The 71,202-nt window shown below is 39.0% G+C and overlaps 2 protein-coding genes across 3 annotated transcripts; both read right to left on the bottom strand.

Moving 5' to 3' along the window:
• Positions 1-18,807: 18,807 nt before the first annotated feature.
• On the bottom strand, positions 18,808-54,059 carry CIP2A (cellular inhibitor of PP2A). 2 transcript variants are annotated; one of them, XM_063126848.1, is made up of 21 exons: positions 53,947-54,059; positions 46,460-46,607; positions 43,774-43,886; positions 42,737-42,831; positions 40,815-40,911; positions 39,198-39,320; positions 38,930-39,075; positions 35,973-36,048; positions 34,753-34,977; positions 32,237-32,396; positions 31,217-31,358; positions 29,979-30,078; positions 28,889-29,007; positions 28,493-28,685; positions 27,486-27,560; positions 27,283-27,393; positions 26,780-26,976; positions 25,014-25,127; positions 22,228-22,310; positions 20,500-20,639; positions 18,808-19,387 (listed from the first exon to the last, which is right to left on the bottom strand). In XM_063126848.1, the coding sequence occupies exons 1-21, from the start codon at positions 54,046-54,048 to the stop codon at positions 19,217-19,219; spliced, it is 2,730 nt and encodes a 909-aa protein (XP_062982918.1). In that variant the 5' UTR covers positions 54,049-54,059; the 3' UTR covers positions 18,808-19,216. The 2 variants fall into 2 exon arrangements, with proteins under 2 accessions (XP_062982918.1, XP_062982919.1); XM_063126849.1 differs by lacking the exons at positions 42,737-42,831; positions 46,460-46,607; positions 53,947-54,059 and having other exon boundaries at positions 43,774-43,849.
• A 10,129-nt stretch (positions 54,060-64,188) lies between these two features.
• Positions 64,189-70,425, bottom strand: SH2D1B (SH2 domain containing 1B). The gene is made up of 4 exons (XM_063127624.1): positions 70,283-70,425; positions 68,073-68,136; positions 67,443-67,617; positions 64,189-64,229 (listed from the first exon to the last, which is right to left on the bottom strand). Exons 1-4 carry the CDS (start codon positions 70,414-70,416, stop codon positions 64,189-64,191), a joined length of 414 nt encoding a protein of 137 aa, XP_062983694.1. The 5' UTR covers positions 70,417-70,425.
• Positions 70,426-71,202: the final 777 nt, after the last annotated feature.

Raw genomic sequence — 71,202 nt, 5'->3', positions numbered from 1 at the left:
GACAGCAGAAAAAGGACTGGATCACTTTAAGAGAACTTGTTCTTTTCCTTTACCTAGAGCAGCCTTCCTCAACCTGGGGCGCTCCAGATGTGTTGGACTACAACTCCCAGAATGCCCCAGCCTAGGGCATTCTGGAAGATTCAGTCCAACACATCTGGAGCGCCCCAGGTTGAGGAAGGCTGACCTAGAGGCATCAGTCTTGTAGCTGTGATAAAGATGCACACAATAGCTGGAACAAGTCCAAACAACAGTTCTGACAATGTCACTCAGAACCCTGCTCACTTGAAAATGAGGATCATCAGGGCTGGCCCAAGATATTTTGATGCCTGAGGCAAAGAGAAAGATGTTGCATCCAGCCCAATTTCATGTACAAAACCCAACTGGACTTGCAGTTGACTTTTCGCGACAAGACTGTGGCCCTCATCACACCTACCCATTTTGCCTCAAATTATCCCATTTCATTCCTTTAGCGTATGAAAACTGTTGTTGTTGGGAGCTGGGATCACACCAGATAGAAAACAAATGTGTCCATGGCAGCTGCTCACCTCCTCAGGTGAGGGGTCCAGGCAGCAGCAACTCTCGTGGGCTGCCTGACGAGAGTCAGAGCCGCCAGCCATCTTCCAACCCCCTGCCGCCACTGCCAGAGCCGCTCAGACTGGCTGAACCAAGAGACGGCAGAAGTAGCTGCAGGAGGAGGCGGCTGCAGGAGGAGCACGTGCAATGGCCCCAATTTAGAGCACATTTAAACACGTTTGAAGTAATTTCTGTTTCATGCTCCCCAGCAACTCGTGTACATAGGCATACTGCTTCTGATACTGGACGTATTATATAGCTATCAGGACTAGCAACCATTGATAGCCTTCTCCTCCATGAGTTTGTCTATCCTCCTTTTAAAGCCATACAAATTGGTGGCCATCACTACAACTTTTTGGTAGTGAATTCCATAGTTTAAATATGCACTATGTGAAGAAGTACTTCCTTTTATCTGTTCTAAATCTCCCATCATTCAGCTTCATGGGATGATCCCAGGTTCTGAAGAGAAAGAGAGAGAAAGAGATAGACTCCTTCACATTGCTATAAGACAACACTAAAGGAAGGATTTTTTTTTACAAAATTACGAAGCTTGTTTCCAAACAAGGTTTTTCACCATGTCTTATTCACTATGTCTAGTTCACAATGACTTCCGCCATGTTTTCCTACTGCTTCTTCCATCTTTTTTTCTTTTCACAGCAAATAAGTTAAGGAGGAAAATACTGAATAGCTGCACAATGTCTATTGATTAGTAGTGCTGGGAGCTGTCCATCTGGAACACCCAAAGACAAGATGGTATTGACCTGTTTGTAGGAGACATATTTGCTACCTGGAATGGTTTTGCTGAATGGCACTTTGTGATGAAATGGTCGTAGAGAAGAAGAAAGATCCAAGTGCCACCACTATTTTAAAAACACTCAGTTACAATTGACCAGCTTGTATGTTAGTTGAGTGTTTACTACATTCTAGTAACCACTTCTCTTTTTATCAGAAGCCAAGATGTTATCCTTAAAAAGGCAGCCTTCAAAGTTAGTGAAAAAACTCCCCGTAGCGATTAGTTCTCTCATTTTCTGAGGGAAGACCATCTCCCTGATCAGCCAACCAACCTAATGTGGGACCTATAATTTTCAATATTTAAAATGTCAGAACTCAGTAGCAGTTATATTAAACAACTGAAAAGGTTGTATTAAATATTCAGAAGAATTTGAATACAGTATGGCAAGAATATCAGGTTTTATATAAATAACTACACTTGGAGGTTGAATATATAGCCCTTACATAACACCTCTACAGAAAAATATGTTTTCCTCAGACTGAGAAGACAAATAGCTGTTTATTTGTTGGTGTATCCAAAATTTGAAGTTCTAGTCACAAGTGCCTTGAATTTGTTTTCCTTACTAAGTTAGACAGTTCTTGGTATGATCATATATCAGTCATTAGTTACTGTTCCCATAATTTGATCTGAATTCTACCAGAAGGGGCCTTTCTTGATTACATTTGGGAACAAGACAAACTGCCTAATCATTGGTTATGTCAAAAGGTCAATATTTCTTTAATTGGTAGGTTAAAGGCAAATATATATAAGGAAACTCTGATAAGGTATCCTGTGACTAGTTTAGTCTATTTTTAATAGCATTGCCTCTTGTAAAAGAATGTAATAAGATTTATCTTCTCGAGACACAGAGATAGTGTCAAAAGCAGTGCCATAATCTTCAAGTGGTTGTCTGGATTGTGTAAAATCTACTTATGACACCTTATTGCTTTCTAAATGAAGAACTTGAGGCATTTTTGAAATTGAGAGCTGTTGTCAACAGTTCTGTTCTTTAATATAATGCCCTGGATATGAAATAATCTCTTTCAAGGGCAGAGGTGGTACAGAAGCTTGAATATATATATATATATATATATATATATATATATATATATATATATATATATATATACACACACATACATACACACACACACACACACACACACACACACACACACACATACATACATACACACACACACACACCACAGGGAAATGCTTTTAAATATCATCCACTCCACTAGGTAAGTGGCTTGCCATGATGACTCTGGCTACAGTTATGCCCACATCACACCAAACCACACAGGTTTTGAAGCAGTATGAGAACAAACCACACAGTGGCAGGTATGGTCCCAGTTTGAGGCTCCCAGCTTGAGAAGGCCCAGGGAAAAGCGCTCTCTAGAGGCACCTCTCTTATTTTGCTGAGCCATGGTGGCAGCAGTAGCAGGCAGAGATAGCCAGAGCGGGCCTAAGACATTTTGCTGCCTGAAGCAAAGGACAAGATGGTACCCCATCCCCATTTCATGTATAGTAGTGATTCAACAGTGTCCTCCACCAGATCTGAGGCAACAGGCTTGTTTAGTGGGGCCAGGACAGGGTCTGTCCTCAAAAGTGATAAACAGGCAGAGAGACAAGGAGGAGTTGATGGAAGACTGCCACCACTGTCCTCCAGGGTCTGCCACCTGAGGCAAGTCACATCACCATGCCTAATGGGAGAGACAGCCCTAGAGGCAACACTCCAAGCAGCACCAGGTGGTTGGTGCTGCCATTTTAATTTCCCACAATATGCCAGAGTGACTCTTTGTCATGAAATTAAAAATACAGTAAAGTAGGCTGCCCAGACCCTCCGGAAAATTCCGGAAACCTCCTGGGAGATCTGGAGGTCCCTCCGGATACTGGATACTTCAATACTACACTTCAATACTGGAGGTCCCTCCGGTTCCTCCAGTATTGGAGTGTACTGACAACTGTTGGGGCCCATGACACATACCATATACCACTTTCATACCACTTTCATAATGTTACATCCTGCTTGGTGTAAATGTGTCATGGGCCCCAACAGTTGTCAGTGCACTTCAGTACCACTGTAAAGCAGTAGTGTAGATCCTGCAGTGCAGTTCAATACTTCTATAAAGTAATAGTGTGGCTCCTGCCTTTTATATACCGCTTTCATAGTGGAATACCCTGCTTGGTGTAGCTGAGCACACAGTATAGCAAATGCTTCAACGTACAGCAAAAGCTACAGAAGTAGGAATGAGTGAAGTTAATTTCAGATACATTGAATGTCTCACTTATACTTTATTCCAGGGATTTTAACATTAAGATGTTATGTAGAACAGGTTTGTCTTAATTGTGTGCTGTGAAATCAGACCTGTGACCAAGGACATGTTTGGGTGGGCACACCCCTTTGGGGGCTAGACATGTTGGTGGGCACCCCACCCCACCCCATGGGAAGCCATGTTGTCCTCCTTTTTGGTTTCCAAAATATGGTCACCCTAAGTAAAGCCCAGCCACCAGGTGAAGCTTGGAGCACCAGGCCATAATGAATAGATAAAAATAAATTAAAAGCCCCAAGTAGGCAATGCCAATGGTGGGTGCTGGGTGTAACATCAGCCCTGGTGGCAGCTGATCCATATGGCAAGCTACAGAGAAATGGCTTCCCTCGTACAGTTGCTGCCATTGTCTATACAAATGATTAGTGTATGAATTAGATGGACAAGGCGAGTAGAACAGTTACGAGGCCCACATCTGTGTTCTCCTCAGTGGAAACAATGTATACAAGGGAGAAGCTGTCAGCCATACCTGAGCACCAGTTGTTTTCTCATTATTGCAGTTTGTAGTTGGCTAGGAAAGGCTGCTGAAAGGTTTCTGGTAGGCTTTTTAGGATTATGTAAGCCTGAAGGGCTGCTGTTTTGGTGTACTGCCCAGCTTATTGATTTATTTATGACATTTCTATATTACCCAATAGCTGAAACTCTGGCCAGTTTAGAACAATTAAAACCACAAAATACTTCAATAGAACACAATATAAATTGTAAAACCTTAAAACTAAGTATTTAACTGCTTCCTAATGCTGCTCAGAGATTACAAAAATGCCACAAATCATGAAAATATTCTTCTCATAAGGAAACTGTAAAGCTGCCCTAGAATGTCCTATGAGAGAGAGAAACATGACAGTGATGTACTTCACAAAGCTTCATAGCAGATTTGAAGTATTCAACATACTCTCTAAGAGCTTCTAACACTCCTAGGGATGCTAACTTTGGTGAATCCTTGTTCCTTTTCTTGTTTTTCTTTTACCAGACCAGGGAGGGGGTTAAGCGTTTGATGATGTATGCGTTTCAGCTATGCTTCAGTTTTCTCTAGATTTGCAAATATGGAAAATAAAGATTTTAGCTGAGAAAATAAAATAGTTTCCAAAACAATAACACAAATGATCAATTAATGTTGCTCTGTGTTTGTGTGTGTGTGTGTGTGTGTGTGTGTGTGTGTGTGTGTGTGTGTGCTTTAATACCAATTATAGGGTGACCATATGGAACAGAGGACAAAGCTCCTGTATCTTTAACAGTTGTATTGAAATGATAATTTCAGCAGGCGTCCTTTGCATGCATGCAGCACTGGTGAAATTCCCTCTTCATCACAACAGTTAAAGCTGCAGGAGCCCTGCCTAGTGTGACCAGATACAAAAGAGAACAGGGCTCCTGCAGCGTTAACTGTTATGATGAAGAGGGAATTTCACCAGGTGTTGCACGCATACAAAGGACACCTGCTGAATTTCCCTTTTCTATAGAACTGTTAAAGATACAGATATTAGAATGTAAGCCTATGCGGCAGGGTCTTGCTATTTATTGTTTTACTCTGTACAGCACCATGTACATTGATGGTGCTATATAAATAAATAATAATAATAATAATAATAATAATAATAATAATAATAATAAGCCCTGTCCTTCTTTTCATATGGTCATCCTAGAGTCAACCTCCCCACAGCAAAACAAACAAACAAGAACAGTAAGTGCAGCTTACAAAGCAGCCAACTGGTTAATTCCTTTTTTATATTCAGGGAAATTGTGTCGTCTCTCACGTCCCTGAGCAGTGAGGAATTCAAGCAGCAGTGCTAAGGGGTTTAGTTTCCTCTGGCTGAGCAAGCAAGAGAGAGACTTGTGGTGCCTTTGTAAGGTTTGCTTTATTTACAAGTGGAGCATAAATGGTAGCAAGCAAAATCCCCTACTCTACTTCAGGCCCTTGGAAAGGCACCTTGTATACCATGGTGCTTCCGTTTCAGCTAATGCACAGCACACTCCATCTGCCTTCTCCTGGCAACTTCTAGGAGTTCTAGTGCCAAAACAGACATTACTTTAAATGTGTGCCTAGCAGCTATGTCTTACTTTCATTTTTTTTAATCTAGAGTTGGTCCAGATCTTAAAAGCCTCCTTACCCTGTTGGATCCTGGAATGAATCCTGGTTATGTTTTCCATTGATTTGTTAATTGCTGAGGATCTGGAGGAACAGAAGACTCAGCAGAAACTTAAAGGTCAACTCTACACCTGGACATTGAGTGTCATAATTGAATAATTGTCTAACTGATTGTCTTCAATTAAGGGTTGCAAGGAGTTGCATCATTGTACAGGTTGTCTATAAAGTGCATGTATAACTTCCTTGTCCCTCATGTGAGCTGTATTAACTGACCGTTTGTAAGTATTTGTATCTGTACTGCCATAACTAAATTATATATTTATTTGCCAGTAAAAGGTTTGTTTTAACCTACATAAATCTCTGTTTTAATTCACGTCTTTGCTGACTTGGCTGAGAACCGCTGTAATCTCTGCTAGTCTCTGGAAGGCCCAGACAGAGACTTAACACAAAAGGTTATGTGCCAGAAACCCAGTCTGTGCAATAACTAAACAGCTTCTAAAGCCATAACTCAACATACCCTCCATGCTAGGGGCCTGATCTGTATCATAGTCCACAAGCCTGTATACACCAGTTGCTGGGGAACATAGGTGGAAGGGTGCTGTTGTACCATGTCCTGCTTGTGGGGTTCTGCTCACAGTTGGTTGGCCACTGTGTGAACAGAGTGCTGGACTAGATGGACCCTTGGTCTGATCCAGCATGACTTTTATTTCCTTATGGTTTTATGTTCTGGACCCCTACACCTACTCTAGAATAAAATGTCTTTTTTAAAAGACGAAGCTGCTAGACACACATTTAAAGTAATGTCTGTGGTGCTTACTATTTGCCAAGCCCTCACCTTAGATGCCATCTCTGTGCAGGGGAACTTTCCACTGGACCACCCACAGTGAACATTAACATTCTTTTGTTAAATCCTGGACTCTAACTGAGCATTGCTTTAAGCCAGAACCATAGTGAGGAAGAGCCTTTCACAGTAAAGAGAGAATACTATTTTTCAGCCTAATGGTTTGATAGCTTGCATGCATGAACGATCCACACTGAGGGCCAAACTAGACAAGACCACAGAGAGCAATGATTTGATCTCCTGTCTCTTAAAATCATAGCAAATAAGACTTATGGCGCAGGTATCTAAATTTGGATTTCAGTGCTAGGGAAAGGTGGTTTTTTAAAACCTTTTCTTCCTACATCCCACCACCACTGATTTCCCATTGAAAATTGCCCCCTCCCCACCTGAAGCTACTATATGTGTGTATGTGTGTGTTTCCCACAACAGGACTTTTAAAAAAACAAAACAAAAAAAAACACCACCCTGTACAATGTGCAGTCCCAGGGCAAATTTAAAATGAAAGGAAATCTTATACTAGCTCTTGGCCATTTCTTCTAGTTTGGCTCGGAAAGGAGGGGTGACTGGAGAGTCACATGTAGACTCTGTACATGCAGTCCTTGCAATGGAGCCATAATAATTAGCCCTTTCACCCACTCTGAAATCAGAACAACCTATCAAGGAACCTATCAGGCAATCTCTTTACATGACCTATGAATAATGTATTGAAATGGTGCCCAGGTGGCAAGCAAATGGCTGAATTCACTCTTGAAAACCACCTACCGAACACATGATTGACAGTTTGCTGTGTTTGCGAAAGTAATCAGATCAGTTTCATGCCGCGTGAAAATATCCTATTGTTCCTTGGCTCCGAAAGCCTACAATTTGGAGAGTCGCTAACAAGTTGAGGAGAAGAAGAGATCAAAAGAAAATCTCAGATCACAAAAGGAAAATAATGTTGCATTCTTCATGGGTTTCAAAGCAGACAAAAGCATGCCTAATCTCTAATGTGTTTTCAAGTGGACAAGAGTGCTTGGCAGCCTGTAACGCAGCTGTATACTAAACACGGCATGCAAGTGCCACCCCTCCCACCAACCCCCGGCCATTCCAGTCTAAGTAGGGATACATTTCAAAGCTGTCATTACTCATTCGGCCCTGCTGACATTTGATCATTATTGTATCTTGAGAACTTCTAAATAGGTCAGGCCTTCAGCTGGAGAACTCAGCTTCAGGAAGTGAGGCTGACAGAGTTCTTAGACCTTTTAATGGTCATCATTGACACTCATGAATCCACTACTGGGTTCCATAGAACAGGAGGGGAAAAGAAAACATAGCAGCCTAAATCTGAAAGGAGACTTGACCATACTTTTCCCCCATACAAAAATTAAGAGGGGTGCAGAGGACAGAAATCAACACTGATTTCAATCCAAGAAGCCTATCTTTTGACAGATTTTTTTTAAAACAAACAACACAAAAAACTTGTTCATTTTATTTATTTATTGCATTTTTATACCACCCAATAGCTGAAGCTCCCTGGGCGGTTCACATAAATGGTTAGGACTTAGGGCTAAGCAGTGAGGTGGCCAAGTTTGCTGGTGACACCAAATTATTTAGGATGGCAAACCCAAAAAGGGATTACAAAGAGTTCCAAAAGGATATCTCCAAAGTGGGAGAATGGGCACGAAAATGGCAAATTCAGTCCAATGCAGCAAGTATAAAGTGATGCACATTAGGGCAAACAAAATACATAATGGGATCTGAGCTAGCAATGACTGACCAAGAAAGATATTGGCTTTGGCTTTGAACCTGCCCACCACTAGTCCTTACACATTACTCCTATGTGGCCATCAACAGAAAAAAGCCAGCCGCCCCTGGTCTAAGGCTACCTAATGAGCTAACGTTAAATGTGAGATTTAAACTAGGGAATCTGTGGCTCACAGATGAGGTCTAGCCTGGATGTGGCAGGGGAGCTGTATAAATATAAAACAGAGGTGACAGGTAGCCTTCACACAGAAAAAGACGAGACTGCTTAAAGCAACAAAGCACCATGAGGTAAAGAGGGAAGGTTTTGCTTCCCTCCTTCTGTATATTATTAAAAACCACACACATTCCATCCCCTGTTTACCATGTGAATGGAGAGGCATGTGGATAAAATATATGTGGTTGTCCCAACCCATCTCGTTTGGCCCTCAGTCTCATAGCTACTGTGCAATATGGCTAATCTTTAATGGTTAAATGTAAAGATATAACTATTTTTAATAAATAATATATACAAACAATGAGAAGCAGCAAAGGAGCGTTGGGTTCGGTGTCTCACCAACTTGCAAGTCATAAGTACTGTGTGGTCAATAAACTTTCAGGCACAGTGGTAATATTGATCAGGTCAATATTCCAAGAGGAAAAAAGATACTTTGGAACTGTGCCGGCTCTTGTCATTTGAGATCTAAGGAGTTCTGAAAATAAAGGTGATCACATTCTAAGTAGCTAGCATGGCCTCATATGAAGGACCATTCTTTAAAATACAGAACAGGGGATGGAATTGGCATACCCTGAGCAAATAACGTTCTATTTGCAAATTCCTAGAATTTCTTTTTAAAGTAAGTAAATTGTGTGCTGAATATTTACAACCTATCAATTCAGGTGGTAAATCTTTATTTTAGTGAGTGCTTTTCTATGCAGTTTATGACATCAAATACATTTTACTTCGGTTTTGGAAACCCATCCAGTTTGGATTAGAATTTGGAGAAAGCAGCTAATGGATCTAATCAAGAGAGAGGGAGAGTGCGTATGGATTGGATTAATCATCACGTAAGTAATTCAGCAACAGTGGCCATGTCTCTATTGTAGCCAAGTGTTTTTCCCCAACATGTCAGATGCAGCTATTACCCATCAATAGACCCACTTGAGTTTCTATCAGCTTGGCAGTGCTTTTCTAGATTAAATAGGCTGCTCTTAATTAAATTGAGTTTGCCTTCAAAGTCTGCAGATGTCTTCAAAATGAACTATGGTGCTAAGCCAGATGTTGCATCACACATTCATGTTTCTATAAGGTTTTCTATGTCAGTTTCTCAGAACCTTTTGCTAAAAATGTTAAACAAGTTTCATAATTTTATTGTAGATTGCATTTGCCTACAACCACAGATTTCCTTCTGGAGCAAAGGTGATAAACAGTTTTGGCAAAAACAGACATTATGATACATGTGTATTTAGCAACTACATCTTGTTTTCCATTTTTACTCTAGTGTAGGTACGGTACCCCCAACCCTAGTCCAGATTGGGACTCTAGCATAGGGGTGGTGTGGCTTTTAAGATTCAGATTGGGAGCATTGCAGCTACTTTAGAGTAAAAATGTGGGGGAAAGTCATAGCTGCTAGGTATGAAATTAAAGTAATGTCTGTTTTGCCCCCTTGAGGCTGGAACAGCAGAATAGGATGGTTATTCCAGAAGCACAGCTTCTGATGGCCTGCTACGTAAGCATTTTCCACCAACTAATCTACTAGTAATTAAGTGCCATAGTCTGCTATATGTGCACGGCTGATTACATGGGTTATTTCCCATTACTTCATCTTCATGGCTTTAATATTCATAGACATACCTCACCTGTGTGGGATCATATACAACTGTGTATGCAGGTGTTCCTTACCTTGTTCAATCACTAGGTAGCACTGGACTTAAGCCATCTTCAGGTGTTTGGTACCCAGGGATATTAAGTGCCTGAAGGGGACAGGAGGAACGTGTGGCTAGCCTTACTCCTCAGCAATGACACAATTGCTGACAACCGGCTGGTTCACATGACACCCCACTCCACCAAGGGTTAATTTACCCACAGGACTGTTGCATCATGCAGCACCATTTTTGCATGATGCCCACAGGTATCCAGCTTGCTGTGGGTTGTCGTGTCATGCGAATCTAGGCAGCAGGGATTGTTTGAGTGCTAGACAACCTTCAAACGACCCCTGCTCCCTGAGTTCACACTACACGGCATGCCAGGCAGCCATAGGCACCATGGGAAAATGGTGCCCATGAGCACCCAACATGCTGCAACAGCCCCTGTGGGTAAATTAACCCTTAGTGGGCTGTCATGATGTGTGAATTAGGCCATCAACTCCCAGCCAACCCGTGATCAGCTCAGCCTGAAGGTAGCTGCTGCAGTATGTGTAAGTAAGGTCTCCTTCACAGGGACAGGAGGCTTGGTCAATTAATGTTTCCAGCTCCATGGAAGAAACACTTCATGCATAGAAGCAAGATTTGCACCATAATCTTTGAAAGAAAAATACTGGCATATTTCAACTTCCATCCTAATCATATATTAAAACTTCCATCCTAAACCTAGGTTTTCTGAAATAAATGGGGAAAATGTTACTTTAGGTCTAGAATTTTGAAAAATATTGATTTGTTTTGTGTGTGTGTGTGTACGTGTGTGTATTACTATTAGGTACCCCGTATATAAATAATAAAAAAGTTAATTATCTCTTCTGCTGGTCAGATGTTCATTTCCCCTCAGTGGATTGCCAATGGTCTGTTGGCATCTTGAAGAGTATGTCAGTAGCTACAAAATGTGTAGCCTTTTGTTGGCTCAAGAACTGCATCTGAACTCTAGAATAGCTACAGCGATGATATATGAATGCACTTGTATATGTGAAAAGTGCCTTTCGTTCAAGTAATGACAGGAGGCCAACAATGGGGTGGCAAGCTCTTTGGAGCTGCCCGTCCTCTAGCACCACCCCTGTTTGGCTCTGAATCTGTTGTAGCACAAGGAAAGTCTTGAAGGTGCCACTGGAATCTAACACCAGCAGAAGTGCCTTTGATCCAAGAAGAGAAGGATGGTTTCTAAAATGCAACAAATAAGCAAATCCCACATTTTGTGGCAGTGTAGGCTGTTGTGGCTGCGGGTAAGCCCTGCAAGCAAAATTAGGTGGGAATAGGCAGCAGAACTGCGATTTCACTTGAGTAGGAGTTAAAAATAGATTAAAATGTATCTCTACACTATGTCCTCAGGAAACGGAGTGGGAAACAATAAAAGGCACAACACAAATAAAGGAGCAGCAATGACCCTTGACTCTTCTTTCCTGCAACGAGGCTAGTATCTAGTGTAACTGATAAGTGTTGTTTTTCAGAGCTTATCATATAAGCCTTTTGAGTCTGAAATTACTATGGCCTTTCATTTCTTTTCAGATGTCAGTTGTTTGGCTGTCTTATAAGACAGTTGAAATGGAATCCTTGAATACTAACATAAACAGTATGCCCAGTAATACCCAGCCAAGACAACAGCTGCCTCCTGACAAAATTAGTTTTTAATAACATAATACAAAGCAATTGCCCAAAACGCATTGTAGCTGCCATTACTTTGAAGACATTATCTTAGCATACGGTAATTTTACCCTGTTTTTCAAAGACTTATTTTAAGCATGCCCTCTTACTGACCAGCAATTTCTGCTATGAAGGGGATCCTGGAATAAAGATGGTTCTTTCTAAGTTTAGGGCCTGGGGAACATTTTCAGAGATTCTTTGACTTAAGAAGAGAGAGCTTGCAAAATATCTCTGTGTTGTTGTTGTTTTAAAGACAGGCACGAATAGTTTTAGGCCATTTGTCTTTTACTATTTAACAGAAATTAACATAACTTTATACAAGGTGTTAAACCTCTTTTCTCAAGTGCTATGAGTATTGGTTTTGTTAAGGGTGCTTCCAAATGAGGCTTTTATCACACTCTCTCAAATATGGCATTTTATTGTGGGAAGGGGGGGGCAGTGTCCAGAAGTTGTCATCTTCCTCAAGGAACCCTTCTGTGTTCTGCCACCACCTTGTCTACCTGTTTGCTTTACACAAGGAATCTGTTACAGAAGAAAAGGTGCAATAGCAGCACAACGTCTTTTGGGGTTAGTAGCACTAGCAGTCATCTGTCTGGAAGCACCTTTGGTTACTTAAACATGTCAAAGTGCTACAGCCAATCAGGTCCTTTTAAAGATACTGACGGTGGATTCCTATACAGACGCTCAGAAGTATGCAACATTGATTTCAGCGGCGCGTACTTCCAGTGGGTATGTGATTGCTGGAGTAGGTGACAGAAACAGGGGTAGAAGTGACGGGATGGTTCAAGAATTTTAACGCCCAATTTCCCTGTCCTCAGGCGAGGGGGATCCATTTTTCTAGCCTCAGACATGCAGATTTTCTTTTGTTTAAATAATAAGAATATTTATAAAATATTATTGAACTATTATATTATAAAATAATAATAATTTCATCAACAAACCATACAACACCAAGCATGAAATGACCTATCAACAATGATCTGCTGCATATAGTGATAGATATAGAAAAAGTAGGACTAAACTTCCTCTTGAGGGTCTACTGATCTAGATTTAGCTAGAGAGTCTCCTTTCACAGCTTTTAGTTGGCAGTCCACCTGTAGATTTCGAGACTGACACACTTTCTGCTCAGTCCAGAACAATGTTAGTAAATCCTCATGCAGTAGGTGCTTGTTATCTCTCACAAAGAGAAACAGTAGTCCCAGTTCAGTTGTTTTACGCATGTCCTCATCTGTCACTTTTTCTTGCCAAATGAAACTCCTCTACCCAGAATCTCTGACTTCACAATCCCACCACATATGTTTAAAAGTCCCTTTCTGAGCACAGCCTCTCCAGCATTGGAGGCAGCTTCCCTTGTAAAGATAGCTGAGATGAGAACTATACATTGTTTTAATTGTGTTTTCCCTAAGCTTACATTAGATCAATTTAGACGAGGATAGAGCCCACAATGAATTCCGCTGACCATCTTCAGTGGTGATACTTAGATCTTTTCCCCATACCTGCATTACCCCATTAGTGTTTCCCATTGATATTTCTATGAGCATTTTGTATAGTCGCAAAACCAGACCTTTTGAGTTGGAATTAATTTCTGTCAGTAGGAGTTAAAACTTAGTTAGAGGTCAGACCACCTCTTTCACTCAGGGCCAGCCGAAGACATTTTTCCTGAGACAAAGACAAGATGGTGCTGCTACTGTTGAAGAAAGGTTCAACTGCTAGTCCAGTGTGACACCATCCTCAGCCACATGTGAAGGCAACAGACATAGGGAGCTCAGGGCAGGTTGTGCAACCCTCAGTTCTCTCCAAAAACTTGTTGCCACTTCCCAGCATCTGTTGCCTGAAGCAACTGCCTCCCTCTGCCTAACGATAGGGCCTGCCTGTATTCACTTCAGGAATTGAGGTAAAATATACAATTTGGGCCAATTGGAACAAGGTTTAAATTTCCTGTAATTTCCTATTATTATTATTATTATTATTATTATTATTATTATTATTATTATTAGTTAGTAGTAGTAGTAATAGTAATAGTAGTAGTATCCTGCCTCTTGCCTAATGCTGGGCCTCAAGGCGGCCTTGCAAAGTTTAAAACATACATGGGGGATGGGGGAACAAAACCATAAACGTTTAAAATACAGAACAAAATTATAAGACATGAACATAGATGGAGGGCCAGATTATTCTCCAAAGGCCTGCTGGAACAAAAAAGTTTTAGCCTGCTTCTGAAAGCCCATCAAGGAGGGAGCCAGCCTAGCTTCCCTGGGAAGAGAGTTCCAGAGCACTGGGGCAGCCACCGAGAAAGCCCTCTCACATGTTCCCACCAAGCGCGCCTGTGAAGATGGTGGGACTGAAAGAAGGCCTTCTCCAGAAGATCTAAAAGCACAGGCAGGCTCATAAGGGAGAATACGTTCTTTTAACCGAGGTTCACCTTTTGGTTATGTCGTTTAACAAATTTTTCACCATGTGCAAGCCCTGTGTTTCCCAGTCTCGAAACTAAATTTCTCAGCTTTAAAAAAATAAGAGATGACTCAAGAAAGGCATCAGAGGAGAAGGATATGGTATTAATTAAGCATATTAATTAATATGCCTCCACCATTCCTTTAACATTATATTACATACCAACAGTAGATATGAGCAGCCATCTGCTGTATGTAATCTGTACAGGACAGTATACTTTTGGCACTCTTGAAGAATTCTCTTGTTAGCTCTGTACTGGGACAGTGTTCATGAAAGAACTGCTTATTTATAGCATCCTGAAATTTACAATGATCTAGTTCAAAAGAAGGGCTATTTTGCCAGCTGGACTGGAGTGGCAGCCGCCACTTTGATCACTCTTGCCTTGTGACTCTGTGGCTGATGATATAACCAATAGTGACTTCCGCACAACACAATAACCAACAGTGGTTCAAATAGCCAACTCTGCTATTGGGTCAAATAACCAGCCATTGGTTAAAAAACTCCCACCACACATGATAACCCATGGTGGGTTATCCAACCATCAACTATTTAAATCATCATTGGTTATCATGTTGTCTGAACCCAGTCACTAAGTCTGCTTCTTTTTTCCAAACAAAATCCATGGATCCTCTGCCTGGCCTACCTGAACATCTTAACTATCAAGATGGAACAGAAAGATTCTAGCCGCTTGTCAAGAGCTCTCAAACTTCATCCACCCTTCCAACAATCCAGAACTGCATGTTAAGTGACAGATACCAAATGGGCACCGGCCTCCAGGCAGTGTCAAAGGGTGCTGAGTATTTGGGGGTCATTAGGAGAGCATTTGGAGGAAAGATTTAATGCATCTATAGTTGTCCTGGAGCATTTAATAGCAACACTGAAACTTGTTCCACCATTTATGATTTCTTATACGCCATGAGGAATTCAGACAAAATTGCCATGACTGATATTTAAATCTCTAAGAACACTCAAACAACAAATGAAGCCTGTAGCACTAATAGAGAGATGGTAAGAAAACAATGAGCATCAGCAAAACAATCTGGTTTAGGTTCACAAAATATTCTGAGATTTTTAAAAAAACAGGTATTGGATTACAAATAAACCTTATTTTTCAACATATATTTTTGTGTTATGCTATAGTCAGGGAGTTCTGCCCTTTCAATTCCTCCGGATTTCAGTGGGAGATGTAAACATGTATTTGTACAATGGCCTTTCCCGTCCTGTCCTCCTGCCCTGTAGTCCCCGAAATCTGCTCCAGAGATTTAGACCTCTGGAGCAGATCTGGAGGGTGTGTGAGGGGCTGTAGGGGGGGGGGGACCATGATGCCAGCAGTCTTTTGCACTGGTGGAATGAGATCATTGGATACAACCCAAGGTACAGGACTGCTGTACAGAGACTGCAAATCTGTTCCTACTTACCTTGGAGTAAGCTGCATTTAACACAATGGAAACTTCTTCTGAATAGATATCTGTAGGATTGTGCTGTCAAAGTGCAGAAACACGTCTGGGTTGTGTCTCAGAGTTCACAGCAAATGAATAATGTCTATTTCAGTTACAAAATATTACCATATTTTCCGGCGTATAAGACAACCCCCAACTTTTCCAGTTAAAATATAGAGTTTGGGATATACTCGCCGTATAAGACTACCCCTCTTCCAACGGACACCAAATAAAAATTAAAAAAAAACATCAGATTTGATTTCAATATGGTAATTTTAATTCAAATGCTTATGACATGCAGGTACTTAGCAGGAAAACTGTCACTTATAAACATAAGGCTGTTTGTCATCAAACATGTAAACATAAAACAGTGCAAGTGGATTAAACTTTTCCTAATTCACTCTAAAGCTGAAAGGAAGGATAAGACGATAAACCCATGGGAGCTGCCATGCTGTTTGTTTTCTAAGCTGTCAACCAAACTGGAACTGATGATGATAGGAGGATCCCCTCCCCGCCTCTCCTCTCCCTGCTCTAGTTGTGCGCCTGCAGCTGACGAGAAGCGGCTGCCTGAGCTGAGGAAGGCTGGTGCTGCTTTCACGCTCTCATTCTCTTCCGGTTTACGAGTCTGTGTCTGTTGCGCGCTGTCGGGCTAGACTCCGTCAGGAGTTGCTCGCTGGGCCGCTTCTCCTCTCTCCCTTGCTCGGTCGCTCTCCTCCCCCCCCTCGCTCTCCTCCTTCCTTCCCTCCCTCCTGCTCTCTCTCTCTCGCTCGCTTTCTCTCTCTCACACACACACGCACGCGCGTGCACTCACACACACAGAACTCAGGAGCTTGTGGATTCAGTTGAAGGCGAGCGGAAGTTACAGCACCCGCCCTATAAGACGACCCCCGGCGTATAAGACGACCCCCGACTTTTGAGAAGATTTTCCTGGGTTAAAAAGTCGTCTTATACGCCGGAAAATACGGTAATTACTGTAAGTCAATGGACATGGTGTTGGACTTCAAACAGAAAAGAGCTTATAATGGCTTCAAAATCATAAAGTTAAACTCATTTGCTGCCATCCTTTGAAACATCTTCTCCATGTGTTTATCTAATTTCTTCTTAAATATATCCAGAAACAAGCCATTTACCAATGTTTTAAATCTCTACCACCTGCTTAATTATCCATGCAACTCCCGTTTCTTTCTGATCTTTCTTATGCCTATTCTCACAAAGAGCTGCTAGATTGCACATGTGAACACTCATGATTAAATGCCTGCTCTCACTGAACAAATTATGCTCATAGAAGTCTAGCATATCAGAATCTACCATATCAGCAAGTCTAGAAAATCTCTCTCTTTCTCATTTAGATTTCTGTGTGCAGGGAAATTTGCAGGAGCTTTCAGGTAGATCCTGCATTTGTGGGAGCCACCACGTCCAATCCGATCTACAATATGAAGTATAGTCCAGAAACAGATTTACCACCTCATCTACTAATTGTGTGAACTAGGCCTCAGAGACCATGAACAACAGCTGTTCACATCATTCTTTTAAAAGAAAGCTTATTTTATCATCTGCACATAACAAATGAAGCTTAAGACAAAGTGAAGTGATTTTTTTTTATCATTCCATCATGCATGTATAAATCAAGCACTTCTGTGTTATAGCATACAATACCTCTGGATTTGTGTGTTTATTTTTTTATTTCTCTTCTGAAAGACAAATGAAGACATCTACAACAAAATTAATGACATCTATAAATATGAGCCTATAATAAATATTACATTAAATGCCAAAGGCCGCTACTGAGCTGTGGACAACAGAAGAAACTTTCTAAAATGTAATTGATAGCATGAATTGCACATCATTAAAGCAGAAGATTGACATACAAAAGCTCAAAGGAAAGTTTAAGGGCCCAATCCTATACATGTTTAGACAGAAAAAAGCCCTACAACTCCCAACATTCCCCAGTCAGCATGGCTGGGAAAATGCTGGGAATTGTAGGACTTTTTTTCCTGTATAAACATGCATAGAATTGCACCCTAAAGGTATTTATTGACATTTTGGCTTCTCACTGCATTCAAGTGGAAGTTGTATTAAGAATTTAAAATTTTTAATGTCTCCAAACATCAAGTTTCATTAAAATGCATATAAAGTATACTGTACTTCAGCAAAATACATGCATTTGCCTTTATATCCCAAGTTATTTTTTAATATATATTCTCATTCAAGTTAATGACTTTAAAAATAAACAAGTACAGGTTTAAAAATGTATCAAACTATATCTTCCCTAAATGTAGCAAAATACAGCTATTAAGGTTCAAAACTTGAAACTCGGTAGTGTCTTTATACAAAGAAGAACAGGGACAGCATGTGAACTCCAGATAAAACTGACAGATATTTTTAGAAATCAGACTGGGCAGTCCTATGGTCCCTGGGAAAGCATCTCAGGGAACATAGGATACGGCAGATCTCTAGAAACTGCTATGTCCTCAGGAGGAGGAATCTAAGATTGGCATGTTCTGTCTTGCAGCCACTGCGGAAAGCACTGCAGTAACTGCTCTCCCAAGGGTGCAACAGCAACATTCGAATTGCTCAGGGAAAGGAATAAGAGGAATGGAAGGGATGGAGAAGAAGCTAAGATCCTAAAACCTCTTCTTCACCCACTCCCAACAAAGTCATCTAGATGAACTGAACAAGTAAAGAAAAGGAGGAGGTTCCTGCTGGCAGGGCATGGGATAGACAAGACAGCCTGATCTCAGTGCCCTCGGTCTAGCAAATGGCAATTCATTAGGGCTGAACTTGGAAGAATTGAAAAGCAGTGAGCTAACTAGGATTTAACACTCAAAGATAAAAACAAAAAGCTGAGCATGTCTGTTTTGTACAGAAGCAGCATTTTTGAGCAACATGCTTTAATAGGCTGGATCATTCTTAATTGCACAATTCTTTGAATACATATAGTTTTAAGTTAAGATCTATCCAATACATTACTTTAAAATTGCATACATACAGGTTTTGCATATTTTCTCTAATTTCTGGCTTTATATGTTAGACACCTGGATTTTTCTGTACAAAATGTTATATACACGGAATTAAAAACCGACATGAAAATTCATACTTATAAAATCAGCCCAGAAGTAGTGCACCACCCACACTAATCAAACTTCTTTCATTAGTGACAGTATGTGCCCCAAAAAGATCTCTCTCTCCTCTTTTCCAAATTCTAAAAAACAACAACCCCAAAACTTATTAAACCGGTAAAAAAGACTCCCCACAGCAGCTGTTAGCTATGTGGACATTAGTGCCATCACGGATAGAAGTTGGCTTGTATCCTGTAAAAAGACACAAAATCTTCAAGAAAAAGTCAAAGTGGAATTTCTTTTACAAAACAATACTGAAATCTTACATTAATTTTGGTTCGCTCATTTTATTGAAAAAATAGCACTAAGTAATCAAATCCTACAAACTAAGATTAACGGCTTCTGTGCTAAGTTTACCACCACTCAAGCTGTGTATCATTGCTATCATATGAGAATGTTTATTTAGCTCCTCTTGCTGGAGTTTGACTAAGGCCTCCTTTTCTTCCAATCGTCCTTCCAGCTGTGACTTCTGAACTTCCAAGGAAGATGCCTAAAGATAATTACATACTATTCAATTATCTTTCTCCGACATGCATACTTGCCGTCATCTAGCAAATTGGGTGAAACCAAGATTAAGTTCATACATCACCCTAAACCATGGTTAAGGATATTTAACAGATGTGACATCTACATTGACAAACCACAGTTGCAATCAGAGAGTAAACAAGAATCAAAAACTATATTCTGAAGTCGAATTGGTTTGCAAACCACTAACTATTTTTGGAGTAATGTCTCAATTGACAAACAATAGCTGTGACCATTGCTCCCCTCCAGAGGCTGCTGCACTATGAAGATGGATGTGAGCTGATTAATTACTGAAAGGGCAAAAAACAAAAGCAAACAAGCAGCATTAAACCACAGTTTGCTTGTTGTATATTTGGGTTATAAACAATGGCTAGCACAAGCCATAGATCGGTGTGATATCTGAACTGAGTTTATGCCTGTGTGTCTGCCTTAAGAAAACACTAATACACATTATCAAATCATACAGAAAATATGCTTAATTAAAACACTGATGCTTCAAAAACAGTGTGGTATCAGCTGTTGGCTTCAAAGCCAGAGCAAACCAACAAACTGCTGGCCAAAAGCACCAACTTGCTCAACTGATCCCTGACTCCATAGAGAAGGATCTAAGATGTGAGATCATTTATCTGTACAACTGAGGCTTGTTAAGACAGACTGCCAGGACAGGCATGCTTTTGTCAATAACCCCAGATGTGATCAACCACAGTCAATGAAGATACACTTCAAGTTAAAATCCAAAGTAACAAATATATTCCAAGAAGGACACTTTTGCCCTAGGCCAGGTTTCAAGCTGAGCGACTGGCTTTTTCAAGAGACAGATTAGGCCTCAAATTCTTTACTTTTCAAGGCATAGCACAAGAGTGAAAAAATGTGTCAGTTGCTGCAAGTCCCATTCCTTGCTTGAAGACTGATAATGTAATCCTATACATGTTTACTCAGATGTCCCATTAAGTGAGTGTAGGATTGAAGTCTGCATGTACACCTTTTACCCAGTAATATTTCTAACTGGGGTATCTAAATTATTCAATCCTTTAACATTTTTTCTAAATATGGCATAAATTTCTAAAGAAAACTTACCTTAATGCTCAGTTCCTTTCTTGCCTGCTCTGTTTTACTCAATTCTTTTCTTAGGATGTCTACGGTCTCTTCCATATCTGCTTTTTCCTTATATCTGGCTTTCAATTTTTCTTCCTGAACCTTTACCTTCTGTTGCAAACCTTTTGAAGAATTTGTAAGAAATGGGTTGGGTTTTTTTTTTTGCAAAAACAACTTGAAGACTTCAACATTTCTCTACAGCTACTATTAAATGAGTTAAGCAGCACTGCCATCTACTGAACATTGGTAGATTGTGTTTTATAATCTCCAGTCCTTGCCTACCTAATCAAAGATACATTCTGTAAACTGCTGCAGAAACATATTGAGATATTTGATCTCAAAGGAATAACTTGGAGCTTTCCCTTATCAACGTTTAAGAAACTGCTTCACCTGCCTGAGCAATTAACATACCATGGAAGCTGCTTGCACTGGACTAGCTACCGTAGCTATAAGTTGCTCACCATGACCTGGTTTGCACATAATGGCAATTTGTGGGTTATTTAACCGCCTCTGGCATGCCTGTCACTTTGTTAGTGTGACATCCAAAACTGGACACTTTGAGTGGTTTAGGAGTTAAACCCAGAGTTAACTCAGAAACAAATTGTGGCAGCACACTCCATCTCTCCCACTTGTCCCTGACAACCCAAGAGTTAAATAACCCATGTGTTGTCATGATGTGAGAACCAGGCTCATAAGAACAATACTGACTTGTAATTGCAATGGTTACTGCTGCTTCTTAAACCATGACCACACACCTACTGTCCTTGGGCCAGATGAGTAAGAAATCCGTTCTCACTTGCGATATCTGTACAAAAAGTACTCACAAGGATAGATTTGTAGATATTGCAATTTATGCACTGATGTTTTGATTGGGAAACTCCCAATTAAACAGCACAAAATGTGCATACACCATTAAAGGCACGCTACAGTTGCAACGAAGATGATCAGGGGTCTGGAAACAAAGCCCTATAAGGAGAGACTGGAAGAACTGGGCATGTTTAACCTTGAGAAGAGAAGACTGAGGGGAGACAGAAGGCACTCTTCAAATACCTGAAACGTTGACACACAGAGGAGGGCCAGGATCTCTTCTTGATCATCCCAGAGTGCAAGACACGGAATAAAAGCGTCAAGTTACAGGAAGCCAGATTCTGTCTGGACATCAGGAAAAACTTCCTGACTGTTAGAGCAGTACGGTAATGGAACAAATTACCTAGGGAGGTTGTGGGCTCTTCCACATTAGAGGCCTTCAAGGTGAAGCTGGACATTCATTTTTCAGGTATGCTTTAGGGTGAGTTTCTGCATTCAGCAGGGGGTTGGACTTGATGGCTTTATAGGACCCTTCCAACTCTACAATTCTAAGATTGTATGATTTATTTTGAGGGTTTGCTGCTTCTGGGTCAAGAACATTCTGTTCTTCAAACATTAGTAAATTTCCAGTCAGCAAAGGAATCTGAATTATAATAATAATATCAGTTATGTTACAGGGCTGTAATTACAAATTCCAAGGCAAAAATGTTGTGTGGGGGATCCATCTAACTAAGTATGACCCGAACTGAGATGTAGTTTGAACCCGATATTTGCACAGCATTTAGCATTTAAAGGCTTTTAAAATTAGACTAGCAATATAAATACATTTTCCAGTCTTATTCTATAAAGTAAGATAGCTGATGAAGCTGATACAGAAGTCAGAATTGTTTAGCTTTAACTTACTTGATATTTTTCCATCTTTATCTTGCAACTGTTTGTGCAATTCTTTTCTGCTCTCTTCTGCTTCTAGCAATTGAGTGACAGTTCTGAAAAATTGAAAGGTACAAATCTTTCAAAGAATGAACATTAGAGGACGTTTCCCCATGTCTTTATTGTGTCATGCTATAGTGACTTTTAAGAACATAGAACAGACGTGGATCCATTTAGGCCAACATTCTGTTTACACAGAGCCCAACCTGTGTGTAATAGCATGTAATATCTTCCCAATCTGTGGGTAGCTGACAAGTAGGACATGAGTGCAACAACATCCCGCTTCTATTCCCCAGCAACTGGGATTTTTTTGCCCCACCTTATGTTTGCATGCACTGAACCATATTTGCCATTTAATGCCCATTCTCACAGTTTGGAGAGATTCTTTAGGAGCTCTTTGCAACCCCTTTTTGTTTAACTGCCATCAATAATTTGGTTTAACAAGCAAACCTGGCCACCTTACTGCTCAGCCCTAAGTCCATATCATTTATAAACAAGTTGAAAAGTACTGTTCCCAATATAGTTCCTCGTGGAAATCCACTATTTACATCCCTCCATTGGGAGAATCTACAATTTATTCTTATTCTCTTACTGTTCTTTAACCACTTGCTGACCCGTAAGAGGACCTCTCCTCTTATCCTATGACTTCTAGGTTTGCACCGGAGTCTTTGGTAAGGGACTTCGCCAAACTACTTTTGAAAGACCAAGTAAACAACTGGATTACCCCTGCCTTCATGTTTACTGACACTTAATTAGTAAAATTGGATGATAGGTAAGAAATTTAAAGTTTAAAATTATATATTTCTTGTATTCAGTCATTTTACTTTATCTGTTTTTAATAATGTCCTTCATACTGTCAATTATTATTATTATTTATTGCATTTGTATACCACCCCATAGCCGAAGCTCTCTGGGCGGTTTACCTAGGATAAAAACACTTAAAAACAATATACAAAAATTTAAAACCACAATCACTGAATTAAATCACTGAGAACAGACATTTTGCTGCACAAGTAGAAACAAAACACCCACCTTAACATTTGCAAAGTATAACCTCACATTAGAATTTGCTATGTGAAAATACTGGCAATTTTGCTTTTGATTAAGTCTATTTACACCACTGTGTAGACAGATATTTTTTCTTTATCTTACTTGACATTCAAACACTACGTATTAGAAAAATCCCATAAAATAACCACAGATCATATCTCTCAGTTAACTGAAAAACAAGAATAAGGCATTCTTCCCACTTGCCACCACCACCAGCGTCAGCTGGGTTTTCCCCCCTCCAATACCCATGCCAGGAAATGCTGAATGTGTCTAATTCTATATGAACACAGAATTTCACTTTTAAAAAAATAAAAAAGATTGTTTGGATAGAAGACAGGGAATATATGTCACTCATGGGATGGAGAGGGGGGAATTCAATTTGCAATTGCTACCTATAACAGATGTGAATGCACACCTGAATTCCCAGACTACTCTTTAAAATCCCCCATATGCAAATATCAGCTAGATGATCTGATGCTAGAATGTTTTATAGGAAAAATTCACACTAGTGTAATACACACACACACACACATACACACACTCCCACTACTGAGATTTCTTCTTTACAACACTCATACCCTAAGGCTGTTCAAAACTAGTTTTTGAATTTTGCATGCTTTTATAAAGTACTTTGGGTATTTTTCGAAAGACTTTCAAAAATATGTAGTTATGCGAGAATGTCATTGTGGTTTGCAGCTTAAACTGTATTTCTAATGCTGAACTAGGCCAAATTAAAAAGATTGGCTTGGGAGATTTCTCCATCTCAGCCTACCCCTGCAGCCTCCAGCTTCTACTAAAAACTGGGGGACCCAGCATGGGATGGAGGATGGGAGAAGGGCTGCAAGGAGAGGAGGGACCTTGTGTCTGCATCTGTGGAGGGACCTTGTGTCTGCATCTGTGACTTCCCTTCTGTTTACACAACAGTACAACCAAGTTGTTTTATTCGCAGTTGCTCTGGAGACAACTCATGCAGATAAAAGATAAGTAATGACTATCAGTTTATTGGCTAATTTGTGCTGTTGAGTTTGTCTAAGTTCAGTGTTAAGCCTTGAAAGTGCAGAATGTGTCTTAAGTATTCACATATTAACATAAATTGGAAAGCTTAACATTCATGTCCTTCCACATTGTCAAAGGCATTGGCTAAATAAAAAGTTGAAACCTGGGCCAGAAGTATTAAACAACCTGAAGTCAACTTCCAAATGCCTTAAAAAGCATTACGCTACAGATGCAGAACGAGCTTAAGAGAGTAAAACAAACTTTTAAAACATTTTAATAAAGGAGTTCACTTTTACTGCAAGTCATTTGGCTCAGCTTGTTTACTGTATTTCTTCGATTCTAAGACACCATCGATTGTAAGACGCACACTAATTTCAGTACGACAAACAGAAAAAAACCTCTGATTCTAAGAAATAATAAACGCACCCGCGATTCTAAGACACACCCCGTTTTTAGAGATGTTTATATGGGGAAATAGTGCATCTTAGAATCGAAGAAATATGGTAAAAATATTCATGATTGTTCTATAGAAAGCTTATAGTATTCATGATTTTTCTATAGAAAACTAACACGACACAACTTTTGAGAAAACTGATATCAAATCACGAAGCCCACACTGCAGAATATTCACAAGTGGATTAAAGCACTTGATTTAAACTGTAGCGCTGCATTAAAAAAGCATCCTTTTAACTCTATAAAAGAAGTGAACTTACTTGTCATTCTGCTGCTTGAGTGATTCATTCAACCTCTTACTAGTTTCAAGTTGTTTATTCAGTGAATTACATGTTAGCTGGAGGTCATTATATTGTTTTTCAATGGTTTCATGTCTAAAATGTTCAAAGTGTTATTATTAAATAGAATTAATGTGACATGGTTTTTCACAAAGTAGAATTCTAATAGCATATGTTAACATTCCTACTTTCAAAATTAGAACACTATAGCACTTGCTCTTGGCATTGTGTGTATTGTGGCTCAACTTCAGTATATACCACAAACGAAACACTCATTACACATTTCAAAAATTTTAAAATGTTTTAACATTAAATTCTAATTAATTTATTTTCTAGCAAACTAATTCTACCTTTTTTTTTATGAAGCTGTGCACAGGAGGGATCAACTAATCATAAGCTTATTTTCTGGAATCTTAATCCAACTGTCAACCTTGAACACGTTATTGAAAGACATGTTTCAGACCAGTGGGATCTGTTGCACTATGGCGAGTACCCATGGGTGTTCGGTTTGCCATGTCTTGCGAATCCAGGTGGCAGATGCTGTTTAAGGGATAGACAACCCTCAAATAATCCTCAAACAACCCCTGCCACCTGGGTTCACACCACATCACAAGCCACGGCAAGCTGGGTGCAACAGCCTCCACAGATAAATTAACCAATAGTGGGCATTTCCTGATGTGCAAACAGGATCAGAGACTGCAGAACCCAGTTTGAGATATCAGTTATACAAAAACTGCAACAAAACGTACTATATTCTTCCTAACAGGAGTGCTCCTGTTCATTCCCCTCCCACAGAATGTCACTGAGCATTCTCACTCTTAACTAGGCACTTTTTCATATGGTTTACAAAGATTATTTATACCGCAAAATGTGCAGTTTCCCCTGAGCAGGTTGATACTTCTTGTTTCTCAGTGACAGTGTTTGGCTCCATTTTTATTGGCACTTTATTTATTTATTTAAAACATTTATATCCCGCCCTATATCAATAAGATCTCAGGTCAGTGTACAGATAAAAGTATACAGTATAAAAACAGTAAATATACACAGCTAAAAACAAATTAAACCATAAACCAAGTTAAAATGATATATAATTTAAAAGCAGTAAAACTAATAAAACTTAACACCAGAGTTTGTGATTAGAGGGAGTGATAAGATGGTTCCCACACCAAGTAAGAATACAGGAATTACTAATATGATTCCTTCCTCATATCAATCATTGACACCTAATTTTGCAAGTCAGTTGTTAATCTCAATGTGAGTAATCTAATTTTATGAGATAAATGTTATTCATACTTGTGCGGAAACTTACTTTAAAAATCACTTCAAGTTATGGCCTATACTCTCAATCTGTAAATCAGGACTCTGAGTTATCTGCTGCTTCTGGAATACTAGAAGTGGCTATCACAGCAGGCCCTTATGCAATACAAAAATGCTTCTCCTCTGATTGATCATTCACCAGACTGATTTGATGTTGTGCTCTGAATCCTAGAATCTGACATTCTACTGCTGGATAAGGTAGTTTTGGTTTGGCATCTTCAAACTCTCCCTATCTTACCCACACATATAAATTCTGCAAGTAAAAAACAATCAGTCTCCCCATTCACATTTTACATTAGTTTTAGCGAATATGCATGTATCTGTATAACGTTTTCTGCATAGAAATGTGGGAGGTTTTGTTTTGCGGGAGGAGAGGGGATTTTCAAAACCTCACTTCCTTACACATGTTTCATAGCAGTGCAACATCTTACTTTTGAAGAAGGTCAATGGAAGATCTTTTTAGTATTTCATGTTCTTCTGCTATTGTCTGCAGCTTCCTATTGTGTTGAAAGAGTTGTTCAATATCACTTTGGGCCCGTTCAGATTCTACCTGCTGTGCTTTCAATAATGCCTCAAGATCTTCATTTTTTCGTTCAGCATCTTTCAACATGGAAGCAAGCATCCTAGCCTTTTGGAAAAAATAGTGGAAATATCATTAGAGACTTAAACATTTACTTCACCATCCCATAATACACATATCCAATGGTTTCTGTCTGCCAGGGGAACAGACACTGTGAGTAAAACAGATTCCTCCATCTTGCAGGCCCCCATATCTGAACTGGAGGCCCTGTGGAGCAGATCTGGGGTATGTATGCGAATATCCGCTCACATGACATTGGCTAGAGCCCAAGGCTCCTTCTTTGGTTTATGAGGATTCCATATATATTGTTGTAAGCAATTTTGCATTAATAGCTATGATTTCAGTGTTACCTACCTCTGACTCTGCTTGAGCCCTCTGGCAACGATACTGGGTAATAAGTCTATCAGCTTGAGCAAGAGCCAGTGCCTTTGCTTCCAAGAGGTCTTGCAACCTAGTTTCTTTGGACTAATAAGAAAACAGAAACAAAATAAGTTTGCATATACAAGTTTAGACAAAGAATACACATGAACAAATATGCATATTAAATAGGTACTCACTGCTAATGCAGACAGTTTCTGCTCATAGACATCCATTACTTCAGATACCCTTACATCTGTGACTGAATCCTTCATCTGTGGGAAATGTTGATAGTATCAGCTACAACAGTATGCAAACCTGAAGTAAAAATTGTACCTACTTGGACAAATGAAAAGCTTGACAAGAGTAATAATGGATTACAATGTTGCCAGATAGCAACAATAGCTTTTTAGAAATTAAGGAAAGAATAGCATAATCGAGTTCAAGTCTGCTTTAATGGAATCTATATAATTATATTGACTTTTTATAAAACAGATCCCCCATGTTTACCATAAATGAGTTATATTTCAAACAAAACAAAATATTTAATATTTACTACTACTACTACTAATAATAAATTTATTTCTTGCCCGCCTTTCCATTTTGATCAAGGCGGGGAACAACAATAAACGATAAAATACATAATAATTAAAACAGAACATACATTGTTAAAAACATCCTTTAAAAAATCCTAAAAACATTTAAAAACATCTTAAAATTCCACTGGATAGGCTTGCCAGAAGAGATCAGTCTTTATAGCTTTCTTGAATGCTAGTACACTGTTAAGTTCACGAGTCTCCTCTGGCAGGCCATTCCACAGCCTGGGAGCAGCAGAAGAGAAGGTCCTTATGACACATACTGATGGCTACTATGAAAAGCATTGATTTCAATCTACTATAACTAGGAACAGTAGCGTTCAGAAATGTCCAGTTACAGTTAATATACTTCAACTACTTGCTACTCAGTATGTTCCAATGATTGGCCAAATTCCTGGTTACTGTAGGTGCAAGTCCCATATTGAACTATTGCCTAATCTTCCTCATAGTTGAATTTGCAGTCCCCATCACTCTTTCGTGAAATGCTTTCTGTAGAAACTGGCATGACCTCAGAAGCCTATAACATCAGGGATTGGAACATCCTGTTTCATTTTATACAGACCAGGACAAAGATGCTTTTATCTAAAAAGGTGTATGTTAAAGCCATTAACCTCCAGGCCAGACTGGAGTTTCTGTATCAGGTCCTGAATATTGAGAGTTGCAGCAGCATCGTTTTGAGGGCAAACAATAGAGCACTTCATTGAGTTAACACAGGTCATGGATGCTTGAATGTGGCTCCTTTTAGATGCATGCTCTGCTTCTTGTTGTCTGTAAGAATTATTGGCTGCAATGCTTTCACCAAGCCTACATTAAAAATAGAACACAGACAAAAGATAAAACCGACAGAAACGAATTGCGAATAAAACATAAACACCAACGTCTTCAGAAAACAAGGGCAAGAAATGGTAGCAACATCAAAATCCTGAAGTAGAATTTAAAACGAACAATATGGAAAACAATTCATTTATCTATATCTATATCCATAAAAGCAAATGTATGAAACTCACACTATAGCAGGAAAATCTGGCAATGGTGCTGCTTCAAACAGTATTTTAAGTCCTGCCTGGACTTGCTCTCTGTGGTCTGACGTTAAAGCAAAAGCCAAAGGTGTAACCAAACGCTGATCCTAGACACAAATTATTGTCAGTTCAAACAAGCAATTATTTAGGAAAATTAGACAGCAGAATACAAATGCATACGCACAAGAAATATATGTAAACTACATTTTTCATTTCATCTGCTGTATTTTTACAGTATTAAAGTACATCTACTGATCACAGTTAAAAACTTTATCTAGTAAAACAGTCTTCACCTTCACGTTCTTTCAATCAGCCTTTTAAAAAAATGTCTCCAGTACTTCTTGATTTGAAACAGAAGCTACATAAGGAAGGTATCAGATCTGCTAGATCTCATAGGAATTGAGATTTCAAATATCATCCCTATGTACTCCTTTACTATAAAAATTATCTTTAATACAATTTAATTATTTTAATTTAATACAATGTTAATTTTAATTAGCTGTGCTAGTTTCATACAAGCAGAATGATTGTGGGGTTTCCTGGCTCTGCAACAGCTATACCTGAAGGACCTTCTGGAATTGGTAGAATTCAGGAACATGGTGCCTTTCTGTTTGCACAAAATCATTTTGATCCAAGGCATTGTTGAGTACATTCCATTTTTTTTAAAGCTACAACTAAACTGGACTCTATTTGACTGACTCTGATCTGAGAAGTGCTGAGTACAGACAGGGGATGGTTAAATTACTTTCTACTTGGTTGGGATATGTAAGCATTTACATATTTTCAAATGTTGTGGTAAAGATTAATTTGGTAATACTGTCAGTCACTATTACAGAACATGTGCACCACCTCTTCAGAGGGTTTAAACTACTGTATTTCTTCGATTGTAAGATGCCATCGATTGTAAGGCACACACTAATTTCAGTACCACCAACAGGAAAAAAAAACTCCTAAGAAACACCCGCGATTCTAAGACGCACCCCATTTTTAGAGATGTTTATATGGGGGGAAAAGTGTGTCTTAGAATCGAAGAAATAGGGTAAAACACACACACACACACACACACACACACACTGACCTGAAGAATTTTGTAAAAGCTGCCTTCCATGTTAGGCACTAGCTGCTTAAGCTTGCTCATAAGATCCAGTGTTTTTAAGATTACATCAGCAGCAAGCTTGCTGGAGACATAATGTAAGGTAATGAAAAGAGAACATTTCATAGTTAGTGTACAAATATTGGATCTTTTAGTACTTCTAACATTTCTCACTATAAGTCTGAAAAAGTCAGGAATGTTTTAAAACTAAAAGAAAATATAAAAGTCAATTTTTCTGAAATGTGAGCTGTAAATTCTTATCCATAAAATGATAAAAGTTACAGTTAACAAATTCCATTAAAACTCTACCTAGTTAATCAAGTTTCAGTGTTTCTTCCTTCCCAGTGGCTTTTCTGGGGACATCCATTATATTTTAAGAAAATGACTATACAAGTGCAACAGTCATTAAGAAAGGCTTTAACTTCCTTATCCTAATTGGTATTTTTTGAATTGTTTCTATATTTATTATCATCATTTAGATCCTGACTTCAAGGATACAAATCCTTCCAAAAACAGCTGATAAAGTCAAAACACAATAATACAGTCATAAAATGATATCAAAACAAAAATTTATTAATATTAAAAATGCAACGAAGTTTTAAACACTGAAATGAAACTAATAAAGCTATAAATTAAAGCGCTCTGCACTGGGCATCTTTAGAATAAAACCCTTTGCGCTGGGACTTTCAGTGTACAAAACCAAAACAACCAACACTGCCTCCCTTTCATTTGGACTGGCTTGCCCACAAGGAGAAGGCTAAAAAATGGATTAAATGTTGGGTACTATAGCCCCAGAATGGGATGGTCTCAAAAGGGCTTGAGCACAAATAGAAGCTCTATATGACCAGGAACTCTGATAAAGCAGGGTTCCAAATAGCATTCAAGCAAGCACATGTAGAAACCCACCCTCAGACCTTCCCATTCAATGAAGCAGGGCCAGCACACTCAGTCTTGTAACCCAGACATGTGGATTTAATGCCTGAACAGGGCTAATCCAGCTTACTCATTAGGATGCCTTGAACAAAACATGTTCATCTCTTGCAAATACATATTCATACAAATAGAAATTGCAGATTTCAAGAATAGCTTGTCAGCTACTAGGGTTCAATGACTATATATTGGGGTTAAATTCTATTTCTGTAGAAAAAAACCTTAAGTTTAGCCTTGAGTCAACAGTGAATGCAAGGGATTATGCAAAGGATTTTTTAAAAAATTGTGCTTACCTCAGTTCGGAGTCAATTACCTTTGCCCCAAAGCCAAAGTCAATCCCACTGCATGTAAATTGGTGCTCTATTAAAGATGTACATTTGCTAGCTGTTAGAACCTTAGTAACATGCATTTTCAGCATGTCATCGGCACAAAGCGGTATTTTCTGTTAAGGATATAGACTCTGATTTATAAAGTTTCAGTTTATGAGCAAGTTCGTTAGTGATCACTGCTTACCTATGAGAATGAATAAAACTCTGAAGTGATACAAGGCAATGTTCTTATTTAGCAAGAAAATACTTGTACTTGGAAACACAATGTGTTGTAATTTGGTGCAACCAAGCAATGCTCCTAATAGCTGGCAACTGAAGAGTGCTATTCTGTAACTACTTTTAGCAATTCAGATTAGACCAATTTCCCCAAATGACCCAAACAGCAATAAGCAGTCAACTAAGCTAGTCTAATTGGCCTTAATTTGTGTCTGGCTTCCAGATAATTTCTTTTCACATACAGATAAAGCAATGAAATTCAGAGCAAGTTTACACTTTGTGGCCAATATTTTTGCTGAATGTACATCACATGCCTTATAGTAAAGACCGAGCATGAAGTGAAAATGTATAAACATACAGGATACATGCCATGAGGCTATAATTGGCTGATTTCCTAACATGTTCTTTACATATTTACAGACACACATCTCTTCACGTGTATATTGTTTAGCATGGCAAACATAAGCCTACACACAGAAAATGTATCTGCTGTGTAAACTGTAAGATAGCACTCAGAAAACCACGAACAAGCATGTCTCAACTTTCATAACTCACTTTTAAGAGTTATATTGTACAAAATATAATGCTGATGAAACCATATTTTACCCTAAACCATTTAAACAGAATGCTTTTGTATAGTTTGTATGTATATCCAACACAGGCTTAGATTCTAAGTATTATTTAAATAAAATTCACTTAATCTAGTTTATTTCACACGTGTGTGGTTCCTTGGTTTTGACCATAACAAAGAACTTGTACCAAGGATATTTATCAAGATATCAATAGCTTTGATCATTCTTTCACATTTCTTCTTTGCCAACAGGTCTTCTAATGCATGATCTGGGAAATGAAGATGGTCGAGAAGAACAGGCAGAAGAAGATCGACAAAGCGCTCAGACATAGCAGTGTTGCCTGTATCAATAACGTCCTGTAGTGCAAATATTACACAATTGTTGACATCCAAGCCATAGATTAAGAAGTTCTCCTACCCCCTTCCCCAAACCTGCTTTCTAGGTTCAAAGCCATTTAACCTTCATCTCAGGTCCCATAACACACATGCCATTCCATTCCTTTCAATTAGTCCTTGCAAAAGACAGAAACTGGAAAAAATCTATGCTAATAATTGCTCATATTGCAGCTATGCTACAATATTTCACAGTATATATTGCTTCTGGTTACTATGTTGTGAGGTTAAGTATTCAGACGGATGGAATGTTTGTAATGACAAAAATTACAGCATGCCAATAGGTTTGGAAATGAGTACATATTAGTTTAAATAAGATGTTACAGATCTGAAGAACATCAAAGCATATAATTATTACATGAGGGAGACAAGATGCAATACTAGTTTGAAAAACAAGTTGTATTTGTGGAAAAAAATCAGAAGTTACTTTTACCAGGCCTGCATGGATATAAGAACAACTTGAATAATATTATTTAGTATGGATTGTGAAACTGGTATGGCAGTTTAATATAAAATGTAGAAGAACTTTGAAGGTACATGCCTCATATAGAAGAATTAATCATAATGTTTTCTATTACTAGAGAAAGTACAATGTTTAGGTATTTTTTCTGCATTTTGTGTTTCATAGAAAGTTATATTTCAGATACGCTAGTATACTTTAACTATTCTGCCTTTACTTAGAATTAGGAACTTAAGGGATTTTGTATCTGATTGCCATAGTTGGGAGTCAGAGAGGAATTTTTCTACACTCAAGACTTTCCCCTCCTATTTAAATTAGTTAAGTAATAATTATTCATGAACGGCTTTAAATGGGAAATTACAAAAACTGTAGGTGGGAGAGGCCATCTGCTTGCCACCTGCAAACTCCTGAAGATAAAAGATGGAACAAGAAGGAAGACACAGAGAAAAGTGAAACAATAGGGAATAACTATGCTAACTGTTTGGAATAACAGGCACTTTGTAGCATGGTCTCCTATCCCTCCTCAAAGTCATTTCTTTGACCCAGAAACTAGGCAATCTACCCTTTTTTCACAGCAGTCATCCTATAATTCCACCCATATGCTTGATGTTGCATCTAATCCCTGTGGTTTTCGTGGTCATTTATCTATTCCACCCTCTCTCTCCCTGGTGGATTCCTCATTATTCCTTTCACCAACCCTCCTCTCAAAGGGGCAGTTCCATTGTATTACTTCATAGCCAGTAAATGGAAAATAAAAATAAGATTTGTTTCCAAAACTGACATTGCGGTTACCAGCATTTCTTCCAGCAAAAAGTCCATGTCATTAATTTTAAAACGTAAAATTCTTATTAGACAATAACAGCATCAATGTGGCCCATAATCCTCAAAGACAAAGGTGAAGTCTGGGCCTATGGAGTTTAACAGTGCAATCATATGCATACTTACCTGGGAGTAAGTACCACTGAACTTACTGGGACTTACTCCTGAATAGATGTGCATATGATTTTCCTGTACAACATCTTTATTTCTTACATGGCATAGAAGTTGAGGAAGGAACCATAACTCAGAATGTCCATGTTTTTGATATAGCGCATTTTTAAGAACCTTAATTCTTTTCTTGAAATATTTTCAATTCTAGAATACAGCAATGTCAACTTGAAACATGGTAATTAAATTCAAATGCCCATTATTATTTTTAAAACCAGAGGGCAGGACTCATGTCAGCGAATTTCTTCTCACACAAAGTGACTTTCCTCCCTCTCTCCTTGCCCCTGCAGCCCAAGTGTCCCCCAAAAAACTGATCTGGAGGGTTACCCAGCCCTCTGGAGCAGATTTTGAGTATGTGCAAGGAGTTGCAGGGCAAACTGCCCTCCTCCCAATTCTGCTAACAAACACAACTCCATCAATGGAAAACCTGCATTATTTAACCTTGATTTACAAAAGCATGCAAAAACGTAGAAATAACTCCATGAAACAGCCAAAATATGTTTTGTGTGCTATCTCCAGTATTCGAGGCAGTAAGCCTGTGGGCTCCAATTGCTGGGGAACTTGGGTGGAAGGGTGCTGTTGCACCATGGCCTGCCTTGTTGGTCCCTGGCCGATGGCTGATTGGCCACTGTGTGAGCAGAGTGCTGGACTAGATGGACCCTTGGCCTGATCCAGCATCAGGGCACTTCTTGTGTTCTTATGTTTTCTAAATAACGTCAAATATGGAGCTTTGAGATATTACTTATAAAACAGAGGAACAATTTTTATACTGGCTCCCATTTGTAGTTTTCATATTTCATATAATGGACTGTTTCATATAATGGACTAGCTGATTTGGAAGCTATTCAAACTTATTCTAGAAGAATTAGATACCTCAAATATCTCCCTGAACAGCTCCAAGGCAAGAGTTGAGCAGTTTTCAGATGCTTCCAAAGGCTGGTTTGACCAATGTACTAAGACAATAGATGGCTCTGAAGGCTTAGATCGAGTTGCAATTCTTGTACTTCCACAGCTTGCCATATTTGGTTCCAATACTGCTTGACGCAAGACATGACGGAGTTCTGTTACTGGACAGAAGGCAAGTAGTAACTCTAACACCTAAGCAGAAAGCAGAAGAATACATGTTTTCTATTTCCACAAACTCTTTGCGACAATATTTAAAACCCTTTCAGATTCCAACTGGAAAACGTCATTTCAGTTATGAAAGATTTAACTCAAACAGATGGCTTATTTTACCCAATATCTCAAGAAAAGTTACAGAGCTGAAAACGTTGGTTTGCTATTAGTTTAAAAACAGGATGGACAAATTCCAACCTCCTTACGATATGAAATGGAGTCTTACATATAAAGCTGTCTTATACTGCAACACACCATGGATCCACTCAGCCTAGGACAATCTACTCCGACTGGTAGCTTTCTCCAAGATCTCAAACAAACTTTTCATCCAGCCTTGCTATACAGGACACTTTAACTGGAGATATCAGGGACCGAGCCTGGAACCTTCTGCATTTGAAGCATGTGTTTTACTACTGACCTCTGGCCAGGCAATCTCTGTACCAGAGGAATTTTGTACAACTGTATGGTGGATATAAAGTTCACTAAATATAGAGGAGCTAAACATAGCATAATCTTCACAGCCAAACCTAAAATATTACCCAAGTAATAAATATATATTTGCTTACTACACGATTTAGAATAGGTGTAGCTATTTGTGCAGCTATATATATGTGTGTGTGTGTGTGTGTGTTTGTGTGTGTATGCATGTGGAAAAGGAAGGTATGATTTGCTTGAACAAACTGCTGAAATTTGTAGTATATTCTGCAAATGTTTTTAGAAAAACCAAAGCAATCCAAGTAAATTGAAAATATAACTATGTTTAATCTCACTATGGTCGTCAAAGCACAACATTATGAAACACAGGACTAATTGCCCAATACCAGTAAATATGAGTAGCTGCAATCAACATTCTTATATTTCATTACATTCTATAAATTCCTAAGGTTAAGGACAGACCTGGAACTAGATGTCAGAATGCTGAATATCTAGACTCTTTTAAGGGGTATCATTTATACAGCTCCTCATCTGTAAAGTACCTTTGCTGATGAATCAGGGTCCCTTCCATGAAGGAGGCCTAATACTTGATTGAGGCAGGATGCAAAATGTTCATACCTACATTGTAGAAAGAAAGAAAAAATGCTGGAATTACATTTATTTTGGTGAAATATAATCAAAATGATCTGTAAGCAGCATTATTCAACCATCATTTTGAAGTTGACAGTATTTTTCTAATTAAGAATCTTCAATGAGTCATGATAGAGATGGGTGGATCCCAAGGCTCAAGTGCCAGAAAACACAGATTCTATTCAAATGATCATATTTGGGTTTCATGAGCAGAGATGAATAAATCTTCCTGCCTGAGCAAGAAGCTCATTCACCTCTCCCGTCACACAAGCCATGCCTAAACCACAAAGCCTCTCAACTACCATATTTCTTCGATTCTAAGACACATTTTTCCCCCATATAAACATCTCTAAAAATGGGGTATGTCTTAGAATCACGGGTGTGTCTTAGGTGTTTTTTTTCTGTTGGTGGTACTGAAATTAGTGTGTGTGTTACAATCGATGGCATCTTACAATCGAAGAAATACGGGATATAGTTTCATGTTTAGTCTGAATCAGAACTATCACTTCCAGGATATTAAACCAACTTCAAACTATGATTAAATTTCCTGGCTTGTTCCAAACCTAGTAACCTTTCCAGGTTTGGAGAGAATAATAAACTATTGTAAAAAGCTCTTGGTTTAAACTTGGTGTACACAACGGAGCGATGTATGCAGGCAAAATGGTTCTTCATACCTTGGCTTAAGTCACATTAGCCAAGATAGGATTGTCTGAACATGGACACTGTCTGCAGGGGCTATGCACTGACTGTGAATTAGTAAAGCATATCAGTACTGCAAGTAGATATTACCAAACAAATGTTTAGGATTTGGCCTTTGACCAATAAGTCAAAGGCCAATTCTTACACATTACTTAACAATGAGTGACCCTATTCAGATGACACGATAATCCATGGTGGTTAAACATTTTGAGCTGAACATTAAAGCCTGGCGTGTCATGTGAACCATTCCTAGCCATGATATAACCATGGTTTAAACATGCTCACAATAATTTGCTGCAAAAGGGTTAGAGGCCTAACCATGGCTTATCGTGCTGTGCTGTGAAGGCCTGGGAAAAATAACATGGGGGGTGGGAATCCCCAGTTTTTTCCTCCAAGGACCATTTTGCTCACCTCTCCTAAAACAATTTGAACAATTAAGTTTACGGATTTCTTTTACAATGATTAATACAATGTTTAAGAAAGGTGTTCGTACATTACTACTCAGTCATTACTCTGCCAAAATTAGTTCTAAAATCTACCTAAGATTTATGTAACAACAGAGATGTAAAGTTTTTGGAAATGTTGAGTCCATGGGGAATAGTGTTTTTTTTAAAAACCTCTATGATTCTCTGCACATTTTTAATCAAGTTCCCAATTAGTCATCACCATTATAAAATATCTGAGCAAAATAAACCCTCTAAACCTAAAAGAAACCCAGTAATCTGGTTTCTATGGCATAGGCATGGGACTGACATCACCACTAGAGACCTTTCAAAAGGAACAAAAATTAAGATGTCACAAGCACAAGCCTATCAGTTTGCCACCCACTAGACTGACGCCTCCTCTCTCGAGTTTACTTCAACATATTTGTAATTTTAATAATAATTTTATGAGCCTAATTATATGTATTTTCATTTTATGTTCCTAAAACAAAGTGATGTTCGATCTGTAAAGTGCACTAAAAAATTGCAAATTTGTCTATTTTCCTCAAAACATCCATTTTCCCATAGCTTCAAAATTTCCATAAATTTTGCATCTCTATTGACAATACAATTCCAATTCACCAAGACAGCTCAATGAGCAATGTATTTATTTATTTAAAGCTTTTTTTACTCTGCTCTTCAGCCAAAAGGCTCCCAGGCATCTTTCTTCAGACCAATAAAAACAACAAATAAGATGGTCCCTTCCTGCAGGATTACAATTTAGAAGACACAACACAAGGAGAAAGAGGTGGAGAGGGACTAAGAAAGTGAACTCCAGCACCAGTTATTAAAATTTCCAAAGTTCTTATAATGACCCACTCAAATGGAAAAATTTGAGGAAGAGGAGCCAAATGTAACTAATCTCTCAGCAGAGCCCATTGGTTTCTCCCAGTGCTTTACATTAAAAAAAATTCCACAAATCATTTCTTTAAAAGTCCATTTTTAAATAAAGTTATAACACGTGGTTCTGCTGCTTTTGAATACAGCTAGGGACTTGCTGTTGATTCCAGCGTTCTAGGAAGAAGCCATTATCAGAATAATAGCATAATTTCCTGTTCATTCCGATCTTGTGAAATTTCAGATCTTGCAGTTGCTGAAGTAGGCAAAACCAAATACGTTCCACGTTTGCTGAATGGGCACTGAGGTTGTAAATTTACCTGCTGGTGGAAGGAGAATAAAGGTATTTCTTGACACATCTCTGTGGGCAGGGCATTTCATAAAGTGGGTGCCAAGAAGCTGAACAATCTATAGCTCTTGGCTCTATTCAGTGGCAAAACTCCCCCACCACCACCAGTGAAGGCTCTGGGGGGGATGATGGGAAATGTCCATTCTTCAGGCCTTAGATGTTACTATTGCTTCTTCAACTATTTCAGACACTATTTGACAGAACCCAAATAAGATCCAGCTTGACACCAGTCACTGAGGGCAGGTTGGCCATGATCCCAGTTCCCTCACAATTCACAGCCTTGAACCTATGCACAAAGCTACAGGGAAGGACTGTGAAATGCAAGACAGAGCTTACATTCTGTAACCTACTAAGCATCGAAGAAATGGCTGGGACACTATGGCAAACACATATACAGAGATTAGGATGGATAACATGTATAAAAAAGTACACAAGAGTTAAGGCATATATTAGAGATCCCAAAAAGGAATGTTTGTAGATAAGTTTATTTTGTAAATCATACTTGGTAAGATAATCTGCAATCTTGGGATTCTTCAGAAGATCCATAAGCAGATCAACAGAATACTTTCTTGTTAGTGTTCCATCACCATTCACAAGTATGTTGAATATTAGCTGGAAAGTCTGATGAATGTTTCTGGAATGGAAAAGCTAAACAAACAAGCCAGGATTACAGGATGCTTGTGTAATTCCACATCCTGCTACAAACAGTCTTATCTGTGAGATTAACATGCCTCATGTTAAAAGCAAAACAAAATAAAATGCATCCTTACCTTTTCTCCAACTTCTTCATTTAATGTAAGGCTTGATAATATTGAAAGTGCAAATACAACCATTGTTAGACTACTGTGGGCCAAGAAACTGATCAGAGTGCGATAGAAACCCTTCACGTTAGGCTAGTACAGAAGAGAAAGAGAAAACAGTTGTAGAAAAAAAATGCATTTGAGAAGATTGCATGCTGAGTCAATGGCTCAGTTTGGACAACACCTTAGTCAGCAGTGGTTTTAGAACTCCACTGTGGTGTTGTTACACCACCATTGAGAAACGGGTTGTTTGGCGGTAAAATTCCACGCAACTGTGGAGGTTTTTTTAAAAACACACACACTACATGCAGAATATCCACGCTGTGCAGAGGAGTGTTCCTGCACAACTGTTGTGTTACATGTTGCGTAGTAGGCTCTGTGGAGTTCTCTGTTACGTTGACTTTTCCTATTCCAACAGAATTCCATTGACATACATATAATACAACAGTTTTGTAAATATTTATATAAATATAACACTGCAATTATCATGTTGCAAATTACCCAAAACAAAAATAAATCTCACACCTCTTGCAACCATAGCATATGCTTCTCATGCAGCCTATGTACAATTACAGAAATGACACATGCCTGTTTTTCTAGTGTCAGCAGTTACAGACCATACCAGTTTTGAAGCTATTTGTCCCAGGCAAATGTTGGCTATATTTCTAGACTAACCCAGGATTTGTTCAACTACAGACCCTGGTCTATGAGGAAGAGACACCATTTAGGATGTCCTCTCCAGAGTACAGCCTTTCCTAACCTGCTGCCCTCCAGATGTGTTGTATTGCAACTCCCATCATTCCCAGCCACCATGACCATTGACCATGCTGGTTGGGAATGATGGGAGTTGCAGTCCAACACATCTGGAGGGCACCAGGTTGGAAAAGGCAGCCATAGTAAGTTACTCCATTTTCAAAAAGTTAAACAAGCAATGTCAAGTATGTTTCTACATAACACCATTGGCCACTGTTTGACCATGCGCTTGGAAGTGTATATGGAGACCATCTGGCCACAGGTATCCATGCTACCTTTAGTTTTATTATAATAAAGAATGGTATCAGGCTTGAAATTTTGGTCTGAGATTGCTTCACTGTTATGCATCGAAGAGGGAACCACCACCCTTGCTTTCTTTGGCACATAACTTACAAGTACGAAATTTGGTGTTTGTTGAAGTGACCAAAAGCATCAGGATTTATATCCAAAAGTGTTGTAGAGAACTCTCCTTGATACAACTCCTCTTTTCTTGATTTCTTTTTTTGTTTTGAATTGGTGCTCTCTTTCTCTGGTTTCGTTAACATAAGATTGTATTATTAAAGTAAGATAGATAAGCTATGTCTTATCACCTATGCTAATCTTCTAAACATGGAAGGAAAGTGCCCCAGATTAACTAAGGAATTTCTTCAAATTCCATTTTCTTTCATGTGCTTCGAAAGCAATTTTGTGCTGCTGTTGCTATACAGAACCAAGGAAAAAAAATCAACTCTCACTTAAAATTACTTAAAATGTGAAGGCTTGAAATGCTCAAACAACAAAACTCCCCTAATCTTCTCTTCCATCAAAAGGCTTTCAATAAAGGAAGATTCCTACCAATGACTTCATGTGTGCTTGAATGGATAGATTGTGTCGACACAGATTTGCCATAAGTCCTAGGCATGGAATAGTTAGCCCATCTTCTGTAGACTGACTAAAATCAAAATAAACAAATTGATTTGTTGTTTAAACACAATAATAGAATTCAGCATTTACTTTAAGATAATTATTATTCCCTCAGATAAATTTTCATATTGTCAAGAAATACCTTTGTAAGCCGCCATGAGAGCCTTTTTTGGCTGAATGGCGGCATAAAAATCCTTAAATAAATAAATAAATAAATATAGTTCAGTGGGATGGTCTCATATATAAAACAAATCACATTATATTTACCATATACCTAGATTATGTCCCTTATTGAGCTTTGTGCAGCTCAGTGTAAAAATCACATGCTTTAGGGCAGTCTTACATAAACACGCAACTCACAAAGCTACCTAAATCGCACTCCAATCTGCCCATCCACATTCAGCTCTGTCAGATTTGCTTTAGTGGTAGAACAACAGAATAACTTGCTCAAGAATAACCATTATTAAATGGTAAAGATCTTTAAGATTTCCGCTGAAAGAAAAAACTTATTTGTACTATTTCTCTTATTCCCCCCCCCCTCCATTTATATGCTGCCATTCTGGCCTAGACAGGCTCTCGAAACAGCATTGAGGCCCTAAACTGTCAAGCATTGTGCAAGTTAAACTCCAGGTGTGAAGAACCTGCACAGCGTTTACTCCTGCCACAGCAGAACTATACTAAATGAGGGCACTTACATAGCTTAAGAAAGAGGGGTCTCATTTTTGGGCCCCTCATGCAGAGTTGCCTTGAACATACAGTTACCAGCTGAAGATCAGTATCAGCAGGAAAATTTGATTTACACTGCTATGATAAAAAAACGGCTGAATGAAGGCCAGGCCAACCACTCTTCTTTTACTGTCTTTCGGAAAAATGTCCTGAAGGTGCCTGATGAAGTCCTGTGCCTGAAACTGAAAAGGTCTGGGACTGGTCAGAATCAGCATAGGAGACTGCTAGAGAACATGTGCACCTGTGTGTACCCCCCTTCCTCTATCTTATTCTTTGAAAAACATATGGAAAAAACTGCTAGCTGTAAGATCAGGTCCCTGCCTCCAGCCTTTCTACTTTCATATCCCAATACACCTCTGCTGGTCCTTCAGCTCCTCTGCCCTAAGCTGTCCAATGGTCTCTTTTCCCCCAAACCATCTGTCCTTTCTCCCTTACTGCCCCTCATGTCTGGAATTATATCCGAGAGGACCTCACTCGCTTTCTTTGAACCCCTCCTCAAAACCTGGTATTTCCATGAAGCCCTTGGCACACGCCCTTAGTATGCTACTGCCTAAGCACATGTAACTGACACATGAATTTTTCCCTCAGTTACTCTTGCCATCTTCCATTATCTCTCTTATGTTGAATTTTAGACACTAAACCCTGTCCTCTTGCAGTTTGTAACTAAGTTACTAAACATTTCATAAGATGCAGCACAAACCTAGGCATGCTTATTCAGAAATAAGTCCAATTGTGTTTAATGAGGTGTACTCCCTAGCAATGCAATTCTATACAAGTCTACTTAAATGTTCAATGAGATTTACTCCCAGGTAAAATGTGTAGATGGTTTTATTTTTATTTATTTATTATTTATTAAAACATTTGTATCCCACCCTATATCACTAGGATCTCAGGGAGGCATACAGATAAAATTATACAAACAATATAAAACAATAAATACACACAGCTAAAAACAAATTAAATTATTCATCAAGCTAAAACCAGTATAGAATTTAAAAGCAGTAAAAAACAATTAAAACAGTTAAAACAATGTGCAAGCTTGGTGAATTTAGCCATCAAAAGCTTTGTTAAAAAGCCATAGTTCCTGCCTTAGTTAGCTAAATGTTGAACCCTAAGAAGATACTTACATACGATGCATAAGGAATGAAATTAACTCATCAATATTAGCACTGACATGGAATACTCTTGAATTGTATGTCAATTTCTGTAGCAGTTGAATACTCTGAGAAATAAAAAGAAAAGTTAACTGAGGATGCAATCCTATACCCACTTATCTGGAAGTAAACCTCATTGAACTCAATAGGACATTTCTGAGTAGATATGTACAGGATTGCACTGTGAAAGACACAACTCATTAAGACTCTAATTAGGAGAAAAATATTACTTTGCATTAGGAACCATTTTTATTCCATATTCAACTAGATATACTGTTTCAAAACTGTATTAAAATCATAACAGATAGTCTTATTTTTGTTCAGTTTGTAAAACAAAATAGTCATACTGAGAGATTGTAAGCCTATGCGGCAGGGTCTTGCTATTTACTGTTTTACTCTGTACAGCACCATGTACATTGATGGTGCTATATAAATAAATAATAATAATAATAATAATAATAATAATAATATTAAACCACTCAAGTGCAGACGTGAAACAAAACAAATATTCATGTTAAACCAACTCAGTTTCTCTCAACAAGTCTGTTCAATCACATTTTGGTTTTAGTCAATCCAAAAAAGCCAGCCACAATGTTGCTGATATTAGTATCAACCCATTATTTTACACCATAAAGAATGTGAAGCAAAAATAATTGTGCCATGGCTGTATAGGTGCAAATCTAGGTAGCCACCAATACATATTTTCAATTTAAATCAATAAAGAGTGATATAGCAACACTTATCAATTGGGGATCTTTAGAGTGGCTGGCACTGTACATTGTTTTGGTCACTATATTTGCATTTCAGCATGGTATGAAGGCACATGCAGCTGCCACCTTGCTAAGCAGGTTTGAGTCTAGTCAATGGCCAGATGGAAGACCACTTAGAAATTCTATGTACATAGTTCTGAGTTCCATGGAAGAATGGTGAGATATGAATAATAACAGAACACATAAACTTTATCAGAATAACTTTTGTTATATAAAGCATTAAGCTTTACATTTTCTTACCTGTAATAATACTGGCTCGATTGGATTGACAGAACTTCGAAGAATTACACCTGCCAGAACACTACACAGATTGTAAGTATTCTGGAGGGCTTCTCTGGTCTCATTGTCTAGAACTAATATGTAAATTAAACGTAATTAAAAAATATGTATGACCATTAACATCAGAAGCAATACATATAGAAAAAAGTGGGAATTAAAAACTCTTTCAGAAATGATGAGCCTGAATAGCAATATATTTTACCTTTGTACCACCAATTATATCTTAATCACTCCCCCTGAGCCTACATTTTTATATTTTCTTGTCAGGACACAAGGTTATCTAAATTCAGCAAACAAAAGAAGTTCCAGTCGCTTCTGCATTGCTTCTACTTTTGAGACAAGCTAATTTTAATCTTAAAACAAAAAGCTAGTTTGAGCTTTCACCCCTCTCACTCTGGGCTTCACAGGTATCTTCCAAGTTTTTTATATCTGCTTGGAACCACATGATGCTGCCACATTTCTAGTGATGAAGTACATGCACACTAGAATTCATGCACACTAGAATTCAATTCACTACGCCAGTTTTGAATTAGTTACTGTTCCTAATTTGCAAGAACAAATGTGTTGAGTTCATGCCTGCTCAAAAGCATTGCAATAAATTATTAATTACTTTAAAAAATACTAATCCAATAAAGTATGGTTTCAAAGATTAGAAAACTCTTTCACATTATATTTTAGTTTGATATCTGACCATTTTACCATGCGGTTTTATTGTATCACTTTCAAATTTTGAAGCCTGAGGATGTGGACAAGGTGCTTGGCTAAGCCTGGCTGACCACCTTTGTGCTTGACCCTTATCCATCATGGTGTATTGCATCTAAGAGGGAGGGGAGGTTAACAACTACTCCTTGAGAGAGAGTGGTGCTTGCCACTTTAAAGAAGGCAGTAATGAAGCCACTCCTGAAAAAGCCTAACATGGACCCAGAAGATGTTAACTAGTGTAGGGTGGATGCTAATATCCCCTTCCTGATTATCTAAATCCTTTTCAGTCAGCTTCAGGTTTGGTTTTGTAATGTAAAGTGCCTTGGTCATCCTGACCTTTGCTGGGAGAGGGACAAGAGGAGTGCACCGTTAATTCTCTTGGGCCTCTCAGCAACTTTCGATAGCATCAACCATGGTATGCCTCTGGATAGGCTATTGTGGTGGGAGTTGGATAGCTGATTCCAGAAGGCGGTGCTGAGAAATTATTACTCTGTTCCTGGGCAGTTATATCATGGGGTTCCACAAGGTTCACTTTTATCCCCCATGCTATTCAACATCTACATGAAACCACTGGGGGAGGTTATCTGGAGATATGGAATGAGGTGTTACCAATATGTAGATGGAACCAAGCTCTACCTCTGCTTTTCATCAAATCCAGGTGAGGGAGGGCTGTTCTGAATCAGTGCCTGGGCACACTAATGGACTAGATGAGTGCCAATAACCTGAGGCTCAACCCAGACAAGACAGAGGTACTGTTAACGTTCATCTGCCTGGCTATGTGATATTCAACCTGTTCTAGAGGGAGTTCCACTCCCCCGAAAGCATCAGGTTCGCAGTTTGGTGGTGCTCTTTGTCCCAGAACTGACACACAGGTGGACTTGGTGGTACAGAGCACTTTTTATCAGCCTAGGCTGATATACCAACTACATCCTTATCTGAACCAGAAACAACCTAGCTACAGTTATCCTACATTGTACTCTTTTTAGCACCAGGGGAAGACATTTTTATTTTCCCAGGCATTTTAGTTTTTCCGTTTCGGTTTTCAGTCTGGTACTGTCTTTTATATCTTTACACTGTTGCTAGCTTCTATTTGGTTATTATTATTTTATACTGTAGTTTTAAACTTTTATATTGCATTTTATCACTTTGTATTTAAGGGTTTCAATTGCTGTGAACCACCCAGAGAGCTTCGGCTATCGGGTGGTATAAAAATGTAATAAATAAATAAATATTTTATTTATTTAAAATAAATAAATAAATTTCATGGGCATGTTTAAGGCCAAAGTGTACATTCCAAAGTATGTAAAAGATAAAAGAAACAGTACCAAAATGAAAAAACAAAACAGCAACTACAAATAAAACCAGCAGCCTAAAAATTAAGAAAAGGCTTTCCTGAAGACCTGTGTAAAAAGGATCTAATAAACTCATGATGGAAGCTTGTTCCAGGTGGGTGGGGCCACTACTGAAAAGGTCTTCGTCTTTATACTCACCAACCTAACTGCTCTAGGTGGCAGGCACATCAGAAGGGATGATGATGATGATGATGATAATAATAATAATAATTTTATTTATTTCTTACCAGCATACAGGCTGGCAGGGGTGAAGGCAGTCCTTTCAAGTAACTTCATCCCAAGCCATTTAAGGATCCAAAGGGTAAAACTAGCACTTTAAATTGGGTTTGCAAACACAATGGCAACCAGTGCAGCATTGGTATCACATGAGCCAATTGCCCAGCTCCTACTAATATCCGAACAGCTGTATTCTGCACCAATAGAAGTTTCCAAACAATCTTTGAAGGAAGATCCACATAAAGTACATTACAGGACTCCATACAATATACAGAAAAATATAAAAGAAATCACATTCACCCATATGCATTATACCTCATTCCTCCCCTAGTTGGGTAGCATGTGCAACATGCTACCCAATTACCTTCAGAGCTTACCTAGTTGAGAGAGCAAGCCTACCACATTCAGAGTTAAGGAAGGGCTTATATTTGGGTCTTCAATGAGTTCTACTAAACAACTCAGACATTCACTTGGTAAAATCTGGTTTGATGCGAAGAATTTTGTCAGCTTTAAGCCAGAGATGATCTGGAAGAATAAAAAATACTTTTAATATATACAGCAAGTAGCAGCTGAAACTTAACAGTAACAGACACTGTGATGCAGACATTCTCTAAGTACATGGAAAGTCCAGTGAGTACACAGTGCACCTAACCATTTACTTAAGTGAAAACATCAGTTTCATTTGCACATGCTATTAACTTTCTCTCAGTGAAACCAATCGAATTCGTGTTTAACAATGCATCTAATTTGTTTTTCTGAGGCTGCTACATTTAGATTAAGACATATCGTGGGCAAATGCCTTCTCTTTGTCTTTGATTTGCCTGCCTCCTGTTACATTGTCTTTCTGGCTTGCTTTCACTTAAGGAAGCTTGGAATTATTTCCTTGTGCAACAGGATCATTGAGGAAATGCTCACTCTAAAATTACAAAATAATGTACATTTGAGAGAAGCATATGATATATAGGCCTTGTTCACAACAAGTAATACGACCCTAACAACTAATAAAATCATGCAGCAGCAAGTCCATGCGCTGCCTCCCATCCGCTCACCCCTTCCACTTTCCATCCACCTTCATTAACCTACCCTCTGGAAAACCCTCCCTCGTGTGGTTCTTGAGGCTGAAAATGTAGTAACTTTTAAACGCCTCCTAAAAACATATATTTTTAAACAAGCCTTCCCTCAACTGTAATTTATTCTGCTCTTATGTGATTTTAAAGTTTTAAAATGGATTTTATGGTTTTAGTTGTATACTGCCTAGAAGGCTTAGGCTGCTGGGCAGTATAAATATGTAATAAATAAATAACGCAGGAACATTCCCCAATGTGCCAACCAAAACGACAAACCATGCGCTAGTCAATAAGGCTCTTCTATTCTTCTCTTCCATCAAAAAACATTTCAATAAAGAAAGTTTCTTACACAATCCATAAATTGGTATTATGCACAAACTAGAACATACTAAGCTACTGTGTATGTGCTTGATCATACTTCTAAAACAGCTCCTACTTCTAAAACAGTTAATGTCTCAAAAATGTCTCAATTGGATAATAAGGATTTTGAGAACGCACATGAACATGGGACACTTCTGCCTAGTTACCTACACAGAAGTAGCAAAATGTGGATTTTTCACCTAATTCTGTTGCATTTATATGGAAAATTCCAACACTTGAATGTAAAGACAGGATTAGGGAGCTGGAAGACGTTCTATATGAAATTAACCGCAATAAACAGCGTTTAAAATGTTTAATTATCAACATGGCATTCAATTTAAAACAGACCGTAATATAATAAAGTATGATAAGATCCAAGGACTCTGAGCTTATGAAAACTGCATTACTAGGAGACTTACCAAAGGACAGTATTTACAAGCAACTCCTTCCATAGTATAAAAGTTAAATGTTCACTTCTCCCTATTTCCACCCCAGGGTGGGTCAGGGATAGAATTAAGCAAAATGTGGCTCAGATTCACTTCTCAGATAAATACAAGCTGTCTTTAAGCCATGTATACCAGTGTTTCACTTCAAAAGGCACACTTTTAAAATTCATAAAAATAGAGACAGCAATTTATAATCTGGAGCAGATTATAAAGAAGTCAATCTGTAAACTGTTAAGTATATGAAAAGAAATACTTGCTAAGTCATTAAAATTGTGTGTGTATGGCTATCTCAGGGTTAAACAGAGAAAGTCTATCTGTGGGCAATTACCTTGAGATAGAGGCTGTTCTGGGAACCTTGCCAAGATTCTAAGTTAGCCTCATCACAGCTGTATGTAATGTAGATAAGAATTGTGTAGATGTGTATATAGTTTCTCACTTATGTAAAATGGAACTGATCGCTGCTCTCTGATCACTGCTTACTGATCACTGCTCTATGATCACTGCTCTCTGTGTATGCCTCAGTGTGCTGATCTGAACTGATCTGAATTGAACTGCACAGAAGCCTGAAGGAAATAAACCAGCTCTGCTGTGTAAGACCTGTGTGATGTGTGTTTGTTTCTGAGCACAAACAGAGTTCCAGAGAGAAAAAAGTTCTGGCAATAACCCAACAAAGGTTATGGGCCCAGTCCAGTCCAGGCAAGTCTACGCCAGCCTAACCCAGGCAGAAGAACCAGAACTTGGTGGGAACGGTGCAGTATCAGAACTAGAACCAGGAGTCTGCTAAAAAAAGAAGACTGTTGATGGAAGAAGACATCAAGCTAAAGCCAATGCTGCAAAGTGAAGAAAAATCTCAGTCGGCTGACTCTGAGGAAGACTCTGAGCAGGAGGACGGTGAGATACCAATTCCTAAAGCAGAGGAAATGGCAAGAGCTAATATGTCTGGTTTGCATCAATTGTTAGAAAAGCTGAATGACTAACTATGCATTATGGTCTTACAAAATGCAAATGTATCTGATTCAGGCTGAACTGTGGTATGTAGTCACAGAGGATCCACCAGATAGAGCAGATCCACAGAATGCTAAATGGTTTAAAGATGATGCAAAAGCAATGGCAGTTATTGCATTAGCTGTGGAAGACTCTCAAATTTCCTTCATTCAGTTTTTGAATACATCAAAAGAGTGCTGGAATGCGCTACAAGCTGTATATCAAAGAGAAACAGCAGGCAATAAAATAATTCTAACCCAGAAGCTGTATAGAATGAAGCTGAAACCAAAGGAGTCTATGTCAAACCATTTGAAAAGCATGAGAGAAATCTTCAATCAACTCAGGGCACGAGGGATGGAGTTTACAACTATACACCAAGTCTATGTGATTTTGTCAAGTCTTGATTCATCGTACGACGCGGTTGTCACCATGATGGAAAGTCAAGAAGAGAAAAATTTAACCCTCGAGTATGTAGCTCGAAAACTACTGGAAACCTATGAAAGAAGACAAGCTTCAAAACAACAGAGCCTTAAACTTCCTGTGGCTGAATTTCAACAAAGCCATAAATCTTCTGACGTGGTGGCTGCATTAAAGGCAAGGAAATGCTTTAATTGTGGTTCCACAGAACATTTACGGCGGGATTGCAACAACAACAAGAAGAAAAAGCAGTCAACAGCAAAGTGGAGAGAAGAAAACAACATGAATGAAGCTGAATCAACAAAGAAGTGTCTTCTAGCAAGAGTCAAAGAGACAATGAATCCTTGGTTTTTAGACTCTGGGGCTTCAATAAGTATGGCAAAAGACAAACTTTCATTTGTAACCTTGGAAACTTCTACTTCAAAGCAAAAGTGTGTTACCCTTGCAAATAAAACAAAAATCCAGATTTGTAGTGTGAGTAATGTATATTTTGATTGTCTGAGAGTTGAACTACAAAGTGTTTTATATGTACCAGAATTAAAAACAAACCTTCTAAGTGTGTTTCAGTTAACAAAAATGGGGTATGAGGTTTGTTTTACAGAAGAAAATTGTACTATAAAACAGGGAAACAAGGTGTGTGTGCAAAGAATAATGAAAGAATCTTTGTATGTGATTAATACTTGTACAGAACATGAAGTTGTAGCCAGCAAAGTCACAACAAAAACAATAGCCAATTGCAAACCACACCAAGAGTGTATCCATTTAACTCATAAAAGATTTGGTCATGCTAACTATAAAACAATTTCTAAGATTCCAGAATTGTGTGAAGGGGTGAAAATCAAACCATGTTCTAACTATGTAGAATGTAATGTATGCAGTGAAACCAAGTGTCATAAGTCAAACATTCCAAAACATAGTGAAAGAACAACAAAAAGAATTTTTGAATTAATTCATGCAGATCTTGCAGGTCCTTTTGAGACAAGTCAAGGAAGAAACAGATTTTTCTTGTCTATTGTTGATGATTACAGTAGATTTGGATTTGTGTATGTATTAAAACAGAAGAGTGAAACTTTTAAAAAGTTCAAAGCCTTTGTTAAGTAGAATAAAAATAGATTTAAAGAACCTATAGCTAATCTAAGAACGGACCGGGGAGGTGAATTTCTTAGCAACCAATTTAAAAAATTCCTCAGTGATGAAGGTATACAACATGACCTTACTGCTCCATATTCACCATTTCAAAATAGAGTTGCAGAAAGGAAAAACAGAACCTTGCAGAACATGTTAAGAGCTCTATTGAAAGAGTCAGGATTGTCTAACCTGTTCTGGGCAGAAGCTTTGTCCACCTCAAATTATTTGTTAAACAGGCTTTACCACTCTGTACATGAAAAAACTCCATATGAAATGTTTTACAAAAGAAAACCTAGAGTGTCACATATAAGAGTTTTTGGAAGTAAATGTTTTGCTCATATTCAGAAAGAAAACAGACCAAGAAAACTAGCTCAAAGAAGTTTGGAATGTAAACTGTTGGGATATGATACACAAACAAAAGGCTATCGTTTGTGGTCTCCATATCACAAAAGTGTAATTGTGAAGAGAGATGTAGTTTTTCATGAACAAATGCAAGAAACAAAACAGTATGTAAGTTTGCCTGTAGAACAGAAAGCTGTAGAAACAGAAAAAATTCCTGAACAATCTCAGCAAGAGAGGGAGGGGGAAGAAACTGTAGAGGAGGAAACTATGCCTGTAACTATGCCAAGACGATCAAAAAGAGAACGCAAAGCTCCAATTCGTTACTCAGATGAATACCAAAGCAAACAGGTTTCTCATAGAGCTTTACTAATAGCCTATGAACCTACTTCATTTGAGGAAATTCAAGAAATAGAACCTACAGAAGCTCAGGGCTGGCATGAAGCAATGTCAGAAGAAATCAGAACAATAGAAAAAAATGAAACGTAGAAGCTAGTACCTTTACCTGAAGGTCGTAAAGCCATTAACAGTAAATGAGTATTCAAAATAAAACAAAATGAAGAAAGACAGGTAGAACGTTCAATAGTAAAACAAAAAGAGATCCTTTAAAGCTAGGTCTCAGATTGTAACACAATTTAAACAACATGCGCAAGAAGAGGACTGTTAAGTATATGAAAAGAAATACTTGCTAAGTCATTAAAATTGTGTGTGTATGGCTATCTCAGGGTTAAACAGAGAAAGTCTATCTGTGGGCAATTACCTTGAGATAGAGGCTGTTCTGGGAACCTTGCCAAGATTCTAAGTTAGCCTCATCACAGCTGTATGTAATGTAGATAAGAATTGTGTAGATGTGTATATAGTTTCTCACTTATGTAAAATGGAACTGATCGCTGCTCTCTGATCACTGCTTACTGATCACTGCTCTATGATCACTGCTCTCTGTGTATGCCTCAGTGTGCTGATCTGAACTGATCTGAATTGAACTGCACAGAAGCCTGAAGGAAATAAACCAGCTCTGCTGTGTAAGACCTGTGTGATGTGTGTTTGTTTCTGAGCACAAACAGAGTTCCAGAGAGAAAAAAATTCTGGCAATAACCCAACATAAACACCTTGAAATCAATGCAGTGATTACTAGAAGCCAACATGGATTTGTCAGGAACAAATCCTGTCAGACTAATTTGATCTCATTTTTTGATAGGATAACCTCCCTTGTGGACTGTGGGAATGCTGTGGACTTCATATATCTTGACTTCAGCAAAGCTTTTGACAAAGTACCACATGACATTCTGATTAACAAACTAGCTAAAAGTGGGCTAGATGGAACAACTATTAGGTGGATCCACAGTTGGCTACAGAATCGGACTCAAAGAGTACTTATCAATGGAACCTTCTCAAACTGGGGAGAGGCAACGAGTGGGGTGCCGCAGGGCTCAGTCCTGGGCCCAGTGCTCTTCAACATTTTTATTAATGATTTGGACGAGGAGGTGCAGGGAACGCTGATCAAATTTGCAGATGACACAAAATTGGGTGGGATAGCTAATACCCTGGAAGACAGAAACAAACTTCAAAGTGATCTTGATAGGCTGGAGTGCTGGGCTGAAAACAACAGAATGAAATTTAATAGGGATAAATGCAAAGTTCTACATTTAGGGAATAGTAACCAAATGCACAGTTACAAGATGGGGGACACTTGGCTCAGCAATACTACAAACGAGAAAGATCTTGGAATTGTTGTAGATCGCAAGCTGAATATGAGCCAACAGTGCGATATGGCTGCAAGAAAGGCAAATGCTATTTTGGGCTGCATTAATAGAAGTATAGCATCCAAATCACGTGAGGTACTGGTTCCTCTCTATTCGGCCCTGGTTAGGCCTCATCTAGAGTATTGTGTCCAGTTCTGGGCTCCACAATTCAAGAAGGATGCAGACAAGCTGGAGCGTGTTCAGAAGAGGGCAACCAGGATGATCAGGGGTCTGGAAACAAAGCCCTATGAAGAGAGACTGAAAGAACTGGGCATGTTTAGCCTGGAGAAGAGGAGATTGAGGGGAGACATGATAACACTCTTCAAATACTTAAAAGGTTGTCACACAGAGGAGGGCCAGGATCTCTTCTCGATCCTCCCAGAGTGCAGGACACGGAATAATGGGCTCAAGTTAAAGGAAGCCAGATTCCAGCTGGACATCAGGAAAAACTTCCTGACTGTTAGAGCAGTACGACAATGGAATCAGTTGCCTGGTGAGGTTGTGGCCTCTCCCACACTAGAGGCCTTCAAGAGGCAGCTGGACAACCATCTGTCAGGGATGCTTTAGGGTGGATTCCTGCTTTGAGCAGGGGGTTGGACTAGATGGCCTTGTAGGCCCCTTCCAACTCTGCTATTCTATGATTCTATGATTCTGTGAAAACAGCCTACCACCACCACCAAAACCCCCCCACTCAGGATCTAAATACCAGCAGCAAAACATAAGTTCATAACTCAAATGATTCTGAAAACCTTTTGAAATAACATTCTTGTAACCTGATGCATGGCTATTAACAGAAAATGAGAAGAGACTCCCAAGTGAGCAGGTCCCATAACTCAGGTGCATTTACACAGTGCTTTAAATCCCTTTTTGTTGGCAGGTTTATTGTGTGCCTATCAGCTATAGAACCGGTAGAGATTTAAGGGGTGCAGCATTACCTCCATCCCCACACCTCTATGGAATTTCCTCCTGTCAAGCAGCTAGAGAAGGAGCAGCAATTTATGTTGCAATCCTATCCATGCTTACTCAGAAGTAAATCTCACTGTACTCAGTGGGATTTACTTCCAGATACGTGTGAACAGAACAGCAACCTCGCCCATTTCAACTGTATACTACTCTTACGTTCGCGCTACTCTCAACGCGGTTCAAAACAAAGCGTGCAGGAGGAGGGGCGAGATAAACACGAGCTAATCCTAGAGGGAAGTGACATTGACAACAGCACGAAAGAGCTCTGCTGAAGTCCAACAAAAGGGCGGCCCATTAAATTATTTATCGGATTTTAAAGTTACACGTGTGCTAACTTTAAAATCTCCCCCCTCGATCTTACAATAGGAGGGATCGGAGACCTAGAAGGCACCGTGCCCGTCTCACCGGCGTCTCTCACCTCCAGGCTCCGCTGCAACAGCGCTGCGTTTGGCTGGGTGCGCGCAGCCCGGTATTGCGAAGCCGCCAGGAGCAGCGACTTCATACAAGCCGAGGCGTCCATGGCGCTGCGCCTCTCGGCCCCGCAGACGATGACGACGACGGCGCCCGCCTGCGCCTCTCAAAAACTCGTATTTGGCGCGCTGGACGCCATTTTGATGCTGCTGCCCACTCCGAGAAAGGGCCGCCGGCACCAGCCGGAAGCCACCTCTCCTCCACCGGGTCTCGGTGCATGCTGGGAGCGAGCAAGGAAGAAGTTCGAACGCGCTTGTTCTGTGGGAAGTAGTGACTATGGTGAGGTGGAAACCCATAGGGTAGACGGTTCGTTCTTAAATGAACTCTTGCGAGGTGTACGTGGGGAAATAGTCCATTGTGGAGTTGTAGTTAGTTTTCTGCTGAGTTCGGAGGACACGCTAAATCAACGGTTGTTTCCTATTCTGTTCCTATTACCCCCCCCCCCCCCCCCCATCCCCGGTTGATTAGCGTGTCGTCCGAACTCAGAGTTCCTGTGGTGAAAGCCGTCGCTGTGTGGTGAAAATTGCTCCGCTCGCACGAAGCGTATCCTTTTTTTCTCTCTTGAGTGTGAAATCATAGAGAGCAATAAAGAAACCTCGTCCGTTTACCCAGCGCATGCCGGGAGGGAGGAAAGGATTGCGCCGTTATTTTGGGGTGGGGTGGGGTGGGGTGGGGCAGAAGGCGGTTCAGAAACTGCTGTATAAACGCCTCCAGTTCGGTTTTTGGTGAGTGAGAGTACCTTTTCCCCGTCCCGTCCGAGCAGTTTTATTTTCCCCCTGAGGCGGATATTACCTTTGGTGAAACCGCCGAGTAAGGCTGGGTAACAGCCTACTTGTTCGGAGTTAATAAAAGTTGTCTGGCTGCACCAGGTGTGATCGATTCAGGGTGCAAATCACAGTGCATAGTACCCAAAGCCGAACAAGTTATTTTGTCACATGAGGCAGAAAATCCTACAAACACCCCTCTCCATGTACCCACCAGTAAATATATAATAATGTTATGCTCCTGCACCCCAGCCCTGTGAAGGGCGGATTTGCAAGGCTTCAGCACTTGCTCAGACTTCAGTTTCCTAGGAGGAGACTGGAGACTTATGGTGTTTCTTTTATGAAGGTTTATTTACACTGTTCAGGACTACAAGAACCAAATTCCAAGCAGACCCTGCTTCCTCTCAGAAAGCCACTCTCCTTTTGTGTCAGATTCATTTTCTCCAGCCCCCTCAGGCCTTGTAGTACAAAAAGGTTGCCCATTTAGGAATTACAGTGTTGGAGGGGGGATCCTCAATCTCTTTTAATCAGAGACCCTGAATTATAAGGGTTACCTAGAGATAATTTAGACTGACAACAAACACAACAATAATATCAAATTAAATAGCTTGCAATTTGTTGCTCTTTCATGACACTCCAGATCTGCTGCCCGAAGTGGTTGCCTCGTCCTGCTGGCTCTGCTTCTGAGTTGACGTGTAGGTTTGTGCTGTTAGAGTATGTGGGCCCATTGATTGTGATGCTCGTTAGGGAGTGAAGACTATTAAAAAGCTATGATGTCAAAGATGTGCTACCATAAAGAGCCTGTTGTGTTAACACATTTTAACAATAGTATTGCATTTAAAGTGCAACCTCATATTGCACAAGAACAAATATCTAACAGGAACAACATGAAGTAAAAAGGCCAAATGCGTTTCAACACAAAGTCTTCATCAGTGGCCAATGCAGGCTGCTGTATGCTCCCTGGAGACTTAATTGGGCTGACTTTAAAATTCCCACAGTTATGTGTTAGAAGATGTCACTCCCATTAAAATAATGCAGGGCCTCAGAGAAACTGACGTAAAAACTAGAGTGTCCATTTCCCCTTGACACGCACACACCTAGAAAAAGTAAAGGGGCGCACAACGCAGGGAGGGGGGAGTGGCCAGATCTAGCCTTGTCAGCTCCAAAGAAACCTATTGAGTTAATCCCATCAAATCCAGACCTCACATGTAGGGGAAAGGTTAAGTGCAGCTATGCAGGACAAAGGACATCAGAGCAGGTATTTCACACTGATGGCGGGGGCCAGATCCCCCCCCCCCCCCGCTCCAGCACCACCTAACTTCAGGAAACATCGCTTAACTACTAGGACAACACCATAGGTCAGTTTCAAACTGACCAACCAAACCCAGCCAAGTCGGTAGGACTGCCCCCTAGCCACATCACCAATAGGAGAAGGGCTACAGACGACGCAAAGCACATCTGGGAATCAGAATCCATCTCCCCCTTGTAGTTCCATCCTGTGGCTGCAGCTCGAGCGCAACTGAGCATGCCCAAGTGATGTAACAGATGAGGTGGACCAATTAGATGGGAGCAAATGACGTGTAACATCTGGACTATATACTGTGATTTGAATGTAGCATGGGGTGACCCTGTCTTTGCAGTGTAAGCGCCAGGTCACCTATTCTCGAGAATAATCGTTTGGAGCCCAATGCCTTGATGGAGAACTTTTTTGAGTGTTTCATTATTGGACTTTGGTGCACTTGAATCAGGCACATTTTGTGCAACAAAACCATACTTGCCCATAGGGATCCATTGCAAAGCGCTTCCCCATAGGGAAACACAGGACAGAATTGCCCATAGATTTATTACATTTATATACCGCCCCATAGCTGAAGCTCTCTGGGCGGTTTACAAAAGTTAAAAACAGTGAACATTAAATAGTATACAAAATTTAAAACCATCAAAAACATAAACAGTATAAAAACAATGGTATCCATTTAAAAACAACAGTTCTGGGGTCTGTTAAAAGACAAACAAACTTAGCGTTGCTAATTGCCTGGGAAAAGAAAAGTCTTGACCTGGCGCGAAAAAGATAACAATGTTAGCGCCAGGCGAACCTCATTGGGGAGATCATTCCATAATTGGAGGGGCACCACTGAAAAGGCCCTCTCCTTTGTTGCCATCCTCTGAGCTTCCCTCGGAGTAGGCACTCGGAGGAGGACCTTAGATGTTGAGCGCAGTGTACGGGTAGGTTCATGTCAGGAGAGGCGTACCATCATGTATTGTGGTCCCAAGCTGTGTAGGCCTTTATAGGTTAAAACCAGCACCTTGAATTGGGCTCGGAAGCATATAGGTAGCCAATGCAAGCAGGCCAGAATCGGTGTTATATGTTCAAACCTCCTTGTTCCAGTTATCAATCGGTCTGTTGCATTTTGCACAAGCTGCAGCTTCCGAACCATATTCAAAGGCTGTCCCGCGTAGAGGGCATTGCAGTAATCTAATTTGGAGGTTACCAGAGTATGGACAACTAAAGCTAGGTTATCCCTGTCCAGATAGGGGCGTAGCTGGGCCATCAACCGGAGTTAGTAGAAAGCACTCAGTGCCACCGAGGCCACCTGAGCCTCAAGTGACAGAGATGGTTCTAGGAGAACCCCCAAGCTAAGAATCTGCTCCTTCAGGGGGAGCGCAACCCCATCCAGAACCGGTTGAACACCCCCCATCCGGTCAGAAGAACCACCCACCAGCGGCATCTCAGACTTGTCTGGATTGAGCTTCAGTTTATTAGCCCTCATCCAACCCATTGTTGCAGCCAGGCACTGGTTCATCACATCCACAGCCTAACCTGATGAAGATAAAAAGGAGAGGTAGAGCTGTGTGTCATCAGTGTACTGATGACAACACACTCCAAAAATCTGGATGACAGCACCCAAGGGTTTCATGTAAATGTTGAACAGTATGGGGGACAACATTGACCCTTGTGGAACTGCATACTAGAGAGTCCATGGGGCCGAGCAATGCCCCCCAAGCACCACCTTCTGGAGCTGCCCCGCCAAGTAGAAGCGGAACCATTGCAATGCAGTGCCTCCCACTCCCAACTCAGCCAGACGTTCCAGAAGAATACCATGGTCGATGGTATCGAAAGCCGTTGAGAGATCAAGGAGAATCAACAGAGTCACACTCCCCTTGTCTTTCTCCCGACATAGGTCATCATACAGGGCGACCAAGGATGTTTCCGTGCCAAAACCAGGCCTGAAACCCGACTGAAATGGATAATAATACTAAATCTTATAGGCTGAATGGGGGTCTGCAGGAATTAGATTGGGATCTATCTACAGGTAGATTTCTGAATGATTTACAATAGATTCTGCAAAGGTTTCTAATTTCCAATTGTTTAACAGGAGTAGCATCAACAACAGGCTTCCCCCTTCCCCCAACATTAGGCTGCTAGAATCCTTAAGAACTTGTAACTCAGATATAGATATGTACTTGCATATTTATTGTTTCATGTATTTTACAGACCAATAGTGTGCATGCCTAATCATAAATAAGTTCTACTGATGCAATAAAACAGACTCCCAACCTGGTGCCCTCCAGATGTCTCACCATACATTCATGAGGTGATTTCCCATTTTAGTCCCTGCGATTCTAGAGGGACTAATAGTATCTGCAGCGGAGAGAGCAAGCGCATGCATTGGGCCAAAACAGCACTAGGGTGAACACTCCAGCATGATGGAAAGTAGAATATATTTTCAGTGTATTTATAATGGTATCTCCCACTACCTGAAGATAATCTTCCAGCTCCTGCCTTGTGTTTTCAATGAAAACACATGTTCTAAAGCCAGTGGACTGAATGTGAGAAGCACATAGGGAAACAAGCTACAAAATGCTGCACTCTGAAAATGATAAATGAGCTATGCAGTGACGCCATGGAAGGTGCAACTTCTTGATTTTCCCTAATAATGAAGGTGGATTATGTCTTTTCCTAGAACTCTTGAAATGTTAGAACACAACTCCACTTCTGGTTGAATGTGGATGAACTATTTTGCTAGTAACTCTGTAGCCCTTCCTGCTCATCTTTACCACTGATCGTATCCTTCAATCAGTTTTCATGTGTTGAATTCATGAAAATGTTGTACCTAGCTTTGTTTTGGTTTTTTTCTTTTTTCCTATTAGCATAGAATTTTACATATGTTATTGTGTTAATTGGCAGTGCTAAAACCCACTTAAGTAGCTCCATAGTGGCTTGCTTCTCTGTGTTCTCTTCTGGATGCTTGCCATCTCCTTAGAACCTTAAAGAGGACATCCCCGAGTGCTCTCTTGTTCCATCTTTCATCTGTCTGGCTTCCTGCGTTCAGGACTTTAAAAATGTTAGTCCTTTTCATTGTCACAAATGGACTGCTCCTAACTCATTTCCCTTCCTTGCCCAGTTAGTACACTTTCAATGCCTTCTTGTTATTCACGTCCCTAGATTTTCAGTTGTAATTCTTAGATACACCTTCCTGTGTTCTGGACATGTGGATGTTGGGTAACCTCCTGATGACTACAGGGAGTTTTTGTTATTGTTTTTGTAATTCATAGAATCATAGAATAGCAGAGTTGGAAGGGCCCTACAAGACCATCGAGTCCAACCCCCTGCTCAATGCAGGAATCCACCCTAAAGCATCCCTTACAATCCCTGTTGTTATTGTTTTCATTTGAGAAATATTCTGGTTGTCTATAGAGATGAGAAGGCACAGAAAAATTCAGGGGGGAAATGGGGTTTTTCCCAAAAGCATTCTTTGTTTTTTTCTGAAAAATTGAAAAAGAAAGAAAATGGATTATGTAATATTTGGTTTTAGCATGATGAATAAAATGTTTAAGACGAAGTGTTCATATATTTACTTCACCAAATGATTTCTAAAAACTATGTTCAGTATCAGATTATTAAAATTTCTGTGCACCAATGACAAACAAGTCCTAAATTGCAAACTGAGACTACAACTCTCAAATGCAAGATCAGGCACTGCCATTGAAGCAGAGACTGAAATTGATAGTGATGGCTATAGCTCAGAAAATGAGTCTGATTGAATTTCATGCATATTTATTGAATCTTGGTCCCCCCCTTTTTCTCAGTTCTTTTTAAGGGAATGAGTGCTTTATGTCTGCTTGACACTGGAGGACTAGCAGAGATATAAATCATTTTCTTTGTTACTAATGTTGATGGTTTCTTCTGTTTGTTTTTTAAAATGGATTTTTGCCTGCTCCTCATAAACTGGCAAAACCAAAGAGGTTTCAGGTGTTCCTTACAGTTCAGGAGCCTGTACCTTCATTCGTTACCAAAAAAAGTAACAATTTTAAAAAGTAAATTCAATTTGTAATAATTGTTTGAATAATGTACCAAATGTGATAATTTTATGCCAAACCAACTTGTAAATAAACAAATTTTATGCTCCTAAAGTAACACAGTGACTTTCAATCTGTAAAAAGTGCTAATATTGCATTTTTTTTTTCAATTTCCCCCAAATTTTCCATTTCCCTTTGGGAAAAAACAGGTTTGAAATTTCCAGAAATTTTACATCTCTAGTTGTCTAGCTGAATCTGTTACTCGCTGTTACAGTGATCGTGTGACTTGGTGTATGTATAGTATAGACTTTAAATCTCTTCCATCAGTTTAGGTCATATGACTATAATAAGCCTACTCTGGAATAATCTGTTTCCCATTTTTCCAACATTAAGTTTATTCTATCCTGTTTCTGCATGAGTTTGCAAAAAAAAATTCTAAAAGTAATGTGTGCATTTCTCCTAATATATTCATTTTTGTACTCACCTTTCCTAATGTATACATTTTTTTGCAAATGATTTCTTCTAATATGTGTTTTTGAGTACATTCTCTCCTAACATACAATTTTGTGTGCACTTTTCCATATTATATGAATTTTTTTATTTGCAAATGACATAATAAAATTCAGCAGTACAACAGTTTTCTGGTTTAGGAGGTGCAAATTTCATAAGTTCACATTAAAATGTAAAATAGGTGAATTTTTCACTATACCTATTCTGGAGGATAGCGGTAGAGGCAGACAGAATTGGTTTCAGCTACTATTTCCTGTGTACTACAGATGTCTTATTAAAGGGATGTAATCTTGCTAATATAATCAACCAACATGAAAGTGTTAAATCCTGTGTAAACTACTTGCTAACATATTTTCCATCAGCTTCTAACATGCTGTAGTATATATAAAGTTTGGGTAAGTTGAAAACAAAGCTCCTATAGTAGAACATTCCTGATATCACAGTGTATGTTTGCCCATCACTGGTGACCAGTTATGTGACATGGAGGTAATCATAAGAGCATTATGATATCACAAAACAGGATAAGTTTTACTATGTATTACAGAGGGAAAAGCAGAGAACTTGACTTGAGACTGAATTTGGGGCAGCAAAGGAAAGCAACAAAAATGGCGAGGAGTCCAGAACCTAAGTCCTGTGAGGAAAAGTTGAAGGTATTTAGTATGCTTGGCCTGGAGAAGAGATAGTTAAGAGCTGATATGATTGCCATCTTCAGATATTTGAAAGAATGTCATATAGTCAATGGGACAAATTTGTTTGTTGCTCTAGAGGTTAGACTCGATGTATTCTAGTTAAAAGAAAATTATTTGGACTATACATTGGCCTTGTTTGCACATAACAACAGACCATTGATTTAAAAAATGATAGGGATGTGCTGACAGCAGTATGCCCATCTTCCACTTTACAGCATAACCCACAATTAGCTCCTTCATAGGTTGTGCAGTATGATGTGTGAATTTGGTTTTTAGGGGCCAAACCCAGTGATTAACACATGATTTGTTGTTGGGTTAAACACTGCGTTGTTTTGCCCCTAAACAATCCAGCAGCCCAGGTTTGCATGTCACACTGTACAAAGTCTGAAGGAGGCAATTGTGGGTTTTGAACTTAAGCAGAAGAGGTGGGCGCACCTGTTATGTGTGAACAGATCCATTAGGAAGAACTTCCTAGTGGTACAATATGTTCAACAGTAAAGAGACTGCCTCAAAAGGTTTTGGACTTCCCTTCATTAGAGGTTTTTAAACAGAAGCTGGATGTCTGCCTATCAGGAATGTTTAATAGCAGTTTTCATGCATTATCATGGTGTTGAACTAGATGACCATTGATGTACTTTACAGTTCTATGATTCTATGTATAGTTCCACCACAAAACCACACAGCCTGGCATCTGGTTTTCTTGGGATACAATCCAACCACATGTTAGTCTTTATGAAGTTTCATTTTAGAAACTGGAAGAACTTGATCCTTAGGATTTTAAAATAGTATAGCTTTGCTGCATAAAATTATTTGCAAACGTTGCCACCCCAGTTCCTTTTCTACTAGTATTTTGCTGCGAGTGCAGTCTAGTGTTATTTTTCTAAATTAAAAATGAGACCAAGAAACTCAAATAGATGAAAATCAGCATAAGCAGGAATTTTGAATGGATAAATCCAGTTGTATTTATTTTATTTATTTTAGAGATTTATATTCCACCTTGTAACAAGCCACCCAGATATTCAGGGTGGTTTACAACAAATTTTAAAATTACAATTAAAAAAAAAATCAGAAACAGAGCACCTAAAAGCAGTCAGCAAACATAAAACACAAAGCAGCATAAAAAATAATCAGAGTCAAAGCACATCAGATTAAAAAGCATTGAAAAATAAAAGTATTTGCTTGGTATTGATGAGACATCAAAGTAGGTGCCAGACGAACCAGCCTGGGTTATGTGGGTCCATGCACTTGCACAACAGAACTTTCTTCCTGACCCACAACTATACTGTGTCACATCACAAGCTTCTTGTTAAATTGGGGGTAAGTCATGCAGTACAAGTGGATCACAGTGCACAATATTGTGTAGGAGCAGATGATGGATTTGGTTATCTGTGAGGCTCAGATAGTGAGGTGTTTTTTTACTGTAGTTCCGTCATGTATGTAAGCATGCACCTAGCGGTTTATTTCTGTTCTGAGTTTTAAAAGTCTTGAAAAACTGCATCTAACATTTCCACAGACCCCAAATCAGAATAATTTGTACAATATTTACAACTTAGTCTGTGTATAAAATTATTATTTTGTTATTTTTCTGGAACAACTTCCCCTTTTATCATTACAGTGTCACTACTGATTTAGTATTGGTAGCATGATAACTATTCTAAGGAAGGAGAGGCAGAATTTTTAGGTTCCCTTGGTCTTTCCTTATGTCCAGTCAAGTCAATGAGCTAGTGAAACTGACTAGCTTAGATTGCAAGCTGGTCCTTGTCTAGTTATGTTTGCTCTCAAAGGAAACTTTGTCCTCAACAGTTGGTCTTAATGCACCTTCCCCCCCCCCCGCCCCCCTCCATAGTAAAGTTGGAGGGCAAGGAATGAAAAAACAAAACTTTGAAAACAGTTCCTAGCATGCATCATTAATTTAGGGCAGGAAAGCATATTATAAAACAGCCACTTGCAACAATCACACTAAAATGCGTGGCGCTGATTGTGTTCTTTGGCATTAGTTTGGGGATTTCTAGAGTACAGCTTGAAGTCCTGTGGAAATCAGAAAAACCTCTAACTTCCCATAAAGATGTATGAACCAAGTACAATGTCAACTTTAAAGTACTGTCTACTTTGTGAAAATGAAATCTTGCACAATTTTTCTCATTTTATCGGGATCAAATGATATTATTTAGACAATGTTATAATTTAATAGTACATATAAAGCATTCAGTCCTGGCAGGTATTAAGCTGCTATCCAAGTGGATTGTTTATGCAAAGCTTTACGAAGTAACGTTTACATATTCTACAACATAGTGTCAGCTTGTAACTTGTGGAACTTTAGTCTGCATTCTTGGTTATGTTAACACCAAACCCAAATTATTTCAATGGGACTTAAGTATGTTTAACATTTCAGCTTTACTGTGTTTACCTTATGGGTTCCAATAGTAGTTGTGCAAAAGTTGCCTAAATAAACAAGTCAGTATATTTTTAAAATCCAGAAGACATTTACTCAGTTGCAAAACTGAAATGGCTAAAAATGTGTCACTATTGATGAAGCATGTTCATGTAACAAATGCTAATAAATTAATTCTGTTAAAATAGTAATATAACGTTATTTTGGTATCTTAAAAACTAACACATTTTTGTGGCATAAGCTTTTCTACAACAGAGCTCATTAGACAGATATAGATATAAATATATACACCCTGAGTACAAAAATAAGATTTTTTGTGTTGTTTTTACAAAGTAAGGCAAAAGAATCAAGGAAGCCAGAGGTAGCATTAAGTGTGTCACAGTACTATCCAGAGCACAAATTAATAAAGAATCCAATCAAATGAATAGAAAATCCAATCAGCGTGTGTGTAACCCTCTGAAAATACTAGTACCCATATTAAAATGGAGCAAAATGAGACAAAGAAAGTCATGAGAAACGGTCTCTGAGCCAGATCACTCAGGCAAGACGTCAACATAATCAGTGTCTTCAGTTTCTGTGGGAGAAAAGATAAATCTGATTATTTTTCTTGTTCTTGAGTGGAGCAAGGGCGCTTCCAGACTACTAGTCCTAGGGGGCTATGTGCTACCTCCAGTATCAAAGGCAGTATGCTTATGTACACCAGTTTCTGGGGAACCTGGGCAGAAGGGTGCTATTGCACTTGTGATCTGCTTGTGGGTACCCAGTCAACACTGGTTGGCCATTATGTGAACATAATGCTGGACTAGATGGACCCTTGGTTTGATCCAGCACGGCTCTTCTTATGAAGCTTTATTGCACCATCACTTAACCCCTAGGCACTGTCTGAGAGGCCACAGGATACTTTGGATTCCCAGCTCCAAGGCCAGAAACTGTGCTCCGACTCAGAGATCTGTCCCCCATCCCCCTCACAGCCAGCATGGAAAGAACTGTGCCAGCCACCTCTCCAAGGTCAGGAAGCTGACCTCGAATCAGGGGAAAAGGTGTTTTGGTGGGTGGAGAGGGGAGGAGACTGGAGAGGCCAGGCTATGAGCTATCCTGAAGACTCTCCAGCCTCTTTCCATCCCCCTCCAAAGTGCTGTTGCTAAATGGGATGAAAAGTTCATCGTCCATCTAGCAAAAAATGAAGTGCAGCAGGACAGGGAGGCAAAGATGGCCTCCGCCGCTCCTCTTGCCCTGCATAGGATGATCATAAGCCTCCAAGTTCAGAGGCTTACTATCATCAAGGGCACAACGCATCGGTTTATGTCCTGAACTATCTTTTCACTCCTACATATTAGAGCTGCTCCTCAAGTTATGTTTTTATAATACACACATTTATTGTACGTCTGTCAGAGGTAAAACTCCTTCAGAGGAAGGACTACAATCCTATACGTACTTACCGGAGAGTAAGTCCTATTGATCTTAATGGGGTGTAATTCAGAGTGGACATTCATAGGTTGAGTTCGGACAACACACTAATCGACAGTTGTTTCCCATTCTGTTCCTATTACCCACACCCACCCCACTGATTAACGTGTCGTCCGAACTCAGCCATAGTATTGTATTATAAAAGTATCGTTTTTATTATGGATCTTCCTGTTCATAAAAATGACCCTGATTGTTCTGAATTATTATTCAGATAATTTGCCAATATTTCTGTAAATATGTTATAATTATTCATTTAAGAGCTATATTGTTCTATAAGTTGATACAAATTCTTACCTTCTTGGGGAATTGAGTATTTTTTTAAAAAACAACAACAACTTATTTATAGTTGCTGCTGCTGGCTTAGCTAAGCTTTCTTGAAAGGCTTTGCGATAGCTAGGGTCAGATCCCGGGTCCAGGCATTTTATGCTGCTTCAGTGTTCTTATAACTTTCCTTTATTTCTTCTGCACTAATTAATCTAATTCTTCATGTTCTGAAGCAGTCATTTTTGAAATTTTCATTGAAGAGAAAAACATTTGTATTTCAGATTGATTGGGGATAGATGTTTTACATAGATGTTTCTAGATGATTACTCTTTTCAAAGTATTGCTGTTTTGTATAGTTCATTTGCCTGTAAGTCTTAAATTATCTAAAAGATCAGGCTGATTTTAACTAGGGTGACCATATGAAAAGGAAGACAGGGCCCCTGTATCTTTAACAGTTGCATAGAAAAGGGAATTTCAGCAGGTGTCATTTGTATATATGGAGAACCTGGGGAAATCTCCTCTTCATCACAAAAGTTAAAGCTGCAGGAGCTATACTAGAGTGACCAGATTTAAAAGAGGGCAGGGCACCTGCAGCTTTAATGTTGTGATGAAGAGGAAATTTCACCAGGTTCTCTATATATACAAATTACACATGCTGAAATTCCCTTTTCAATTCAACTGTTAAGATACAGGAGCCCTGTCCTCCATTTCATATGGTCAAGCTATTTTAACATACCATTAATTTGTTACCTATTTTTTTAGACAGAGTTCTAGGTCCTAGCCCTATTTAAATATAGAATAAAGCTATAGTAACAAACGGACCTCTTGGGTTTTCTGTACTAGTATCCCATGCAACTCAAGTAAAATTATTTTCTTTAAAGAACCTATTTAACTTTTTGTTGAGACTCCTGCACTACCTTTAGTTTTAACTGTAAAAAGTTATTTTAGGGCACAATTCTATCTATGTATGTAGACAGAAAAATACCCTACAGCTCCCAACATTCCCAGCCAGCAAGCTGGGAATTATATGACTTTTCTTCTGGCTCAACATGCATAGGATTGCACCATAGTGCTGTGACCCTATTAAAGCTGATTAATTGGATAAGTTTTGATCAATTAATTTATTGATCAAATCTGCATAAATATGCATATGAACTTTGAAGAAAAACATAGTTCTTGTTTGTAGATTATTCACATACATTTCATAGCAGACATGCCCTAAGATGGAGTGTGACACACCTGGTTTTTGTATGTATTTGTATCAAAAATAACAATAAAATCAATCTGCTGCTTGATTAAAGTATTTATTATTATTATTATTATTATTATTATTATTATTATTATTATTATTATTATTTGCATTTATATACTGCCCCATAGCCGAAGCTTTCTGGATGGTTTACAAAAGTTAAAAACAGTAAACATTAAAAACAAATATACAACGTTTAAAAACATAAAAACCACAGTATCCTTAATTGCCCGAAAAGTTTTTAATTGTGTAATAGTTGAAGCTCGTAAATATTTCTATGACTTTTCTATATTAGACATTACGTTGTTTAAAGTATCTTCAAACTCTCTGGAAATTCCAGTGTATTTTCTAAAGTTTAATCTTTTGTATGATTTTAAAATGTATTTATTACATTTTAATTCCACTCTTCCTCTGACAAATGCTATGGCATCTCCACCCCCACCACCCTGATTTTATCTTTGCAACAGACCTCTGAGGTAAGTTAGGCTAAAAGATAATTACTGGCCCATGTGATGTGAAAATCATGATTGTGTGGGATTTGAATCCAGGTTTCCCTAATGCTAATCAAGTACTCTTCTTCACTACTACATTATGCTAGTCTTACTTCAGCATTTTCTTTTAAGAAAGGCAATTTTATTTACAAGCAAGACTCTACTGAAAATTCTAGACATCTCCCATATAATTGATTATGTTATTGTTTTTACTGGTTTAGAAAAAAAACCCCAAATCCCTATGATCTTTCCTGTATGAAAGAATCATTTTGTAGTATTCATTATATGTCATGTGTATTGTGTGTAAACTGCTTACCAGGAATTAGATATGTTTCATCTTTAGATGCATAGACATTCTGAAAACCTTCATGATATGTAGATATATTTACAGGATAACGCAGGTTGATTACTAGCCCTTGATTTGGTTTTTCATAGGTTGTAATTATATCCTTTAAAGTTTTGAAGTCCTGTTTTGGAGTGCCTTCAGAAGTCTGCAAAATAAGTAGATTGCTGCTAAATTGACATTAAATTATAAAATGTATAAATAATTCTTTCCCACCCCCAAAATAAGAGTACTTACTCAAGATAACAGATACAACTAGCATAGCACTGTGAAAATGCAGCTGTCACATAATAGCATTTTTTTAAAAAAAATAAACCTAAAAACTGTGACCCTTTGCTGTGTTCCAGCCTAGTCAGAATCCAGGCTTATTAGGAGTGGGGTGCCACCAAACTTTAGAATAAATAGATACCCAGAAATAAAGTAATCCAAAGTCATTTTAGTTTTTAAAATAGTTAAATAAACAAAAAGGCTTATGCAACGCAGGTCACAGATTTTTGGATTCAATATATTTTTCTGTGCATTTTAGGTGATAGCATAAGGAATAAATAAGTAGGAGCATACTTATTAAATTACTTTACTTTACAGGTTCAGACATTTTCTTACCTGGATCATAAAATGTCCATTATGTTTCCTGAAGATTCGGTAGGTGTAGATTCGCTGTTCATAGCTGTTGTTTTTTTAAAGAATGGGAACCGTATTAATAAATGGTATGTTTATTATTTTTGTGATTGCTGGGATATTCATATAGATTGAAGAATTGTACAGATTTAGGTCTGTGGGATAGGACATGAAAACTCAGCCACTTCATACAGCAAGAAATGGCTGTGTAGGCTACCAGGTAAGTGGTTGTCAGAGTTTGTTAGAGATGTTCTGTAATTGCTACTGGTAAATTCCCCATCACCTTTAGTAAGCAACTATTATTATTATTATTATTATTATTATTATTATTATTATTATTATTATTAATTTATATAGCACCATCAGTGTTTTTAACCACTACTATATATAGGTTTGTAGTTTGCTAGAAAAGTGCACATGAACTCTCTTTTGTTGGTAGCTGGGATTGTTAGCAATATTATTGCCAAGTGATGAATCAGATAAGGAGTTCTGAACAGATATGTGAAGACAAATCTCTAATGCAAGACAGTACTATCTTTGCCTAGTTGTGTCCTTCCATCCATTTGGATACATCTTTACTGACAGACAAACAACTTAAAAAAAATTAAATTGACAAATTAGAACAGCCACTTTTGAGAAAAACATAATTCAGTACTGCAGAAATAAATTTCCACTAGTATTTACAGATATAAACTCCTTTAAGCTGATCGAGATTAATGTTCCTCTGAGATCCATATTGGCTACAATATAAATCCATACATAGGAACTGGCTTAAATGTGTGCTCACCCTTCTGGATGTAGTTTGGCATATCTAAAAGGGTGCTCCTCTGATGCCTCACATAATTGGAGAACAACTGGTGGAGATTGGTGTGCTATCATACGGGTGAAGTATGAATCCAGCAGTAACCCAACTGAAGAACATGAAGATTTTCATCAAACTTTTTGCGTACAGAGGGTTTAACTTCCATTGACTATGAATCAGTATGGAGGTTATTGATTTACCAATGCTTGGAGATCTAGCTTCTGTAAGTTGCACAATTTTTAATATATTCCTATTAAAAATGTACTAATATCACATATATAGTACTATATATTTATATATGTAATATTTATGTAACCTTTTGGTCTGGGCAAGACTCAAAATGTATCTAATAAAAGCAGAATCAGTTTTATGCAGACACATTCACACCTGAGACTATATATACATGCCTAGAATAACTTTTTCAATTCTCCCCTCCATTTTTTTCCATGCCTTCCTTAAAATCCCAAACATTAAAAAGATTAGAAAGCTAGTCATACTTACTTGCAATTCATATCAATATTGGCTTATGTTAAGACATCTTTAGCTGAGACACAACTATGTTTCTCTGGATTGGAGCTATTCTTTCCAAAAGAGAGAAGCAAGATCACGACATGCCTCCCTCTGATTCTTCTGAAGATGAAGAGGAATGGCAGTTTGCAGATCTGGGTGAGGGGACTAGCACTGAAACAACTCCAGAGTCCTCACTGCCTGATAGTGATCAATGCCCTGCTGCAGCCCCTTTGTTGGTTTCAGAGGACCAAGTTCTGCTGACCCCAGCAGAGTGAAGGAGACTTCGGCCGTAGCTAGACCTAAGGTTTATCCCAGGATCATCCCGAGTTTGTCCCTGCCTGAGCACTGGATGCCCTGTGTGGCACTTAGATGAACAGGTTTGACCCCAGGACAATCCTGGGATAAACCTTAGGTCTAGCTACGGCCTTCATGGAAAAGAGCAATGAAGGCGAGTGCTGGTTCGTTTAAGACAGAAAGGCTTCCAGAAGACGGGACTAATTACCAGCAGCTGCTCCAGGACTCTGAACTTAAAAGCAGCCAGAATTTACAGAACAATTGCAGAAGGTACAACGTTATCTCTGTGCCAGAGCTCCGCAGCCCAATCCTTGACCCTGAGCCTTGTCCTTACCTTTACACCTTGTATTCCTTAGATTTTGGGACCCTGAATTGGAAAAGGACTCTTCTCTGCCTCAGTGAATTTACTTTTGTGGAACTGGTAAACTTCCAAGCCATGCATACAGCCTTATCTCCCTCCATCCCTGGCCTTGATGGGTTTATTACCTGATTTATCGGCAAGGGATTTATGGCAGTCCTCATAATTTCGCTTTGGTCAGCTGGCAAAACCTGACAGATAACCAGTTTACATAAAAAGAGAAATACTTACAAAACACAGAGGCACAAAACTCCTGGTATGCTCTCGCTCTCTCGTATTAAAAAACTTCCATTTTTTCCTTTTTTGCTTAGTAATTCTTCACAGTGTTCTTTAGTTAGATTTCCATGGAAACACTGCATTTCCATTTACCTATAAAAATTGTTTCCAGATTAATTGTTAAGATTCAGGTGAAAATTCTTAAGTTTCAAGTTGATCCGTTCTCTAATGAATTGAAACTGAACTGTTGAGCAAAGGATGTTGAAATTAACACAGCTTTTTTCAACGGTTATGTCAGTTTTACACAGTGTGATTGTTTTTTCCCCTATGCAAAACCTAGGAAGGCAGCACAGGAAATTGAGAAATGGATTAGTCGTCACCTAACCACTTAAAACAAAAAACTTTTTTCTTTTTTTTTTTTTTTTTGGCTAGATGCTTTTTCTTTTTTAGTTTTTAGAGGTGGGGGAATGACGCTTAACCTAATTAAGTTACTTGGATGGCTTTAAAGGTGGATTAGAGAAATTTGTGGAGGATAAGATTATTGATGGCTACTAGTCATGATAGCTATATGCTACCTTCGGTATCAGAGGCTGTGCCAATCCAGTGCAGCTCTCCTTCTGTTCTTATGAGCTGTCTAATCCAGGACTGGATCCAAACAAGAGGAACTGACCTTCAGCACCTTGTAGTTTGTGATATTCCAAATCCAGGAGACCCACTAACAGAAAACGGCTTTTGTACATGGATTGCCTCTGAGGCACTGAAGCACAAAAATCAAAATTCTGTTCAGCCGGAGTTTCATTCAGTGATCTAGGGCAAGTAATATTCTGACAGCTCCAGTTCCCCTGTGGTAAAATAATGACTCCTCTAAAACTGTCCAGTACGTGTATGACTCAACTTGGATTTAAGAATAGTATTACATGTCTAAACTGGATAAT

This window comes from Elgaria multicarinata, chromosome 5 (genome assembly GCF_023053635.1).
Source record: "Elgaria multicarinata webbii isolate HBS135686 ecotype San Diego chromosome 5, rElgMul1.1.pri, whole genome shotgun sequence".
Taxonomy (NCBI): domain Eukaryota; kingdom Metazoa; phylum Chordata; class Lepidosauria; order Squamata; family Anguidae; genus Elgaria; species Elgaria multicarinata.
This window is presented reverse-complemented; position numbering and strand designations above follow the sequence as displayed.

Coding starts and splice junctions, on each gene's coding strand:
- CIP2A (XM_063126848.1), bottom strand. CDS start 54,048: ATGGACGCCTCGGCTTGTATGAAGTCGCTGCTCCTGGCGGCTTCGCAA. Junction 46,608..53,946: donor TGTTGCAGCGGAGCCTGGAG/GTGAGAGACGCC, acceptor TTATTCTTCCAG/ATCATCTCTGGCTTAAAGCT. Junction 29,008..29,978: donor GCTTTTACAAAATTCTTCAG/GTCAGTGTGTGT, acceptor ATTTGTGTCTAG/GATCAGCGTTTGGTTACACC.
- SH2D1B (XM_063127624.1), bottom strand. CDS start 70,416: ATGGAAATGCAGTGTTTCCATGGAAATCTAACTAAAGAACACTGTGAA. Junction 68,137..70,282: donor GTTTTGTGCCTCTGTGTTTT/GTAAGTATTTCT, acceptor AAAAAACAACAG/CTATGAACAGCGAATCTACA. Junction 64,230..67,442: donor TGAAACATATCTAATTCCTG/GTAAGCAGTTTA, acceptor TTTCTCCCACAG/AAACTGAAGACACTGATTAT.